Source organism: Loxodonta africana, chromosome 18, assembly GCF_030014295.1.
Source record: "Loxodonta africana isolate mLoxAfr1 chromosome 18, mLoxAfr1.hap2, whole genome shotgun sequence".
Taxonomy (NCBI): domain Eukaryota; kingdom Metazoa; phylum Chordata; class Mammalia; order Proboscidea; family Elephantidae; genus Loxodonta; species Loxodonta africana.
The window spans coordinates 65,465,145-65,537,233 of record NC_087359.1 but is presented as its reverse complement, the minus strand read 5'-3'; the positions used below and the strand labels follow the sequence as shown (position 1 = coordinate 65,537,233).

Here is a 72,089-nt window from a genome sequence, read left to right as displayed (position 1 = left end):
CATTCTTTACTAGTTAAGTGAAACTATTCTTTGTTACCTTTTCTTCATTTGGCATTTGCTTGGATGCTGTAAACCTTTGACTGGTTTCCATAGTTGACTCCATCAATTTCTGCTTGGTTTTGGCTGATTTTGTTGTGGGGAAAAGGGAACATGCAGCTGCTTATTTTGCCATCTTGCTCTAACTCTTCCTACATATTTTTTAAAATAATCTTTATTTAAATACAATTTATATGCAATAAAATGAACCCCTTTTAAGTGTACAGTACAATGAGTTTTGACAAATGTAAACACCCATGTAACCTCAACCACAATCCAAGTGTAGAATGTTTCCATCATCCTACAGTTTTTTTGTGACCGTTTGCAATCAATACTTCATCCTTTAAATAATAAAAGATCAGAGCAGAAATAAATGAAACAGAGAATAGAAAAATAAGAGAGTCAACAAAACCAAAAGTTGGTTCTTTGAAAGGATCAACAAACTACTGGTCAAATTGACAAAAGAAAAACAGTAGAGGATGCAAATAACTCAAATTAAAAGTGAAATGGGAAATAGTACAATAGACCCAACTGAAATAAAAAGAATCACAACAGAGTATTATGAAAAACTATATTCCAACAAATTTGAAAACCTACAGGAAATGGATAAATTTCTAGAAACACATTACCTACCCAAACTAACACAAAATGATGTTGAAAATCTGAAGAGATCCATAACAAGAGATTGAAAAGGTAATAGAAAACTTCCAACAACAGCAACAACAACAAAAAGCCCTGGCGCACATGGCTTCACTGGAGAATTCTACCAAACATTCAGAGAAGAGCTTACACCATTACTACTCCAACTATTTCAGAACATAGGGAAGGAATACTTCCATATTCATTCTATGAAGCCAAAACAACCCTGATACAAAAATCAGAGGAAGACACCACTCACACACACAAAACAGACCAATATCTCTCATGAATATAGATGCAAAAATTCTCAACAAAATTCTAGCCATTAGAATTCAGCATCATATCAAAAAAATAATACACCATGACCAAGTACAATTCATATCAGGTATACAAGGATGGTTCAACATTAGAAAATCAATCAACGTAATCCACCACATACATAAAAGAATCACATGATCATCTCAATCAACACAGAAAAGGCATTTGACAAAGTCCAACACCCATTCCTGATGAAAACTCTCAATAAAATAGGCACAGAAGGGGAATTCCTCAACATAAAAAAGGGCATCTATACAAAACCAACAGCCAACATCATTCTTAATAGAGAGAGGCTGAATACATTCCCCTTAAGAACAGGACCAGGACAAGGATGCCGTTTATCACCTCTCCTATTTAACATTGTAGTGGGAGTCCTAGCTAGAACAGTAAGGCAAGAAAAAGAAAGAAAGAAAGAAAACTGTTCCTACTCGTAGATGATATGATACTATACATAGAAAACCCAAAGGACTCTGTGAGAAAACTACTGGAACTAATAGAAAGATTCAGCAGAGAAGCAGGATACAATATAAACATACAAAAATCAGTCGGATTCCTATACACCGATAAAGGGAATGATGAAAAGGAAATCGGGAAAACAATACCATTAAAAAAAATAAAATACTTGCAAACAAATCTAACCAGTGGTGTAAAAGACCTATACAAAGAAAACTACAAAACACTACTGCAAGAAACCAAAAGAGATCTACATAAATGGAAAACATATCATGCTCATGGATAGGTCGACTACATTGTGAAAATGACAATTTGCCCCAAAGCAATCTACAAATACAATGCAATCCTAATCCAAATACCAACAACATTATTTGAAGAGATGAAAAACTAATCTTTAACTGTATATGGAAAGGGAAAAGGCCCCGGATAAGTAAAGCACTATTGAAGAAGAAGAATAAAGTAGGAGGATTTGCACTACCTGACCTTAGAACCTACTATACAACTACAGTAGTCGAAACAGCCTGGTACTGGTACAAGGTTAGATACATTGACCGATGGAAAAGAGCTGTGAGCCCAGGTGTAAGTCCACCCACCTACAGTCACCTGATCTTCAACAAGGGCCCAAAGTCCATCAAATGGGGAAAAGACAATCTTTTTAACAAATGGTGCTGGCAAACAGGATGTCCACGTGCAAAAAATGAAACAGGACCCATACCTGACACCATATACAAAAACTAATTCAAAATGGATCAAGGATTTAAATATAAATATAAATAAAAAACTAACAATACACAAACTCCAGAAGGTAAGCTAGATAACTGGGATCTTCTAAAAATAAAACACTTATAGTCATCAAAAGACTTCACCGAAAGAGTAAAAAGAGAGCCTACAGACTGGGAAAAAATTTTAACTATGGCAAACCTACAAAGGTCTAATCTCTAAAATGCACAGGAAAGTCCAACACCTCTACAATAAAAAGACAAATAATCCAATTAAAAAGTGGACAAAGGAAATGAACAGACACTTCACCAGAGAAGACATTCAAGCAGCTAACAGACATGAGGAAAATGCTTGAGGTCACTAGTCATCAGAGAAATGGAAATCAAAGCCAAGATGAGATACCATCTCACCCTGGCATTACTGGCACAAATTAAAAAAACAGAAAATAACAAATGTTGGAGAGGCTGCAAGGAGACTGGAACTCTTATGCACTGATGCTGGGAATGTAAAATGGTACAACCATTTTGGAAAATGATACGGTGCTTCCTTAGAAGCTAGAAATAGACATACCATATTATCCAGCAATCCCACTCCTAGGAATATACCCTAGAGGAATAAGAGCGGTCACGTGAATAGATATATGCACACCCGTGTTCACTGCAGCATTGTTTACAATAACAAAAAGATGGAAACAACTTAGATGCCTGTGGACAGATGAATGGATAAACAAACTTCGATACATACACACAATGGAGTATTACACAACGATAAAGAACAATGATGAATCTGCAAAGCATCTCACAACATGGGTGAATCTCGAGGGCACTATGCTGAGTGAAATAAGTCAATCACAAAAGGACAAATATCGTATGAGACCACTACTATATAAACTCATGAAAAGGTTTACACACAAAAAGAAACAATCTTTGATAGTTATGGGGGGGGTGTGGGGATGGAAAAACACTAAACAGACAATAGATAAATGGTAACATTGGTGAAGGGTAAGACAGTACACAACACTGGGGAACCCAGCACTACTTGTACAAGGCAAGGCCATGGAAGCTCCATAGACACATCTAAACTCCCTGAGGGACTTAATTACTGAGCTGAGGGCTATGGGGACTGTGGTCTCTGGGAATATCTAGCTAAACTGAACTAAAAGAAAAGGAAAGAAAACAAAACTTCATCATTTGCCCCAGGCAGCCACTGATTTGATTTTATCCCTACAGATTAAATGGCCTCTTTCTGAATTTCATATACATAGGAATGCATGACATCTAATTTTTTGTGTCTTTTGTGCTCTTTTGCTTAGCATAATGTTTTCGAAATTCATCCATGTAGTTGCATGTATTGGTAATCCATTCCTTTTAATTTTTGAATAGCTATTAAAAATAATGTCACGATGAGCTTTTAATTTTTTTTTGTGTATGTTTGTATATGTGCATATTTTTCTATTGAATATATGTCCACAAGTAAACGTATTGGCTCATAGGGAAAGCTATATTCTAATATAGTAAATATAGTAGATATTACCAAAGAGATTTTTAAAACTCAGGAAAATACATACCCGCAGGCAGTGTATGAGAGTTCTCGTTTCTTCCCATCTTTACCGACACTTAATAGTGACAGTGTTTTGATTTCAGCCATTCTGGTGGGTGTTTAGTGGTATCTCATTTCTCTGAACTTCCCTAATGATTAATGAGTTTGAGTATCTTTTCATATGTTTACTGGCCATTTATATATATCCTTCTTAGTAAAATGTCTGCTCATTCCTCTTGTTCATTTTCTGTTAAATTGTTGGTCTTTTTCTTAGTGACTTACAGGAGTTCTTGAACTATTTTGGATACACTAGATCTTTATTTTGGGTAACTCTTTGTGCTACATGTTGAGAATATCTTCTTGCACTTTGTGATTTGCCTTTTCACTCTTAATGGTGTCTTTTATGAAAGAAGTTTTAAATTTTAAAGTAGTCCCTTTTTTTTTTTTTCACCAATCCTTCTGTTTACAGTTAGTGCTTTTTATTATTTTTTGGTAAAATCTTTCCCTACCCCAAGGTTGTGACAATATTGTTCTATGTTGTCTTCTAGAGGAGTCCTAAACCCAGCCCAACCTAGATGGTGCAAATAGTTAATGTGGCTGGCTGTTAACCGAAAGACTGGAGTTTCATGTCCACCGAGAGGTGACTTGCAAGAAAGGCCTAGTGATCTTCTTCTAAAAATCAGTCATCTAAAACTCTATGAAGCACAGTTCTACTCTGACACACATGGGTATCTTCTAGAAATTTTATTGTCCTTTTTGATTGTGCAAATTTATCACATATGGATCTATAATGTCTGGAAATGGTTTTTGTATTTGGCATGAAGAAGGCACAACCCAAATATTTGGAAAGTAAACAAACTTCTAAATAACTCATGGGTCAAACTGGAAATCACTAGAGAAATTTTTTAGAGAAATTAGAAAACATTTTGAATTACATGAAAGTGGAAAGATGGCATATTAAAATTAGTGGTATGCAGCTAAGCAGTACTTAAAGGGAAATATATGGCATTAAACACTTATATTACAAAAGAATAAAAGTCTCAAATCAATGATCTAAGCTTACAACTTGAGGACATAGAGAAAGAAGTGCAAATTAAATTAAACCTGAATCAAGCAGAAGGAAGGAAATAACAAAGGTAAGAACAAAAATAAATGAAATTGAGAGCAGAAAATCATTGAAATCAAAAGCTGGTTATTTGAAATACTATATGAAATAGATAATCCTTTAGTCAGAATGATCAAGGGGGGCAAAAAAAAAAAAAGAAATTATACAAAATAAAAATATCAGGAAAGAAAGAAAGGATACCACTACAGATTCCTGCGGATATTAAAATGATAATAATGGAATATTATGGAAAATTCTATGCCCATTAATTTTATAGCTTAGATCAGTGGATAAATTTGTAGAAAGACACAACCTGCCAAAGCTCACTCACAAAGAAACAGATATCCTGAAGAGTCCTATCTATTAAAGAAATTGAATTTGTAGTTAAAACAATTGTGACAAAGAAAATTCCAGGCTTTACTAGCTAATTATATCAAACACTTATGGAAGAAATTATGGTAATTCTCTACAAAATCTTCGAGAATATAACCAGTTTCTGTCAATTCAATTCCGACTCATTGTGACCCTATAGGACAGAGTAGAACTGTCCCATAGGGTTTCCAAGGAGCAGCTGGTGAATTCGAATAGCTGACCTTTTGGTTAGCTTCCAAACACTTAACCACTGCACACCAGGGCCCCACAGAAGAGGAGAAAATTGTTCTCAACTCATTTTACGAGGTCAGCATTGCCCTTGTACAAAGACATTACAGATTAATATCCCTCATGAACATAGACACGAAAGGCTTTTAATTATAGATTTAATTTCTTTAATAGATGTAAAGCCACTAAACATTTCTAATAGTCTCATACCGGTTTGGGATAAGTTGCGCTACCGAAAGAATTTTTCTATTTCATTTGCAAAGTACAGTTGATCTTCATTATTCACCGATTGCCTATTTGTGAATTCAGCTACTTGTTAAAATTCGTTTGTAACTCCAAAATCAACACTAACTGTGCTTTCAGGACTATTTGCAGACATGCACAGAGTGACGAAAAATTCAAGTCACCTGAGGCCGAACAAGATGATACTTCCTTATTTCAGCTGTCATAACGTAAACAAGTTTTGTTTTGCAATCTCTTTAGTGCTACAAGGGCAGTTGGGTTGTAGTGAGAGATTCACCTACCCTGGGAATCTTTCTAAAATATTCGTCTTTTCACAGTGGTACTCTGCTTAAATACCAATGATGACTTTTTTTGCCCGCAGGATAAAGTTTAAACTCCAGCATTACTAAGATATCAGGACATTCATAGTCTGGTCTCTGCTAACGTTTATGGTTTCTTCAACCATTTTCCTTCACCCCAGGACTACTGTCCATTCCCTAAACAGGCAATGATCTAGTTTCCATACATGAGTTTTTCTCCATACCTACTTTTCCTGAAAGTATGGTCAGTTGTGATCAGTGGGTGCCGTCAGTCATTGTTCCAGGATTCTTAGACAAATTGTCCTAGAGACATCCTGTAATTACTTTGTCTTTAATGAGTTCCTCCAGGATCTATACTGCTCTGGGATCCAGGGCCCCTAGGGTCCAGGGAAATTTAGAACAGGAGATGCAAGAACAGATGGTGTAGACAGACACAGGCTCCACACACCTGTAGTGAATAAAGGAGAGCAGAATCTTGGGCCAGGGTCCTGGAGTCACCCTCAGACACACTGGGTGAGTTGGGCAGGAGGGTGAATGAGCTGATCCCTTAGTGTCCTTCCAATCTGAGAATCTTGATGTCCCAGGTTGTATGCTATTGGGTTGCCATGAGTCGGAATTGACTCAATGGCAAAGGGTTATGTACTGCAGGATAGTTTTTCGGGTAGTATAGCCCTTCTCTCTACCACCTTTCTGCCTCCCAAGACTTCCTCACATTCTAGAAATATTCTTTTATTAATGTTCACCAGGTACAACCTCTTCGTTAATGATAACATTCATAAATGTTACTTACTATGCAATGTGTTCTCCCAAAATTATATCATTTCAGCATAATGATAGCTCTGTTAGGTAGGCATTTAATACAAGAGATCTGAAGCCTTTTCTGTATGTTCACATTACTCAGGGAGCTTCAGAAACTTTGCCCTGGCTTCCTTCTCAGAGATTCTGAATACATTTATCTGAAGGGGCTCACCTATCTCTCTCTTTTTTTTTTTAAAGCATTGTATGTCAAAGTGTGGTCCATGGACCAGCAGCATTGGCATCACCTGGGTGCTTATTAAAAACGTATGACCTATAGGCTCAGAATCAATATCTTAACAGAGTCACCAGGGTATTTGCATGAACATTAAATTTTTAGAAGCACTACCCTGAATGATTCTTATGTGCAGCCCAGGTTGAGAACTAACTGATTTAATATGTGTAGGAAATGAGAAGCTCATATACCTCCTCACTGGCAGCACCTGGAAGTGATATCTCCCTTGTCTGTGATCCTTAATCATATTCTTGACACTAGAGATGCAGGCCACTCATTTACCAGGGAAGCAAAATTCTGAGAAAACAAGTGTTTTCTTCCCAGTATAATGTCAGCACATAACAGCCAATATGAAAACTGTTAATGTCACTGGGTTAAATAGTATCAGCAGGGTGAAATGCCCAGCAGTTGGACTCACCATTGTCTTTTCAGTGAGGAGTTTCCTGTATCCCTTAATGCTCTTTCTTGCTTTCTTTGTCAGTTTTGAGGCACACTGAGGTCTGGTTATCTGGGAAAGAACTCAAGTGAGGGCTTCAGAGTAGAAATTATCTTTGTTCTTTCTGCTCTCCCATAGTGTCTAAAATTCCCCGTCAGACTACTAATCACAATAATAAAAATAACATCATGTAGATTTATATATAAGGGTGTTTAGACTGAGTTATTTGCATTAGTGAATAGCAGTTTTTCTGAGGTTCTCCGATATTTTTCATGGGTATTAAATTACTTCCATGAAGTCTGCAATAGAGTGTCAAATTTAGTGCTAAATGGTTAAAGCTAATAAGTACTTGTTCTGGAAGAATTTAGTAGAAGTAGTTATTCTGACTTAATGAGAATGTCTGATGCCTTTAAATTTGGAGTAATGCATGTTATAACTGAATGACAGCCAGCAAATGCGTATGAAACACTGGCTACATGCCAGGCACTGTGCCAGGTGCTGATGCTACAGCAGTCAAGAAAGCAGACATGGCCTTTGCTGCATGGAGTTTACAATGTGGTAGAGAAAAAGCTAAAGTAATTCCAAGTGTATAGAGTACTCTTGGGACAAGTACAGGATGCTGTGGAAGCACAGCGGTGTGTCCTGACTTAGTCCGGGAGACAGAGAATGTTTAGTTGAGTAAGCGACATGTAATATTATACTTGAAGACTAAGTAGGGTGAAGGTAAGTGAAGGGGGAGCAAAGGGAAGAAGGTGCTAGGCAGGAGGAACAGCAAATAAGAAAGGCTGAAGGCAAGAAATGATGACTCTGAATTCCCACATTGCTGAAGAGTGGAGTGCAAGTGTCACTTTGTGGCCAGATGAGGCTGTGAAAGTAGGCAAGGGTCAGGTCCTGAAGCACATTTTTTGCCCTTGAAAGGAACTTTGCCTTAATCTTAAGAGCAATGAGAAGGCACTAAGAGTTTAAGCAGGAGAGACAGATGACCAGATTCTCATTTTAGAAAGCTGTAGGGTGAATGACGGGATTGAAGGAGAGTAAGCCTGGGAGCTGGGGGATGTTCCTGCAAGAATTGTCCAGATAGGATATGACGTCAGCCTGGGCTAGGGGAGTAGTGGTTGGGATGAAGAATGGATGAGTTAAAAAGACAATTATGTGGCAGAATGTGTAGGCTTGATAGATTGGTTGTTGATGATGAGAGAAAGAAATTAATGGAAGAACACTCTTAAATTTCTGACTTGATCACTTGGATACCTTTTACTGAGACACGAGACACTTGAGGCAGTGCAGGTTGGGAGGCGTGCAGGTTTGGATCATGAATTTAGTTTGGGATCTGTTGGGTTTAAGATGCCTGTGATATAACCAAGGGAAAATAAGCAACTGAGTATACAGTTCTGAGATTACATGGAAATCTATGCCATAGGAGCAGATGAGGTTTTCATGGAGTATACGTATAAGAGAACCTTGTTTAGGAAATAACACTGGGAACATCATATGTAAGGTACTGACAGAGCAGAATAGAGTTCGGCTGCCAACCAGAAGGTCGGCAGTTCAAATCCACTTGCTGCTTCTTGGAAACCCTATGGGGCAGTTCTACTTTGTCCTATAGGGTTGCTATGAGACAGAATTGCCTTGACAGCAATGGGTATGGCACAGATCAGAAGCCAATTACAGTCACTGAGAATGAATGAAGGGCCAGGCAAGTAGCAGAAAAAACAGACCATTGGTTATGTCACAAACTAAGAGGTATGAGTGTTTTGGAAGGAGGGCATAATGTTATATGTTATAGAAAAGTGAAAAAAAGTCATTTTTGATTATTGAGATTCTGATTATAGAAATTGACATTGTTATGATGAGGGAAAAATAAAGTATCATTACAGAGCAGCTAACAGACCGTATATCAGAGAAATATGTTTATTCCTCTGGTCAGGTTTGTAATGAACACTATTTTTCTATTATTACTTCCTAGTGATTTTTTTTTTTTTGTTAGTGATGTTAGAAACAGAGAATGTCAGGAAAGAATCAAACCACCATCTTTGAGTTCATCCTCCTGGGCCTGCCCATTGATCCAGAGCAGCGAATCCTGTTCTATGGCCTGTTCCTGGCCATGTACGTTACCACCGTCCTGGGCAACCTCGTCATCATAGTCCTCATTCGACTGGACTCCCATCTCCACACACCCATGTATTTGTTTCTCAGCAACTTGTCCTTCTCTGACCTCTGCTTCTCCTCGGTCACAATGCCCAAATTGCTGCAGAACATGCAGAGCCAAGTCCCATCCATCCCCTACATAGGCTGCCTGGCCCAGATGTACTTCTTTCTGTTTTTTGCAGACCTGGAGAGCTTCCTGCTTGTGGCCATGGCCTATGACCGCTATGTGGCCATCTGCTTCCCCTTGCACTACACCACCATCATGAGCCCCCAGCTCTGTCTCTCCCTGGTGGCAGTGTCCTGGGTGCTGACCATGTTCCATGCCATGCTGCACACCCTGCTTACGGCCAGGTTGTGTTTTTGTGGAGACAACTTGATCCCCCATTTCTTCTGTGATATGTCTGCTCTACTGAAGCTGGCCTGCTCTGACACTCAAGTTAATGAGTTGGTGATATTTATCATAGGAGGACTCGTTGTCGTTATCCCATTCTTGCTCATCATCATGTCCTATGTACGAATCACCTCCTCAATCCTCAAGATCCCTTCTGCCAGGGGTATCTGTAAGGCTTTCTCCACCTGTGGCTCCCACCTCTCTGTGGTGTCTCTTTTCTTTGGAACAATTATTGGTCTCTACTTATGCCCATCTGCTGATAATTCTACTATTAAGGAAACTGTCATGGCTATGATGTACACTGTGGTGACCCCCATGCTGAACCCCTTCATCTACAGCCTGAGGAACAGGGACATGAAGGGAGCCCTGGGGAGAGTCTTGTGTAAAAGAAAAATTCTCTCCTTTCTATGATTTGGAATTTTTACATTAATTATTTTTTTTTTAGTAGGTATTTTGATATTGAATTAGGGCACTATTTCAGCCTTCTTTTTACCTCACCACGGAAATGTCTGTTGTATTCAAATAGTACACAATTCTCCACTAGGTAAAAGAGAAGAAGTAGAGCTGTGTAGTTGAACTAGGGAAGGGTTTGGGGTCTTGGTGACTTGCTGGCTACACCTTCCTCTTTGTTTTCCTACTAGGGAAAATATAATTTAAGAACTACTGTTTTATAGGATCTTTATGCTTTGTGTTGTTATACCACGGATGTATCACAGGAGTTAATTTTTTTAAACCAAAATGTGTTTTGATTGTGTTATCATTTTAAATAATACTCCACACTACTTTTGGTCAATACTGAATAAAATCCAAACATCTTAATCTCCCATCCTCCATCTGCTCGATCAGACTTCTTATTGTTGAATAAAAATATCTTCTACTTATGTACTCCTGCTCAATTTTCCCCATCATCTTATCTCTTAACAATTTTTTCCTGACTTATTTTCATTTCACCATTACATTTTCCGATCTGGCCTGACCCTAAAGAAATTTTTCTATCCCCTAGGATTTTTTTTTTGAACTATGGTAGTGTATTTTTCATTTAAGTGAGAACTAGTTAATTCTCAGGGGCCTTAAACATTATTCCCCACCAGAAAAGGAGAAGGAAGCTAGAATCTACCAGATTCTAGCTAGAATCTTCTCTTTTGTATTTTGGACTTTACAAAAAATCTTTACATCTGTGTTCTTATTCTGCCCTCATGAAAATTATAGGGAAGGAGAGACAATATTATCACTACTTGACAGACAAGTGAGTCCATTGGTGAGCCTATCTAAGGTTCCAGACTTTCTGATTCTGTTCTCCTCCTTTTTTTTTTTTTTTTTTACAGAAAGAAGCGGGAAGCCATTATTTTTTAAACTCTTAGCTTCGCCTATGGCATGGACTAGGTGTCCAACCTGAGTGCATTTTATTTCCTTATAGTCCCCTCTAAGTGATGATATCTAAACTCATCATTTTAATTCTCTCACTTATTCTGCTGACCTCCAGATCTTTGCCTTCAGCTCAGACCTTTATCCATAGATCCCAATTATTATTCTCATTAGCCCAGTGGTCATTTCCACTTGATGTTCTATGGGCACTTCAATCTCAGCGTGCACAAAACTGAACTCCGTGTATCCACCCCAAACCTGCTCTTTATCCTGTATACCATATCTTGATTTGTGATGCCACCTTCTATTTAGTTACCCAAGCAGCTACTTCTGTATAAGTACATACGTGTTTAGAAGTAGATTACAGCTCATACCGTTTGTAATTATGCTTTTCATTTAATATTGTATTCCCAGAAATACGTGTGGTACTCAAGGTAATACTATCTATTATAACAGATAAGCCCTGAAATCTCTGAGGCATAATACAACAGAAGTATCGGTGACAAGATAAAAGATTAAATTCAATTTAAATTGCATTCTCCTATACCAGCAAAATCCAACTAAAAAGACAATGAAATTGATCCTATTCTCTATAGAAATGAAAATATGTGGAAGAAATATAGGAAGAAAAAATTACTGAAGGATATAAAAGATGGAGTCCATGAGAATTTGAAATTACGTTCTGCATTTTCCTCCTTTTTGTCAAGATTCTTCTATGGCATCTTTGATCAAAATGTTCAGTAATGGTACCTGGGCACTGTCTAGTTCTGGTTTCATGGTAAAGGAGGCAGTTGTTCATGTAGGCAATCAGCCACACATTCTATGTCCTCCTCCTATTCCTGACTTTCCTTCTTCCTCTGTTGTTCTAGGCAAATAGAGACCAATTGTGCTTTAGATGGCCGCTTGCAAGTTTTTAAGACCCCAGGCACTACACATCCAACTAGGAGGTAGAAGAGAGACACTAAACATGTTATTAGGCCAATTAACTGGGATGTCCCATGAAACCATGACCCTAAAGCTCCAAAACAAGAAACCAAATACCATGAAGTGTTTGGTTGTACACAAGCAACCTCAGCAGCTATTCTTTTTTTTGGTCACTGTTGTAAATATATCTAATACACAGCTTTTGCCAATTAAACCCTTTCCAAGTGTACAACTTATTGACAGCACCTGCAATAATCAGCTGTGCAACTATACCCTTAATATGATTTTTCCATTCTCATCAATCCCCCCTCTTCTCCTATCTTCCACCCCTGGTAATCACTAATAAATTTGGTTTTTGCACATTTGCCTTTTCTTGTCTTTTTATATAAGTGCTGTCATACAATATTTGTCCTTTTGTGGTTGACTTATTTCACTCAGCATAATGTCTTCAAGCTTCACCCATATTGTAGCATGTATCAAGCAAGAGTACATTTCTCCTACAGGCTGAGTAGTATTCTGTTGTAGGTATGTATCATGTTTTGTTTATCTATTCATCTGTTGATGGACTTTTAGATTGTTTCCATCTTTTGGCTATTGTGAGTAGTGCTGGAATGAACATTGGTGTATTAGTCTCTGCTTTCAAGTCTTTTGGGATATACCTAGGAATGGAATTGTGGGTCATATGGAAGTTGTCAAGGATTTCATTTTACTTGAATCATCAATCAACAACCATGGAAGCAGCAGACAGGAAATGAAATGATGCATTGCATTGGGCAAATCTGCTGCAAAAGTTCTCTCTATATTGTTAAAAAGCTAAGACGTCGCCTCGAAGACTAAGATGTGCCTGACCCAGGGCATGCTGTTTTCAATCTTTTTTTTTTTTTTTATATGCATGTGAAAACTGGACAATGAATAAGGAAGCCCAAAGAAGAATCGATGCCTTTGAATTATTTTGTTGGTGAAGAATATTGAACATACCAGGGGCTGCCAAAAGAACAAACAAATCTGTCTTGGAAGCAGTACAGCCAGAATGCTCATTAGAAGCAAGGGTGGCAAGATTTTGTCTCACATACTTTGGACTTGTTATCAAGAGGGATTGGTCCCTGGAGAAGGACATCAGGCTTGGTAGAGTAGAGGGTCAGACAAAAAGAGGAAGACCCTCTATGAAATGAATTGACATAGTGGCTGCAACAATGGGCTCAACCATAACAATGATTGTGAGGATGGTGCAGGACCAGGCAGTGTTTCATTCTGTTGTGTATAGGGTAGCTGTGAGTTGGAACTGACTTGATGGCACCTAACAACAACATAACAACATGGTACTTCTATTTTTAGTTTTTTGAGGAACCGCTGCACTGTTTTCCAGAGCAGTTGTACCATTTTGCATCCCACCAGCAATGGGTAAGGGTTCCAATTTCCCCATATACTTGCCAACATTTGTTATTTTCTGTTTTCTTTTTTTTAAATCTTAGCCATTCTAGTGTGAGTGAAATAGTATCTCATTGTGGTTTTGATTTGCATCTCTCTGATAGCGAATGATACCAGCATCTTTTCATGTGTTTGGTGGCCATATGAATGTCCTCTTTGGTGAAAAGCCTGTTCAAGTCCTTTGCCCATTTTAGGATTGGGCTATTTGTCTTTTTGTTGTTAAGTTGTTGAAGTTTTCTGTAGATTTTGGTTATTAGATTTTTGTCAGATATATGGTTTCTGAAGATATTCTCCCAGTCGGCAGCTTGTCTTTTCACTTTTTTGGTAAAGTCTTTTGATGGAGAAAAGTTTTTAATTTTTATGAGGTTGCATTTATTTATTTTGTCTTTTGCTATTCGTGCTTTTATTATTCTATTAGATAATCCATTGTTGAAAGCTAGGCCTGACAGCTTTGTCCCTGCTTGCTCTTCTAAGGATTTTATGGTTTTAGTTTGCACATTTACGCCCTTAATCCATTTTGAATTTGTTTTTGTATATGATGTGAGGGATGGATCCTGTTTCATTTTTTTGCATGTGGAACAATTTTCCCAGAACTGTTTATCGAAGAGACTCTTATTTCTCCATCAAGTGGACTTAGCACCATTGTCAAAAATCACTTGACCATAGATGCGTGGGCTTACTCCTGGACCGTCAATTCTATTCCATTGTTCTATGCGTCTATTGTTATACCAGTGCCAGACTGACTACTGTAGCTGTATCCAAAACCTGTTACCATTTAGTCGATTCCAATTCATAGTGATTCTATAGGACAGAGTAGAATTGCTCCATAGAGTTTGCAAGGACAGACTGGTGGATTCAAACTGCCGACCTCTTGGTTAGTAGCCGTAGCCCGCCATAACTCTTAACCGCTCTGCCACCAGGGCTCCTGTAGCAATATAGTATTTTTAAAAGCAGAAAGTGTGATTCCTCCTACTTCGTTCTCTTTTAACATTGCTTTAGCTATTTGGGGCCTCTTGCCATTTCATACAAAGTGACAGATTTGTTTTTCTATTTCTGTAAAGAAGGCTATTAGATTTTTGATCAGGATTGCGTTGAATCTATAGATCACTTCGGATAGTATTGACATATTAAGAATATTAAGTCTTCCAATCTGTGAACATAGAACATCTTTCCATTTATTTAAGCCTTCTTTAATCCCTTTCAGCAGTGTTTTATAATTTTCGTTGTATAAATCCTTCACGTCTCTGGTTAGATTTATTCCTAGGTAATTTATTCTCTTAGATGCTTTTGTAAATTGAATTTTTTCCCTAGTTTCCCTTTCAGATTTCTCATTGCTGGTGTATAGAAACCCAGATGATTTTTGTTTGTTGACTTCGTGCCCTGCAATTTTGCTAAACTCCTGTATTAGCTGTAGAAGGTTTCTTGAAGACTTTTTGGGATTTTCTATATATAGGATTTTATCACTTGTGAATAGAGATAATTTTACCTCTTTTCCAATCTGGATAACTTTTATTTCTTTTTCTTGTCTTAGTGCTCTGGCTAGGACTTCTAACACAATATTGAATAGAAGTGGTGAGAGCAGGCATCCTTGTCTTGTTTTCAATTTCATTGGGAAAGCTATCAGTGTTTCTCCATTAAGTATAATGTTGGCTGTTGGTTTTTCATATATATCCTGAATCATAGTCAGGAATTTCCCTTCTATTCCAATCTTATTTAGGGTTTTCATCAAGAAAGGGTGCTGGATTTTATTAAATGCTTTTCCTGCATCCAAAGAGATGATCATGTGGTTCTTTTCCTTTGTTCTATCGATGTGGTGTATTATGTTGTTTGATTTTCTAATATTGAAGCATTCCTGCATTCCTGGAAAAAATTCCATTTGGTCATAGTGTATGACTTTTTTACTATGCTGTTGGATTCTGTTTGCCGGTATTTTGTTGAGGATTTTTGCATCCATATTCATAAGAGACATTGGCCTGTAGTTTTCTTTTCTTGTGGTATCTTTGTCTGGTTTTGGTATCAGGGTTATGTTTGCTTCATAGAATGAATTAGGGAGTATTCCTTCCTTCCCTAGCTTTTGGAAGAGTTTGAACAGTATTGGTGACAATTCTTCTCTAAATCTTTGGTAGAATTCCCTAGTGAAGCCACCTGATCCAGGACTTTTTTTTTTGTTGGGAGGTTTTTGATCACTGATTTGATATCTTCACTTGTTATGGGTCTGTTGAGACTTTCTATTTTCTCTTCAGTTAGTTTGGGTAGGTTGTGTGCTTCTAAGAATTTGTCCGTTTCATCTAGGTTAGCCAGTTTGTTGCCATACAGTCATTGTCTTCTTGACTGCATTGCTTCCAGTGAGAAATTTACTGTCATTTTTATGTTTGTTCTTATGTATATAAGGTGTCCCCCCTCACCCTGGCTGCTTTTAAGACTTTTTTTGTTTTAAGCAATTTGGTTATGATGTTCCTTCATATTATTTTCAGTTTTTTGCACTTGGGGGTTTGTCAAACTTCTTGGGTCTGCGGGTTTATAGTTTTTTTTTTTAATCAAATTTGGAATAGTTTTGTTCTTTATTTTTGTGATAGACTCTGAACTAGAGGACCCAGCTAAGCCTTGCCTAGATTCCTGACCTACAAAAACTTTTCTTTGTTGCCTAATGCTTAATATCTTGTTTTTTTCTTTAACAGAAGAATATATTTTCTCACAGTTTAGGAGGCTACAAATCTGAATTCAGGGATCTGGCTTGGGAGAAGTGATGCACAGTATCTTGAAAGCTGTTTCACATATTTTGTCTCACATTTATGTTTGAGCAGGAGGGTACAGACAGTCTCTGTTACTGCATCTTGGTCAGAAGCAGAAGTAGAGCTCAGTTTTTTTTTTTTTTTTTTTGATTTTATCACGCTTTAGGTGAAAGTTTACAGCATGAATTAGTTTCTAATTAAAAAATTTATACGCAAATTATTTTGTGAAATTAATTGCAATTCTTGCAATGTGTCAGTACTTTCCCCCTTTCACCCTGAGTTCCTCTTGTCCATCTGTCTAGTTTTCCCATCCCTTCCTACCTCCTTGTCTTTGCTTTTGGGCTAGTGTTACCCATTTGGTCTTGTATAGTTGATTGAACTAAGAAGCACGTTCCTTACGTGTGTTATTGCTTGTTTTATAGGCCTGTGTAATCTTTGGCTGAAAGGTGGACTTCGGGAGTTGCTTTAGTTCTGAGTTACCAGGGCGTCTGGTGGTCACAAGCACTTAGTTTTTAATGGACCAGGTATGCCATAGACAGAGTCAGAGTGGGAAATCTGATAGAAGACAGGGCCTTTGCAGGATGATATCTGCAGTGGGTGAATTAGAAAAAAATCCAATATGTCTTAGCCTTGGTTTGGGCTCAAGTGAAAAGAAAGCAAGCAAGAGTTTCTCCTGGCAAAATTACTAACCACAAGCCCACGTTCATGTGTGGCTGGAATTCATACTAACTACCAAAACGCTGGTAGTTCAGATCCACCAGCCCCTCATTGGAGACCCTACTATGGTCAGATGTGTGATTGTATACCGATTTACAGGCTCTGGTCAATGGTTTGACTAGATGGTCAGGGACTTGGAAGGAACATGATTGGAATATTGGAGACAAGGAGGTTTCAGGTGGAATTATGTGAATAGACCTCTCTGAATGGGCCATGAAAACCAAACCAAACCTGTTGCCGTTGAGTCAGTTCCAGCTCATAGCAACCCTGTAGGACAGAGTAGAACTGCCCCATAGGGTTTCTAAGGAGTGCCTGGTGGATTTGAACTGTGGACCTTTTGGTTAGCAGCCATAGCTCTTAACCACTACGCCACCAGGGTTTCCAAATGGGCTGTGGAAGTGAAGATATTTGTGTCTCATGTGTATGGTCACTGAAGGGTGTCCTGGTTTCCACAGAACACGTTATCCTATCCACTTGATTGTCTGGAATGGATGGTAGAAGAAGGTAGTTCTAAATGCCAGTTACGACCATGTGACCTGTTGTAGACCTGAAGACTTATTTCTATGAGTAGTCCTTCCTTGTATGTGTGCAACAAATATTTTAGTTTTCTTCATTTGTAAAATATAAGATGTAAATGGGGCTAGTGCATTTTCAGCTGTACGCATGTTGGTTGTATCATGTTAGGCACAGGTAAGATTTTGTAATTGTCTTCATTTAGAGAGTGTGTATGGTTTAAGGAGATGTGTACAGGTGCCAAGCTTAGAAGGAGTGGACTGTGATGGTTAAGATTGTGCGTCAACTTGACTGGGCCATGATTCTCAGTGGTTTGTCAGTTATGTAGTGATGTAGTTTGTCAGTTATGTAATGATGTAATTTGGCAGTTAGGTAATGATATAGTTATTCCTCATTTTGTGATATGATATAATCACCTCCATGATGTGATCTGAGTTAATCAGCCAACCAGTTTTAAGGGGCATTTTCTCCAGGGTGTGACCTGCATCCAATACATATGGATGTTCTGGCAAAGCTCACTGGCTTTTGCTCACCCTGGATCCTGTATCTGGCTCTTTGTCATCTGACCTCTGGTTCTTGTGACTTGAGCTGGTGGTCTGCCATATTTTTTTTTCTTGGGATTAGTTGGCCTCCACAGCCTTTGGGCCAGCAGCCTGCTGTCTTATCTGTTGATCTTGGGTTTGTCAGCCCCTGCAGCTACAGGAGCCAGAAGAAGCCTCCAGCCTGACACCTGACCCACGGACTGGGGCCTTGGTAGCCTTTACAACCGTGTGAGCTATTTCCTTGAGATAAATCTCTCTCTCTCTCTATATATTCTTCACTGGTTTTACTTCTCTACAGATCACGCTCTTATCTTCTCATCTCTGCTTTAGAGTGATTGTTGTCCTTTTGGTCTCATGTAGATTTTTTTAAAAATTTTTTTTAGTGGAGCACTGTACTCATGAGTAATAGCCTTTATTTTGTGTGTCAATTTGTTATTTCCCTAGAAGGTGACCTCAGGGGATAGTTTTGGCTCAAGGTTTAAATAGTATTTCCGGATGATATACTCAGGGAGTTCTCTAGTCTCAACTGGTTCAGCATATAAGGACTTTTTAATAATTTGAGTTCTGGTCTGCATTTTCCCCCCATTCTACCAGTGTCCACCTATTGTGCTCCTGAACAGAATGGTTGTTAGTGGTAGCTGGGCACCATCTAGTTCTACTTGTCTCAGGGTATATGAGGCCATGGTTCATGTAGACAGTCCTATAGACTAGTTTCTTCTCTGAGTCTTGGGTTTCCTTTTTCCTCTTTTGTTCCAAACAAGAAGAGACTGAGAGTTGTACGCTAGATGGCTGTTTACAAGCTTTTAAGACCCCAGGAGTTACTTACCTTTCTAGGACACAGAACATGAACTTTGTGGTACCAATTTGAGTTGTTCCATGAGACTAAGGTCCTAAGCCTTGAAAACCTTTATTGCAAGGTGTTTGGTAATGTCTGAGAAGTATCTGTAACTGTGTCCTCTCTGATTGTATATGTATGCACACACATATCTGTATGTACCATATTTTTACACAAATAATGCACACCTTCTATGTACGTTTTCCATCCACACCCTCCCCCCACAAAGTATTTTTGTAAGTGCACTATGCTATTTTTTTTTTACAGCAACATGTAAAAAATTTGCATAATGGGACTTATGAAAATACCACTTGGGGGAGGGCACGGTTGGCAAGGATATACATATAAGTACTTCTAACTGTGCACACATATGTACTCACCTGTACCTATCTGTACACATATATGCCTATACACCTACAGATGTGACCATACACTAGTTTTTTGGTTATTGTTGGTGTTGTAGCCAAATTCTATAGGTCATATTTTTAGCACAAATGTCCTTTGTTCTTGTGTGCTTCTTAGTAATATCATTTACTTTGGTCAAGCTGTGCTCCTGACATCCACATTCTGGGCTACTTTTCTCATCACCAAAAATAACAAGTATCTACGATTTAGAGAGTGACTGCCCCGTCCCCCGTTCCTGGTAACCATCAATGAACATTGGTCTCTGTATATATATCTATTCTTGTCTTCTTATAAAAGTAGGATCATACAATATTTGTCCTCATGTGATTGACTCACTTAACTTAGCATTATGCCCTCCAGATCACTCCAGGTTATAGTATGCTTCTTGGACTTTATGGTTGTACAGTATTCCATTGTATGTACATACCACATTTTGCTTATCGATTCATTCATTGAAGAATATTTAGGCTGTTTCCTTTTTTTTGTTTTCTTTTTTTGCTACTGTGAATAATGCTGCAAAGAACATAGGTGTGTGCATATGTCTATTTGTGTCACTTCTATTAGGTCTCTAGGCTAAATACCTAGAAGTGGAATTGCTGGATGATAAGGTAGTTCTATTTTTAGTTTTTTTTTTTTTTAGGAAGCATCGTACTGTTTTCCATAGTGGTTGTGCCATTTTGTCTGTAATCTTTTTGGAATCAGATCACCAGGTCTTTCTTCCACAGTGCCACTAGGTGGGTTTGAATTGCCAACCTTTCAGTTAGTAAACCACAAAATCCCAAACCCATGGCCATCAAGTTGATTCTGACACATAGTGACCCTACAGGACAGAGTAGAACTGCCCCATAGGGTTTCCAAGCAGCAGCTGGTGGGTTCGAACTGCTGACCTTTTGGGTTGTAGCTGTAGTTTTAACCACTGCACCACCAGGGCTCAGTTAGTAGGTGAGTACAAACCATTTGCACCATCCAGGGACCTCCTTGACACACATGCTTTAAAACATATCTACTGCCTCTGTGTTAGTAAAGATTGTGAATATAGCTCACCTACACTCTCCCCATACTATTATCAATTTTTTCTAGTTACAGTTTATTTTTAGTTCTATCATTCATATTGTTAAATAATATGCTAAAAACACCCGCAGGGTATTTTATTTTCTGAGCTCATGTGACATTGGGCTGCCAGAGTGGTACTGACATGCTGATTTGGGGTGGCTCAGGTTGTTTATATAGACAGGGGCTTTGTATAAAATATTTGCCTAGCCACATACTCTAGGGGTGACCCTAAATGTATGATACAAAATAGCTATTATCTACAATGTAAGGAACGCATATAAACAATGAGGAAGCATAGGAATACTCTAATTAAATAAATGGCTAAGGGTCAGGAACAATTTACCAAAGAAGATGTGCTGTCAATTCTTCATTTTACTGCTTCCCCCTAACCTTCTTCTCCTCATATCCATTCTCTGCCCTGGATGACCTACTCTGTGCCCTGGAGGCTAACTCATGTGAAAGCATCCCTGGACTCTCTTTTGGTTGGCTTTGGCTCATTCAGGAACTGTCTCAGTGCCATGTCTCTGGCAGTAGCTGTGTATTTCTATGACGATTCTGCTCTTTTGGCCAGTCTTTCATAGCTCCAGCTCTCACTTGGCACTGGTAACACTATTTCCTCCTTTTGCCCTTCAGCCCAAGTGTAGTAGCAGCTTCCTGCTGGTCTCTGAGTGCTTTAATATCCCTTGTTTATTCCCTTAACTTGAGTTGGTTGGCACAATCAGTTAAGCACTCAACTATTAGCCAAAAGATTGGCAGTTTGAACCCAGCCAGAGGCAGCTCAGAAGACAGGACTGGTGATCTGCTTCCGAAAACCCTATGAAGCAGTTGCACTCTGTACACATCAGTTGGAATTGGCTTGGCAGCAGCTAAAAACAACATTCCCTTAATTCAGCCCATACTTTGGTCAGTACTTCTTTCCTCAAAGTGTCTTCATTTACACCATCTGGAGGGAACTCTGTTTCCACATCTTGATCATGAAAAAGAATATGGTGTAAGTTTTGGGGCTACTATTTGGCAGTATGTATGAAAATCCTTGAAAGGGCATAGTACTTTTCAACACAGGAATATCCCACTTATGGGAATTAGTAGAAAAGGGATAGAGATATGTGCAAAGATTTAGCTAAGAGTGCCTAACTCACTGCAGTTTGTTATATAAAAAAGTTTGAAACAAAATAATTGTTCAACAGGGGATAAGTGACTTGGGATACAGCAGAATGATGGAACAATACGCAGCCAGATGGAACAATAACAACTCAGATGTGCTTGCTTCTTTCCCTCCTTCACTCTGTATCCAGACCATCCCAAAATTCTGAAAATTTTACTCCTAATTATCTCTCAAACTTGTTCCCTTCTCTATTCCCACTGCCACTACAGAAGTTTAGGCCCTATCACCATCATCCTTCCCGTGGATGACTGTAACACCCTCTTAACTTGTCTCCCTGACTCTGGTCTCAACTGCCTTTGATCCATTCTGCATACAACAGCCAGGGAGATCTTTCTAAAAATTCAAATTTGATTGTTTATTCCCTGCTTCAGATATCTCAATGATTTCTCATTGCTGTTTGTGTAATATACAAGCTTCTTACTTTGGTTTACATGGCCCTTCAAGACCAGACTCTGCCTGCCTCTCCAGCTTTCTATCTCACCTTTCCCTCCTCCCACAGCCTTCTATCCGTACCCCCTCTGATCACACCATACACCTCAGGCATACTGAACATTCTTTGCTTTGTGAAAAAGCTCTAGGATTTCTTTCAGCTCTGGGCTTTTCTATATGCCATTTTCTGTCTCTGGGTACTTTTGCAGCCCCTTTTCCTGGAAAGCTCTTCAGATTCCAATTAAACTTTTCTTTTCCCTCAAGATGTCTTCCCTGACATACTGGATAAGGTTAACCTACTGCCATTGTCAATTTCAACTCATAGTGACCCTATAGGACAGAGTAGAACTGCCCCATAGGGTTTCCAAGGAACACCTGCTGGATTCAAGTTGCTGACCCTGTGGTTAGAAGCCAAGCTCTTAACCACTGCACCACCAATGCCCCCTAGATAAGGCTAACCCACTGCAGTCGAGTCGATTCTGACTCATAGCAACCCTATAGGACAGAGTAGAACTGCCCCATAGGCTTTCCAAGGAGCACCTGGTGGATTTGAACTGCCAAACTTTGGTTAGCAGCCGTAGCTCTTAACCACTTCACCACCAGGGTTTCCCTAGATAAGGTTAGGTGTTGTAAAATCTAGGGAGTAGCAGTAGCAAGAGTGTCAGAACCTGTGTAACTTCAGGGTGGGATAATGCGAATCAAGATCAGTCCAAGGCTAATCCACTCTCCAACCTTTTTACCAGTTCTGACGCCAGCTGTCCCTCCCATGGCACTCTCTGCTTCTCTTCTGGGTTAGATAATCCATTGCAAAGACCATGCAGAACTCACAGACCATACTCACAGTTAAGTTGTTTATTAAGGAACAGGGTTTCTATAAAGGAACAACTCAGAATCAGGATCCACAGGCTACAATTCAGAATCAGGATCAGGAAGCATGTAGGCAAAGTCTCCCTTCTTCAGTGCAGGACAGCTCTCTCAGCTCCTCTCGACTGTGCAGGCCCCCTCTCGGCATCCTTAGGGCAGCCGCCTCTTGGCCCTGCCATTTTTCTCCATCAGCTCTGCCACTAGGCCCTTTCTGGGCCTCTCACTGTTTCAGTGTTATAGCCCTTGACCTGTGTTATAGCTCTTTCAGGAGGTTTCTTGCCTCCTCTCTCTGCTTCTTCTATCTTCTGTCTTCTTTGTTCCTTCTGCTTTTTCCTGCTTCTTCTCTTCCTGCCTCAAAAATCTCTGTGGGGTTGGTTGCTTGTACACATAACTTGTAGTCAATTTTAAGGCTTGGCCCCTCCCGGTGGGGTACCACAAACTCTTGGTAGGCCACAGACATTTCATTTGCATAGTAGGCTATAGTCATCTCATTTGCATAGCCTGTTGATTTACGTAGATCAAGAGGCAGTTGCTCGGATAGAACAAGGGGATACTGATTGGTTTTAAGTCAGGAAAGGTGTGCGTCGTATTCTCTCACCATACCTATTTAATCTGTATGCTGAACAAATAATATGAGAAGCTGGACTATAGGAAGAAGAATGGGGCATCAGGATTGGAGGAAGACTCCTTAACAACCTGTGTTATGCAGATGACACAACCTTGCTTGCTGAAAGTGAAGAGGACTTCAAGCACTTACTAATGAAGATCAAAGACCACAGCCTTCAGTATGGACTGCACCTCAAAATAAAGAAAACAAAAATCCTCACAACTGGACCAATGAGCATCATCATGATAAATGGAGAAAAGATTGAAGTTGTCAAGGATTTCATTTTACTTGATCCACAATCAACAGCCATGGAAGCAGCAGTCAAGAAATCAAAAGACACATCGCATTGTGTAAATCTGCTGCAAAGGACCTCTTTAAAGTGTTGAAGAGAAAAGATGTCACCCTGAAGACTAAGGTGCGCCTGACCCAAGCCATGGTATTTTCAATCACACCATACGCATGTGATAGCTGGACAATGAATAAGGAAGACCGAAGAGGAGTTGACGCCTTTGAATTGTGGTGTTGGCGAAGAACATTGAATATACCATGGACTGCCAAAAGAACAAACAAATCTGTCTTGGAACAAATGCGGCCAGAATGCTCCTTAGAGGCAAGGATGGCGAGACTGCATCTTACATACTTTGGACATGTTGTCAGGAGGGATGAATCCCTGGAGAAGGAGATCATGCTTGGCAGAGTACAGGGTCAGCGGAAAAGAGGAAGACCCTCAACAAGGTGGATTGGCACAGTGGCTGCAACAATGAGCTCATGCATAACAACGATTTTGAGGATGGCACAGGACAGGACAGTGTTTCGTTCTGTTGTGCATAGTGTCTCTATGAGTTGGAACTGACTCGATGGCACCTAACAACAACAACATTGATCAATCCCAGCAAGGTATATACCAATCACAGGGCAGGCTGCAGCCCAGAACCAGACAAAAAAGTATCAAAACCAAGTTGTTTTCAGCTTACCGAGGGAATGAGAATCAACCTGGACAAAAGTAACAAACCCTCTGTGGTAAAAACTAGGGCAAATGTAACTCCTCAGGGCCTAAGGGAAAAATCTCTCAAGCTGTTTTTCCAAAAGCCTGCATAAAGGAACTTATTTCACCACAGGTGTCCTTGATATGTGTCCTCTTTGCATCCTGTATTGCCCTATGATAACTGGCATTAGCTAGACTGTAAGCTCCTTGAGGGCAAGGACCTCGTCTACTTTGGTCACTGATTTTTCCCACAGAACATGCTTAAATGCCTTGCACATGGTAATTACCAGTTGCCATTGAGTTGATTCCGACTCATGGCAACCACATGTGTGTCATAGGGTTTCTTCCAAGGTATCTCTGAGAGGACTCAAACCTCCAACCTTTGATTAGCAGCTGAGTGCATTAACTGTACACCCAGGGACTCCCAGCCAAGGAAAGAGAGTCAGTATATATGGAGGTAATCACTGGACAACATAAGACAGGGATGATCAAGTTCTTGATATTCGATTTTGATAACTGTTGTAGAAGGCCAGATACTACAAAAGATAGAAAAGGGAATTATTAGTGTGGGCTCTCCTGCTCAGGGAAAGCTATCCTGAAAAGGTCAGTCTTGAGGTGAACCCAGAATTCTGTCTCCGGATGTGACTTCATCAGAAATGTGGCTCAGAAAGGTGCATGGGTAAGGGAGTGGGGCGGGGGAGGAAGGGTGGTGTGTACTCAGTTTGTTACTAATGAGTTTCTTTGGGACCCTGAGATCCCAGGGGTCAGGGCATTGTAGAAGAGAGGAGTCAGAAGACAATGGCAGTGGCTGGGGCTGGAAATGCGTGATGTGGAAGTAGGAAACAGGAAGCAGGCTCCAGAGCCACACTGGACAAGCTGGGTAAGATGGGAAGGAGTTCAAATAAAGTAGTTACCCTATAGACCTTCTTAACACCAAAAAAAAAAACTAGGATTTCAATTCTACAGGGTGATTTCTGCAGCATGAGTTAGAAGTCATCAACCTCATTATTTTTCACTCCCAGTAGTGACACCCACCTCCAAATATTTTTAGAGAACATTGTATGTTACAAGTACCAGTTATTCCAAACCTACAATTCTGCAAGATGGGAAAAATTTACTGATGGTGAAATGGAAGGCTGGAAAACTTCAGAAATTTACCAAAGTCACGGGCCAGTAAATGACACAGTCTCACCTGTCTGGACTCCTGAATATTTTGCCAGGGAGGGACTTTCCAAGACACCATCCTGGGGCTCTCTTCCGTGGAGCCAGTTTTCGTCACCTTCTACTGTGCTGTCCTAGTATTAAAATCTTAACTAGGGATACAGTCATCTGATAGCTTGAGAGGAAATCCCTGTTATTTGGGCTCCGATCTGTCCCTTCTGGGCCACTAGATTCTTCCATCCCACAGTGCTCCTCCACACGTTCCCTACTAGCACTAAGGCATTGGGCTCATTGAAGGGACAATCAGGGTAAGGGTACTTGGTGAAATACTGCACCTGGGTAATAGTACTTAAAACAACAGTAACCCAGTAAAAAACCAGAACAACAGTAGTAAGTCTTATTTATGCCACATTTTGTCTCACCATATGTCACATTTTTTTAACATGGATTGTTTAATTTTTTTCTTTCCTATGGCATGATGAGTTACGTGCTGTCGTATCACCATTAGACTAATCAGAGAATACAGGCTTAGAGAAGTTAGGTTTCTGGGGCAAGATCACGAAGCTGGTGAGGAGTAGAGTAATGTGATCCCAGCCAGACCAGCTCCAGAGACCTAGAATTTAAATACTCTGTATGCCACACTGGAGTCCTCCCAATACTGGCTGTTTCTCTCAATGTCCATCTCAATTTTATTCCCTTCTAACTCTTACTTCCCTGACCAATGTCCCCTGGGTCATGAGGTCATAAAGGGAAAGGTGACAAGATGCTTGTGTGAGTTGGGGCAGTATTAATCCAGGTAACAAGGGGATCAGAATAGAAGTGTCATTTTTCCAGTAGTTGCAATGCCAGGAATTGGATCCAGAAGCTTTGGGAGAGTTGAGCACTCTCCTCTACTGCCTTCTAATCTTGAGCAACTCAGACCTTCATGACATTCTGCAGTGTGAGCATCCACTGTGGATTTAGATGGCCTTCAGGCTGAGGCAGGCAGGGAGCATGGGCTTGGATCTGTTTAGGCTGATCATCTCCCTCCCCATGTCCACTGAGGTGGGTAACTGAGGGAGTGTGATAAACTGGTGAGGGTGTTATTGTAAGGTGCTGTTGAGTTGGTTCTGACTCGTAGCGATCCTATGTACAACAGAATGAAACACTGCTGGGTCCTGTGCTATTCTCACAATTGTGGCTATGCTTGAGCCTATTGTCGCAGCCACTCTGTCGTATTTTAAGTGCCTCCCAATCTGAGGGGCTCATCTTCCGGCACTATATCAGACAATGTCCCACTGCTATTCATAAGGTTTTCACTGGCTAATTCTTTTCAGAAGTAGACTGCTGGGTCCTTCTTCCTAGTCTGGTTTAGTCTGGAAGCTCAGCTGAAACCTGTCCACCATGGGTGACCCTGCTGGTATTTGAATACTGGTGGCATAGCTTCCAGCATCACAGCAACACACAAGCCCCGCAGTATGACAAACTGAGAGACACATGGGGTGAGGGTGGGTCGATAAATAAGTGGGCTTTCCTTTGGGGTAGGAGTATTGGGAGTAGACCAGACAGAAAGAAGGAGGCAGGTGGCTGATGGATATGTGGCTGGCAGAGCCTCCATCTGGTTTTGCACACTACCTATTCCAGGTAAAGTGGGTGGAGGGGCAGCTCAGGAGAACTCCCAAGTGCTCATGGTTCTGGTGGCCCTTCAATTCTCTTGCTCCTGACTGCTCCCTGGCCCACCTTCTCTTTCAGCCTTCACTGGAGGAGTCTCAGGGTCTGCAGGCCCTATGAAAGTGAAGAGTTAGGTGGAGGTTGGTTTAGGGGACTTCACTGCTGGGTTTGTCGTGGTGACCTGATCTTTGCCAGAGTGTTCTTTCCCTTTGTATCTGGCAGCACTGGCCTCATTAGGGGCCTGCTCCAGTTTACTCAATGGGCCAAATGTAGCTTGGATGATGTTTCGGTTTGGGTTGTGGTCAAGTGCTTCATATCTGGGAGTCTGTTGCAGTCCTCAGAGTTGGTTGGTTGTTCTTCCTTTCACCCTCCAACAGCCCCGGGGCCCAATTTTTCTTTTCTGAATTTCAGAGTTTTCTAGTGCTTCTGGAGAAAATGGTCCATTTATTTTCTAGGTGGGCCTCTCCTTTGCTTGTTTTAAGTGAGAGCCAGTTACCCTGATTAACTTTTCCTCAGTCTGATTCCCAGTGGGTTTATATGATCCAGAAATCCTCAAAACTTCAGGCATTCCAATAGCACCATTCTGATTTCCAGCATAGCTACTCACTATTTAAAAATTTACCTGCTATTTTAATTTGTTACAGAATATGCCATGGAAAGCTGTACCTTAGAGTTGTGCTGGGTAATACAATAGTCCCTAGCCACATGTGGCTCTTGAGCACTTGAAATGTGGATGTAGGCTGACTGAGATACACTGTAAGTGCAAAGCACACACTGGATTACATTGATTTAGTAAGAAAAATGGATGTATAATATGTCATTAATAATTTTTAACATTTATTAAATGTTGAAATAATATTTTGGGTATATTAGCTTAAATAAAATGTTATTAAAGTTAATTCCCCCTTCCCCTTTTTTTTTGGTTTTTTAAATGTGGCTACTAGAAAATTTCAAATTACCTGTGTGGTTCACGTTTGTGGCTGCATTTTACTTCTAGTGGACGGTGCTGCCTTAGATTCATTAACGTCCTCCATTTTGATCCCTCCCAACGTTTTGATACTTTCAAAATTTCACCCCTACCTCTGGATTTAAGGCAACATATATAGATATTTTTATTATGTATTTTGGGAAATCCTCAGAAAAAATTGCCTGTGTAGGGCTTGAGACATCCTATTAAATGATTGTTTTTCTTCTAAAGTTAGTTCAAACTGACCAACTCCGATTACACCTTTTCCTCACTTATAGACTATCTTGTTATCTGATGCTTGGCATTCATATAATATACATTCTTCAGCCAAGCTTTGCAATTTATATTTTCTTAGGAAAGCATCCCATCCAGATTTTTAAATTTACTTGAGAGGGTCTAGAAAAATAAAAAAGAATTCACCTTTATGATTATATCCTTATTCTTATTCCTAACATGCTAAATTTATCTCTTTAAAAAAATTTGATTTTCCAGTTTTGTCCATTTGTCGGTCTTTTGAAAGAAACAGCTCTGAAATTATTTTATTAATTTTGCTGCTTTTCTAATTTATTGATATCTTCTTTTAGCTTCAGGACTCACTTAATCCTCTTTGAGTTTTTACCTTTCTTTGTTTCTCTTTTTCAGCTTAATACTATACTCATTTCTTTTCATTTTTTCTCTTTTAATCAATGGAAATTAAGCAATAATTTTTCTTCTGTGTTGATCTTATATGTCTTAATTTCTTTTTGAATAGAGAATTGTTGGTTTCTTGATTGCTTATTTGACACTAAAGTTATCTAGAAGAGTCTTTTGTAATAGTGAAGTAGTTTTCTATTAACCTTTTCTGTTATTAGTTTTTCATTTTACTGTATTATGTTCAGAATGTGGTCTTCTATTTTTGGACTGTAAGTTCTCCTGCAGGAATTTATTGTACTTTATTGTCCATCGTGTGGTATAAAAACAAATAAAGATGACGATAGTGTCAAAAGTAAACCAAATATACAAGTATACAACTTGACACTTACAATGAACAAGATACACATGGTCTTTACCCTCATGGATGGTCCTTCTAGATGGTATATTACATTAAGCAGCCCCAGTGAGATTTGAGCTCATGACTCCTGATTTAGAACAAGGGATCCCAATGCCAGGCTAGGAAAACACTGAATGCCAAGTGATTGGCTCAAGGGCATCCAGAGAAATAATGGGAGAAGCCCAGCACTAATCATCACTCTGACTTCTTGAAGAAGTATTAATAATTTATGTTTTTATTTTCCTCTTTGAAAATCAATGCTTTCACCAAAATCATCAGGTTTATTGGCCTAGAGCTACACATGTTATTTTAAAATTTTCTTCCTCTGCTCTGAATCAAGACTTGCATCTTATCTTGCTGCCTTCCGGTGGCATTGCCAGGTCCTCCCTGTTCTTGGTATCCACCGACAGTTCTTCTACTCTCCCTCTGCCCCTTGTTCAAGGGAATTTGGTTTTTGGTTTTCTGGGAAAAAGTTTAATTTCACCTCCCAATTCTGGTCAAGAATTTTTTTCTATACCAGCAAATTCTGTCCTCATACAGAGGCATGGGCTTCTGGAAATAAAACCCAGGAAAACTTGTGGCATATTTCTGCTTTCCCACCACATCTCTTTCCTGAGGAAATGAGCACATAATTTACTACCCACCTGAATGGGGGGAAGAGAAAGTGGAAACCAAGGAAACAAAAAACCTCAAAGGTTAATATCTCAAAAATTATTCCATCACATCATTTTTTGGAGATATTCACCAAATGTGAGAGTTCAAGGGCCATATTTAATTCTCTGTGCCATGAACTGGTTGCTATGCGCTGTGTTTTTCATGGTTTCCAATGCCTACGAGACATTCATTTTGTGTACCTCCACCAAAAGGAGATCTTTCGCTTGCCTTGCTGCTGTGTTCAATGATCAAGAGGAAGTGGTTGTATTTCTGAATAGTCTGAAGCTCACAGTAGGTATTCCTTTTTAATTACTAGATGTGTGGATAAAAACCATTTCCCACTCCCTCCCTCAGAATGCTTTACTCTCAGAACTCATCCTGCCTCCGCTCCCTCTATTAGGCTTTATCTTGATAATACCTACCAACCTGCAGTATGTATCTGTCCTGGAAGCACTCCTGACTAAATGAATTAATGCATATTAAGGTTTTAGCCTAGTGTATGGCCCAGAGTAAGCACTGACAAACATTGCTGTGGTCTTATCACTATCATCGCCATCACAATCACCACTGCCATTATCATCACCATCACCATTCCTGAGTGATAAAAATGAATAAGAATGGTGGCTGGCTTTACGACTGATGTTATAGTATTTGCATCCTTAAAATAGAGGCATACAGAGGTGTTTTCTTAGACAATTACCTGCCTAGTTTCAGACCCTGTTGATCTGATCCCACCCATGATACAGTTATGGAACATTCTTATAGAAGTTTGGAATATGGTTAAATTTGACTCATAACTTCCTATGCTGTTGTAGTTTTTATTTAAGTAAGCATTTGTTTATGTAGTTGGGAGAGGACTTATGACTTACTGGCATTTAATTAAAAATGTTTTTCCGAAGGTTCTGCAATTGTGTATATGTGTATAATCTATTCATACTTTCATACAAATTATTATTAATTTTTAAAAGGTAAAACAAAAGCAACATGGGAAGGAGAAACCAAACTGTTGTCTCAGAGTTCCTCCTCCTGGGCCTGCCCATTGAGCCAGAGCAGCGAATCCTGTTCTATGCCCTGTTCCTGGTCATGTATCTCACCACGGTCGTGGGCAACTTCATCATCATCATTCTCATTCAACTGGACTCCCACCTCCACGCACCCATGTATTTGTTTCTCAGCAACTTGTCCTTCTCTGACCTCTGCTTCTCCTCTGTGACCATTCCCAAATTGCTGCAGACCATGCAGAACCCAGTCCCATCCATTCCCTATACAGGATGCCTGGCCCAGATGTACTTCTTTCTGCCTTTTGCAGATCTGGAGAGCTTCCTGCTTGTGGCCATCGCCTATGACCACTATGTGGCCATTTGCTTCCCCTTGCACTACACCACCATCATGAGCCCCCAGCTCTGTCTCTGTCTGGTAGCACTGTCCTGGGTGCTGACCACGTTCATGTCTTTGCTGCACACTTCGTTCATGGCTCGGTTGTCTTTCTGTGCAGACAACGTGATACCTCACTTTTTCTGTGACATGTCTGCTCTGCTGAAGTTGGCCTGCTCTGGCATTCAGATAAATGAAATGATGATATTTATCTTGGGAGGGCTTGTCATTATTGTTCCATTCCTGTTGATCTTTTCGTCCTATGTACGAATTGTCTTCTCTATCCTCAAGGTCCGTTCTGCCAGAGGCATCCGAAAGGCTTTCTCCACCTGTGGTTCCCACCTGTCCGTGTTGTCTCTCTTCTATGGGACGATCATTGGTCTCTATTTATGCGCATCAGCTAATAATTCTACTGTAAAGGAGACTGTCATGGCTGTGATGTACACCATGGTGACCCCCATGCTGAATCCTTTTATTTATAGCCTAAGGAATCAGGACATAAAGGGAGCCTTGGGAAGGGTGTTTTCAAGCAGGATATTTCACTTTTCTTTGTGCCAGTGACTCTAAGGATTAAATTATGTTTTCAAACAGTAGGTGTTAATATCGAAAATGAGTAGTATTCTGAATAGTTAAGTAGCACCCAGACTTGGCACTTCTAATGTAGCATCCATACCACTTCCAGAGGGTGTTTCCTCACATTTTACTAGGCGATGCATCAACACGCTTCTTTGACTTATCACTCAATCCCAGGAGTGATGTAGCAGAAGGTTTGACATGCGGTGAACACTCAGTAAATTTTATTAAGTGTTGAATAAACACCACTCTAACTTTGGTGTTCACGGTACTCACCAAAACCAAAAAACCAAAGTAATTGCCGTCGAGTTGATTCTGATTCATAGTGGCCCTATAGGACAGAGTAGAACCACCCCCTACAGTTTCCAAAGAGTGCCTGGTGAATTCCAACTGCTCACCTTTGGTTAGCAGCTGATCTCTTAACCACTGCGCCACCAGGGCTCCACAGAAGAATGCTGTTTTTGTTGTTTTTAGGTGCTGTCGAGTCAGTTCTAGCTCATAGCAACTGTATGTACTACAGAGTGAAACACTGCCTGGTCCTTTGACATGCCCACAATCATTATGCTTAAACCCATTGTTGCAGCCACTGTGTCAATATATCTTGCTGAGTATCTTCCTCTTTTTTGGTGACCCTGTACTCTGACAAGCATGATGTCCTTCTCCAGGGACTGATCCCTCCTGATAACATGCCCAAAGTATGTAAGATGCAGTCCTGCCATCCTTGCTTCTAAGGAACATTCTGGTTGTATTGCTTCCAAAAGAGATTTGTTTGTTCTTTTTGCAGTCTTGTAGATAGATCAGGAGGCAGTTGTTTGAACAGAAAAAGGGGATACTGCATGGTTTAGAGTCAGGAAAAATGTGCTTCAAGGTTGTATCCTTTCACCACACCTGTTCAATTTTATGATGAGCAAATAATCCGAGAGCCTGGACTGTATGAAGAAGAAGGGGACATCAGAATTGGAGGAAGATTCATTAACAACTTGCCATATGCAGATGACACAATCTTGCTTGCCAAAGTGACAAGGACTTGAAGCACTTACTGATGAAGATCAAAGACCACAATCTTCAATATGGATTACACCTCAACTTAAAAAAAAAAAATTCTCACAACTGGACCGATAAGCAACATCATGATAAATGGAGAAAGGATTGAAGTTGTCAAGGATTTCATTTTATTTGAATCCACGATCAACACCCATGGAAGCAGTAGTCAAGAAATCAAGAAAAACATTGCATTGGGCAAATCTGCTGCAAAAGACCTCTTTAAAGTGTTGAAAAGCGAAGATGTCACCTTGAAGACCAAGGTTCACCTGACCCAAGCTGTAGTATTTTCAATTGTATCTTATGCATGTGAAAGCTGAAAAATGAATAAGGAAACCTGAAGAAAAATCAGTGCCTTTGAATTGCAGTGTTAGCGAAGACTATTAAATATACTCAAAGAATACATCCCCCCAAATGCCAAACCCACTGCTGTCAAATCAATTTCATCTCATAGTGACCCTATAGGACAGAGAAGAACTGCTCCATAGGGTTTCTAAGGCTGTAAATCTTTACGGAAGTGGGCTACCACATCTTTCTCTCACAGAGCGGCTGGTGGGTTTGAACTGCCGATCTTTTGGTCTTTAATCACAGGGCTTTAACCACTGTGCCACCATGGCTCCTACCAAAGAAATACAGTGGTCCCTAATTCCCTAAGAAATAAAATCCAGATTCCTCACCATTTCAGTAGAGTACCTTCTAATATTTTATTTAGAAAAAGTTAGAATTTTGTGCATGCTCTTGTAATTTTTTACTCTCTGGTATCATCATTTCTCCTCTTGCTAACCTCTTCAGTTCTTAATTTTCTTTTACAGTGTGAATTAATTTTATTTAATGATCACATTTTATAATTATTTTTTTCCCTTTCTGAATTTACTAATCATTTGTCAATTATTAACAAATTACTTCTTTTGATAATAACTATATTTTGGATGAGAATTCTCCTTTTGCATTAAAATTGTATAGTATAGAATGTATTATAGAATTCTGCTGTAGATTGTTAAATTTATAGGCAATAAAATAGTGGCCCAGAGGATAGCCTAAGGTAACACAAATAGTGAGAGAAGGTCTAGAATCTATTTATGACTCTCAGGTAGGTGCTTTTCTTTCTGGAATATTGTGTAGAAATTATTTAACTCTTTCTTTATTTTCTTACAAAATATAAGCATTTTAAACACATGTGCTCTCTAATCTCTATAATGCCTAGTTTACTGCCTGACATGTGTTATATGTAGAATAAACACTGATTGATTTGATTTGAATGCATTTTCATCTATCCCTTGAAATGGATTTATGTCTTAAAAATCCCACCTTTTAAACAGAGCGTTCCTAGTCAGGTTAGCTTTGACTTTGACTTCATTTCTTCTTAAATTTTTTTTTTTTTTTACTGATTACTAAAATGATACATGCTTACTGGAAATTACTCAAAGTATAAATAAATGAATAAAGAAGAATGTGAGGGTCGCCATAATTCTGCCCCAGTGAAGGCAGTTAAAATTTGGGAAACATTTTTCCAGATATTTTCCATGTACAAGTTAGCATTATGTATAATAACTAAATAGAGCTATGTGCTATTTACTCAATGTTTTCCTTAAAAATATAATGTGAACATCATTCTATATGAGGACATGTGACTCTTCCTTATTACTTTCAGAAGCTAGGTAGTATTTTGTTGACTGGATATATTTACCATAATTTATTTAAATAATCTGTTATTGGTGGACACTTGGGTCGTTTTCAATTTTGTATGATTTTGAAAAAGATTTCAGTTTTATAGGGTGGCCTATATATAGTTTTGTGGTTTTGTTTTGTATTTCTATAGATATGCTGTTAGAAATGGGTACATTAGATCAAAAAATATGAACATTTTTAAATTGGATAAAAATTGCCAAATTACTTTAAAGAGTTCTGTTATTTTGTATTAGTACTAAATAAGGCATAGCTTCATAATAACATTTTTAAATATCTTGGGTAACAAGTTATCAATAATCTTCTCTTCTAAAATTTTCCCAACACATTTATTCTTTCAAATACACTTCAGATCTATTTTACTAAATTCCAGTAAATGACTTATTGGGAAATTAATTTTAATTGCAATGAATTATACATTTAATAAGGAGAATGTGTTATTTATATGATTGTCTTAGAAACTATAAATAAAGAACACCATTCCATTTATTACGGCTTTCTTTCCTTAACTGAATTTTGTTGATTTCTTAACTTTGAATCTGTACATTACTTTCTATGTTTAATCCTAGGTATTTTACATTTAAAAAAGATGTTTTGGGGTTCACTATTATGTTTCCTTACAGGTTATTGTTTGTACATAGAAAATTTATTGTTTTACATATTACTTTGCAGCTGTTCACCTTATTAAATTCTCTTGTTTCTAATAAAGATTTTCTGTTAAATTTATTGAGTATTGCATCAGAGCTAACATAAATATTGATAAGTATGCATATTCATTTCCAGTGCTTAGTTTTATTATTTCTTTCTCTTATCTAATTGCATTGGATACTACTTCAAGAATAAAGTAAAATAAAAAAGCAGAAATAACAAATGTTGGAGAGGTTGTGGGGAGATTGGAACTCTTACACACTGCTGGTGGAAGTGTAAAATGGTACAACCACTATGGAAAACAATATGGTGCTTCCTTAAAAAGCTAGAAATAGAAATACCATATGGCCCAGCAATACTAGTCCTAGGAATATATATATCCTAGAGATATAAGAGCCGTCACACAAATAGACATGGACACGTATGTTCATTGCACCATTATTCACAATAGCAAAAAGATGGAACCAGCCTAAGTGGCCATCAACAAAGGAATGAATAAACAAATTATGGTACATACGATGGAATACTATGCAACGATAAAGAACAGTGATAAATCTGCAAAACATCTCACAACATGGATGAATCTGGAGGGCATTATGCAGAGTGAAATAAGTCTGCCACAAAGGACAAATACTGGATGAGACCACTATTATAAAAACTCAAGAAAAGGTTTACACATAGAAAGAAAAAATCTTTGATGGTTACGAGGGAGGGAAGGAGAGGGGAGGGGAAATCACTAGATAGTAGATAAGTGATAGCTTTGGTGAAGGGAAGAACAGTACAAAGTATAGGGAAGTAAGTACAACTTGACCAAGGCAAAGTCACAGACGTTTCATAGACACATCCAAATTCCCTGGGGGACCAAGTTACTGGGCTGAGGGCTGGGGACCATGGTCTTTGGGGACATCTAGCTCAATTGGTGTAGCATAGTTCATAGAGAAAATGTTCTCCATTCGACTTTAGTGAGTAGTATTTGGGGTCTTAAAAGCTTGCAAGTGGCCATCTAAGATACATCTACTTGTTTCATCCCTTTTGGAGCAAAGGAGAATGAAGAAAACTAAAGACACAAAGGAAATGTTAGTCCAAAGGACCAATGGACCACAAGTACCAAGCCTCCACCAGCCTGAGCCCAGAAGAAATAGATGGTGCCCTGCTACCACCATCAATTGCTCTGACAACGATTACATTTAGACAGTCCCGAACAGAGTGGGAGAAAAATGTAGGAAAAATTCAAATTCACACACACACACAAAAAAGACCAGACTTACTGGTCTGACAGAGACTGGAGGAACCCCAAGACTATGGCCCCTGGACACCCTTTTAACTCCAAATTGAGATCACTCCCGAAGTTCACCTTTTAGTCAAAGACTAGGCAGGTCTATAAAACAAACAATAACACATGTGAGAAATGTGTTTCTTAGCTCAATCCTGTATATGTGACCAACTGAGCAAGACCTACCTAAAAGCAAGGACAAGAAGGCAGGAAGAGACAGGAAAATGGTACTAATGGAAATGAAGAAACTGGGGTGGAGAAGGGGAAAATGTTGACATATTGTGGGGATTGCAACCAATGTCACAAAATGATTTGTGTATAAATTGTTGAAACAGAAACTAATTTGCTCTCTAAACTTTCACCTAAGGCACAATAAAATGAAAAAAGGAATAATGTAAAATAATAGTGTTTGTAAAGGACACTCTTGTGTTGTTCCTTACTTTAGGAGAATGATTTCCATGTTTTACCATTAAGCATTATGCTTACTGTTCGTTTGTGTTGGCTGTCAGCTTATTGGTGACGAGGACCTTCCTCCAGAGCGGACAGAGAAAGGCTTCCCCTGGAGCTGACACCCTGAATTTGGACTTCTAGTCTACCAGACTGTGAGAGAATAAACTTCTGTTTGTTGAAGTCATCCACTTGTGGTATTTCTGTTATAGCAGCACTAGATGACTAAGACACTTACATTATTGTTTGTTTTTCTTTAACCAATCAGGTTTTAGTTTCACTGACTAAGCTACTGTTATGTTGTATTTCTAGTTCATCAGTTATTGATTTTCTCTTTACTAATTTTCTTTAGTGTTTTTGTTGTTTTATTTTCATAGACTTTGAGTTAAATCCTTTATGTATTCTTCAAATGTCTTTTTCTCTATTAAATACTTTTAACAACTACATTTTTCTCTAAGTATTATTGATACAGAGAATTTTCATTGTTGTTTATTTCTTTTTATTATTATTTTTTCACTTTTATTTACCTTGTTGAGAATATGCATAGCTGATTATTTCTTTATAATGTGTAATTTGAATGTTTTCTCTTTTTCCTCAAGAAATATTTTGAAGTATTTTTCTCTTTAAATTTTGAAGAGGAGAGATTGATTTTGGCTATCATTTTGTTGTTAATTTCTAATTATAAGATGTTTTGTATATTATTTCTACATTTTTGATTGATTTTCTATTTGACTAATTTTTTTTGCTTAGTACATGACGGGTGAGTGTTTGAAAAGAACTTATATCTTATGTTTGTTTGACATAAGCTTATATAGAATTTTATAAATATTATAATAAATAATGAAGTATATTGAATCAGGCTATTTAACTGTATCATTCAAGTCCTCTATGTCATTACTTAATGTTTTACCTGCTTGATCTTTTAATTTCTGGAAGTTTTCATTTAAAGCTACATATTATGATTATTGGAAATGCTGGTGACATACTGGTTAACAGCTACAGCTGCTAACTGAAAGGTCAGCAGTTCAAATCCACCAGGCACTCCTTAGAAACCGTATGAGGTAGTTCTACTCTGTCCTGTAGGGTCACTGTGAGTTGGAATTGACTTTTTGGTATATTATGGTTATGGAGCCCTAGCAGTGCAGTGCAATCCATACTGAAGGCTGTGGTCTTTGATCTTCATCAGTAAGTGCTTCAAGTCCTCTTTACTTTCAGCAAGCAAGGTTGTATCATCTGCATAATGCAGGTTGTTAATGAGTCTTCCGCCAATCCTGATGCCCCATTCTTCTTCATATATTCCAGCTTCTCAGATTATTTGCTCACCATACAGATTGAGTTGGTATGGTGAAAGAATACAACCCTGATGCACGCTTTTCCTGACTTTAAACCACTCAGTATCCGCTTGTTCCATCCAAACAACTGCTTCTTGATCTATGTGCAGGTTTCTCATGAGCACAATTAAATGTTCTGAAATTCCATTCTTTGAAATGTTATCCATAATTTGGTATGATCCACACACTCAAATATGGATTGCACTTCAACATAAAGAAAACAAAATTCCTCACAACTGGACAAATGAGGAGTATCATGATAAATGGAGAAAAGGTTGAAGTTGTCAAGGATTTCATTTTACTTGGATCCACAATCAACAGCCATGGAAGCAGCAGTCAAGAAATCAAAAGACACATTGCATTGGGCAAATCTGCTGCAAAAGACCTCTTTAAAGTGTTGAAAGGCAAAGATGTTACCTTGACCCAAGCCGAGGTATTTTCAATTGCATCATATGCATGTGAAAGCTGAACAATGAGTAAGGAAAACTGATGAAGAGTTAGGGCCTTTGAATTGCAGTGTTGGTGAAGAATATTGAATATATCATGTGCTGCCAAAAGAATGGACAACTCTGTCTTAGATGAAGTACAACCAGAATGCTCCTTAGAAGCAAGGATGGCAAGACTATGTCTTACATACTTTGGACATGCTGTCAGGAGAGATCAGCCTGTGGAGAAGGACATCATGCTTGGTGAAGTACAGGGTCAAAGAAAAAGAGGAAGACCCTCAACAAGATGGATTGACACAGTGGTTGGAACAATGGGCTCAAAGCATAAAAATGATTGTGGGCATGGTGCAGGATGGGGCAGTGTTTTGTTCTTTTGTACATAGGGTCGCTGTGAGTTGGAAATGACTTGACGGCACCTAACAACAGCAACAACAGTGGTGCAGTGGTTAAGAGCTATGGCTGCCAACCAAACAGTTCACAGTTGGAATCTACCAGCCGCTCCTTGGAAACCCTATGGGACAGTTCTACTCTGTCCTATAGGGTTGCTATGAGTCAGGATCGACTCCACAGCAATGGGTATTGTGATTATGGTTCTACACATTCGCCATGTATTTTTAATATTTTGTTTTATGCCAATACCATATTGTTTAAGGCATTAATTAAATTTCTGATTATTTTATCTTACTGAATTATGTTTTTATTATTACTATATATATGTATATACACACACATACACATATGTATTTCTAATTTAATGCCTTTATTACCGTGAACCCTACTTTGATGATGTTGATACTCTTGCTTTGTGTTTTGTTTATTATATTTATAAAACTAATGTGTTTATTTAAACAAAACTCAAATGGTACTGAAAGGCCCACACTTTATCTTTCTAGACCTTCTTATATGCAAGCACACAAATGCGTGTGTTTTTATTCCAAATGTGCTGGAGCTCCTTTGTGCTAATCTACTCAGAACAGTGGTGTATTTAAAAGAAAAGCAAATCTGATACCAAAAAGGCATTAAAAATAACATAGGCTTTGACTTCTAGCAGCATGGTGGACTGAGTGAACATGGATGACCTCTAGCATTTATAAATGTATGGAAAGTTTTGTCTGAAATGAAATTAAAAAAAATTCTGAAGTCATAGTTGAGATGGAAAAAAGAATACTTAGTAGGAGCTGATGCCATAGTGGCCTGAGAGGGCTTCAGATTCTGATATAAGTTGTATGCTGGGCCTTCAACATTCATACAGGAATTGAAGACGTGGCCTTGGTTCGTGAGAGGCAAGAAGCTGGAACTGAGGTCTTTGAATAAGCCTAGAACACAGAGGCTCTGCTCCTTTTGCAAAAAGCAGCAAGAAAACTTGTTGTTCACCCTGGGCTCTGACTAGATATACGATTTCTGATAAGAAATCGAACCCCTGTGCTCCTTAAAAACGAGGATGGAGATACTTCCTTCTTTTCCTGTAGACATGTCATCAGGAGGGACCAATTGCTGGAGAAATACATCATGCTTGGTAAAGTCAAGTGTCAGCAAAAAGAAGGAGAGCTTCAATGAGATAGACTGGCACAGTGGTTGGAACAATAAGCTCAAACATAGCAACGATTGTGAGGATGCCAGAGGACCAGGAAAGATTTCTGTCACGCATGGCACCAAACAACAACAACAACAAATGCACAGGTGAAAGGTCCAAATTAACCTACCTGGCACTAGTTTTTTTTTTTTTTATGTAGTGGAATATGAAAAAAATAAATCAATTTTCCCACTGGCTGATTCCAGGGTCTCTCCTCACGAAGCCTAGCAACAATATGACTCAGCAGGAACTCTGCTAGCCCAGTGCTGATTATGTAAACTTCCCATGCAAATGACTTCCGTGAACAGGCTGTTTCTCTTGTCAAGAAGACTGAAATCTTACTTGCAAATTGCAAAGCTCAAGGTCATCCAGCTTGTTGGGTTATTCTTCCCCTCTTCCAAGACTTCTGTAAATGGTCCAAGTGTGGAGAGATATGGGGTCCCTCCGCTTGGAGCATCCTGCTAGTCTGTGCCTGTGAATTTAAATCTGCCTGGAGCCTGCCCTATGGGTTATTTGTGGTGTTTCTGTCACTCCCTTGCTTGGCACACAAGAGACCAAGCAGAGAAATCAACACTTAATCCAGAACTTTTGAAACTTTTAGGGAGAAACAAAAGCACTCCTCAGGTTCCACAAGATTTCCTCTAAAATTTGGTTGTAAAAATTTAGAAAGCAATAAACCAGTAGGCAAACAGGAAAAACATCACTCCAAGAACTGGCAATAAGAGACAATCCAAAAGAAACTATAGAATAAATGTATAAAATTATTATGGGAGATAAAAGAAGGAACAGAAACCTTTGAGGAAAGCTCAGAGCAAGAGATGAATCTGATTATTCTCGAAGTGTCTATCACACAAGGATGTTACATGAAGCCTGTGGCCCTTGCTGACAAGAGAAACATAGCCAGAGGCTCTTTTGGAGAAAAGCCTTGTCCTTTTTGGCAAGGGAATATTCTCCTGTTGAAAAACAACACTTGGTTCTGAGTCCTGGTAAGGATGGGATGCCTGACAATGGGATGTCTGGTGACCCATCAGAAATTGGGTGTTGTGTGATTCTTCTAGCAACACTCCCAAGCAAATCATGAAGGCACAGGAAGCTGTGTGAGCCGTAGCCTCACCTACCAACATGCCTGTTGCGGTGGTCTCTTCCCAAACCTACATATGTTGTCTCATGGGGGATTCTCCATGACTATTTGAGAAGGAAAAAATAAACCCAGTGTACAGATGATTTTGTACATTTTGTTGGCAACAGCCAGAAGTGAACGTCTGTATTACAGGCCCACTCAAAAGTGGCCCTGGAGGTCTGTGGAGTAGAGAAACCCACCTAGGAAGCAGAGCGCTGAGAGATGTATCTCTCCATTCATCTTCCCTGGAGAGAGAGATGCCCTGAGGCAAAGAATTAGTTGTTGTTTTGTTAGGTGCGCTGAGTCAGTTCCAACTCAGTGACCTTATGTACAACAGAGTGAAACACTGCTTGGTCCTGTGTCATCCTCACAAACACTGCTGTGTTTGAGCCCATTGTTGCAGCCACTGTGTCAATTCATTTCATTGAGGGTCTTCCTCTTTTTTTGCTGACCCTCTTTCTACTTCACAAAGCATCATGTCCTTCTCTAGGCATTGGTCCCTCTTGATAACATGTCCAAAGTATGTGAGATGAAGTCGCACCACCCTGGCTTCTAAGGAGCATTTTGGCTGTACTTTTTCCAAGACAGATTTGTTCCTTCTTCTGGCAGTCCATGGTATATTCAATATTCTTCGCCAACACCATAATTCAAAGGCGTCAATTCTTTGGTCTTCCTTATTCATTGTTCAGCTTTTGCATGCCTAGGAGGTGATTGAAAATACCATGGCTTGGGTCATGCACACCTAAAGTGACATCTTTGCTTTTCAACACTTTAAACTGGCCTTTTGAAGCAAATTTGCCCAATGCAATACGTCATTTGATTTATTGACTGCTACTTCCATGGGCATTGATTGTGGATCCAAGTAAAATGAAATCCTTGACAACTTCAATCTTTTCTCTGTTTATCATAATGTTACTTATTTGTCCAGTTTTGAGGATTTTTGTTTTATATTGAGGTGCAATCCATTCTGAAGGCTGTGGTCTTTGATCTTCATCAGTAAGTGCCTGAAGTCCTCTTCACTTTCAGCAGGCAAGGTTGTGTCATCTGCATAATGCAGGTTGTTAATGAGTCTTCCTCAATCCTGATGCCACATTTTTTTCATATAGTTCAGTTTCTCTGATTATTTGCTCAGCATACAGAACGAATAAGTATGGTGAAACAATACAACTATAAGGTACACCTTTTCCGATTTTTCAACCTCCCAGCATCTCCTTGTTGTGCTCGAATGATTGCCTCTTGGTCTATGTATAGGTTCCTCGTGAGCACAATTAAGTGTTCTGGTATTCCCATTCTTCACAATGTTATCCGTTATTTGTTATGATCCACATAGTTGAATGCCTTTGCATAGTCAATAAAACACAGGTAGACATCTTTCTGACATTCTTGGCCTTCAGCCAAGACCCTTCCAACATCAACAATGATATCCTTTGTTCCACATTCTCTTCTGAATCAGGCTTGAATTTCTGTCAGTTCCCTGTTGATGTACTGCTGCAACTGTTTTTGAATGATCTTCAGCAAAATTTTACTTGTGGGTGATATTAATGATATTTGTCCAGGTGTTCCAGGATTGGATAAAGCAAGATTAAAAAGTTTGGTGATATTTTTGTGGAAGAAATAGATGGACGGACCTTAGAAATACAGGGATTCCACCTGAGGAGGAACCTACAAGAAGGTTTGTTACACTACAGCACACCTAGCAAACCTCTGAAAAACTCCCTTTAGGATTCTACTGGTTTCTCTTCACTTGGTTGCTGTTGGTTGTACTTTTTTCTTCTCACCAAACTACAAGACTCCTCTCTATGCCCCCTTGTTCACTTTTATAGTTTCCAAAATTTAAAAGTATAATCTACTGCAAACATTCAGGCAATATAAAACTAATTTAACCGACTGGTCTGTACACACCAGAAACCCTAGTGGCATAGTGGGTAAGTGCTGTGGGTGCTGACCATAAGCTCGGCAGTTCGAATCTATCGGGAGCTCCTTGGAAACTCTATAGGGCACTTCTACTCTGTCCTGTAGGGTGACTATGAATCGGAATCAGTTGGAAGGCAAAGGGTTTGGTTTTGGTTTGGATGTACACGTCATTAAGGACAGACACTTTGTTGTTTTTGATCTAGTTTTTATTTAACAAAGACTGTTGGACAAATCTGATAGTACGTTGAAAGCTAAAAAGAAAGAAAGAAAAAAGGTTCTTTATCAATGAAATGCTAGTGAATTCAGACATGCCCTCACAACTCTTGGGGTGCAGCCCGGCATCTGAACCCCTTTTTTAGGGCGGCCTTGACCTCTTTGTTGCGAAGGCTGTAGATGAAAGGGTTTAAGGTCGGCGTGACCACGGCGTAGACTATGCTGGCCAGGCGGTCGTAGTGGGCTGAGTAGGCCGACAACGGTCGGAAATAGACGGAGAGGACAGACCCGAAGAAGAGCGACACCACCACCAGGTGGGCCCCGCAGGTGGAGAAGGCACGGCGCCGCCCCCCAGCGGACCGCACTCCGAGCACCGCGACAAGGATGCAGACATAGGAGAGGGACACGAGGAGCAGCGGGGTCAGCACCACGGTCAGGCCCTCAGAGAAGATGGCAGTCTCCGCGGCGGATATATCCGAGGTTGCCAAGCTCAGCATCACCGTCATATCGCAGAAGAAGTGGCGCACAGGGGCGCAGGCCGGGAAGGAGAGCGCGGAGATGACCAGCGTGTGGAGCAGTGAGTGGAGGTGGGCCACCGCCCAGGACGCCCCCACCAGCGCCGCGCAGCGCCCGGGCGTCATGAGGGCGCCATAGTGCAGCGGGCGGCACACCGCCACCGCGCGGTCGTAGGACATGGCTGCCAGCAGGTAGCTCTCAGTGATGCCCAGGGCCACGAAGAAGTACATCTGGGCAAAGCATCCCTGGAAGGAGATGGCCTGGCCCGGGTGGAGCAGGCTGATCAGCAGCCTGGGGACCGTGACGGTGGTAAAGCAGACGGCCACGAGGCTCAGGTGACCCAAGAAGTAGTACATGGGATAGTGGAGAGCCGCATCGGAGCTCACCACCACCACCATGCTCAGGTTGCCCAGGGCATGGAGCAGGTAGACGCCAAGGAAGAGCAGGAATAGCAGCGGCTGGGCGTCTGGCCCATTCATCAGGCCGAGGAGGAGGAACCCTGGGGCGGATGTGAGGTTGGCCAGAGCCTTGGAATGCCCAGACGGGTGGGAGTGCTGAGGGCGGAAATGAGGCAGCAGGCCTAAATGCTGGGAGCTCTAGGTAGACTTCCTGAGATATTGGGGCTCTATGTAAACAATGTTTAAAAAAATTTTTTTCTCCTTTCTAAAATGATTTGAAAACTACAGTGCTCATGCAACAATCCTAATTTTATTGCTGAAGAAACTGAGTCTCAGAAGAGTGTTCTAAGTTAGCAGGCAAGGGCTCAGGCTTTGGAGTAGGTCAGACCTAGCTTTGAGTCCTGACGCTGCCACTCAGATGGTGTGAACTCTCTGAACTTCAGTTTCCTTAGTAGTTACTCCTGATGTTGGTTGTGAGGATAAAGTGGATAAAAAGTTTAAACACTCAGCCGATAAAACCTCACACCTAATAAGCACTCAAAACTATTATTTATCTATCATCGTTATTTGCTTGTTCAATAGCCAAACAATTAGTTAGGGGCAGAGCTGGGACTGGGACCCAGGCCTTCTGAATATCAGTCAAATTTTCTTCACAAAATACCTTGTGAATTTACCATTCAATTATTCAGTACATACTGTATGCTAGCTCAGGGGTTGGCCAACTTTTTCTATAAAGGGCCAGATAGTAAATATTTTAAGCTCCGGGGCCAGACAGTCTCTGTTGCAATGACTTAACTCTGCCCTCGTAGCATGAAAGCAGCCATAGATGACAATACATAAACAAATGACCATGGCCGTGCTCCAATTAAACTTTATTTACAAAAATAGGTGGGAGCTAGATTTGGCCTGCAGACTGTACTTTGCTGACACCTGTACTAAATACCACGAGGGACAGAGTGATGAACAAGTCTTACCTCCTGCCCTCAGTTTGACCTGTAGCAGCTTGCAGAGTGTTATGTACTTTATTAATTTTATGAACTAAGTGAGTATAAATTATTCTTTCTGGAGGAGTTTGGGAAGAATCCAAAGAAGGGGTGGGATTTGAACCAGGTCTTGGAGAATGAATACGGGTTCAGGAAAAAGACATGATATGGTGGGGAAAGGCAGGGGGCATTCCAGGCAGGTGGAAGAGATTGGGGTTGTTGGCAGAGAAGGCATGGAGCGAAGAGAGTGAGACATCGGCATATAACCCAGACACAAAGTTTTTCCTTGCTCTGACCAAAGAGTGCACAAAATCAGTTGGGCAGAAAACTTTGCAGAGTTGATAAGTTAACCAAGTGATTTCACTTATCTGAGCAACAATGCACTGGTGTCATCGCCACTCAATCTCTTCCTTAAACATATTCTTTTCTCCCTTTGCTCCTAGGTTTCTAGAAATGTTCTGTTACTAATCTAGCCCATTCACCTTTTGCCAGGAAAGTCATCTCTTAGCAGGGAGACTCATTGTGGGCAGGGGCCGCCATCTTACAGCCTTGTACAGTGATCTGTACACATAATTTGTCTAATAAATACTTGTTGAATAAAGCTTTTTTAAGAGGAATGAAGGAAAACAAAGACAAAGGGAGAGTGAAGAAGAGGAGATGATGGGCAAACTACAGTGATCACTTCTGTCACTTCCTGCGAGAGGCTCCAGATATATCATCTTTTTTCATTTTTCTGCTTCTCTGTTATTGTCACCTATTGGTTGACAGCACTGGGCTTACTGGGATTGGTTGTACCAGGGAAATAATCTGCTCGTGTTCATGCCAACCCCCTTCACTTCCCCCAATATAGAATCAAAGTCCCCCACTCAGTCTCAGAGCTAGGACCTTAGCCCTCTCCAATCCATCCTCTTTTGAGTATAGGATTCTCCTCCGCAAAGCCACTGACCTTCCCTCCCAACCTGCATGTGGGAGGGTACGGGATGTCATGGAGAGAGCACTGGCTTTGGAGTCAGAGCTGCTTTGGTTTTAATTCTGATTGGCCATGTAAACATAGACCCACCTTCATGTCATCTCCATCCTTCTCACCTATAAAATGGGGAAATTGATTCCTATCTCACATGGTTGATGACAGGATTTAATGAGGTTATGTATGTATAAGCACTTAGCACAGAAGTGGTGCTCAATAGATACTAGTTTCCTTCCGCCAAAACTCTGATGGTTCACCCTGCTCCTTGATGGCTCCTTGAGGCATTCCAGTCCACTTCTGGAGGGCTGTAGTTATTTAAGTATGCTTTTCTTTAATCTCAGCTGAAACCTTCTCTGTAGCTTCTACTCACAAGCCCAGTTTTGGCCTCTGAGGTTACACATCCAAGTCTGCTTTCTCTGCAGCTTTTCACATGGTGGTTGAAGAAATCTATTTTGTGTCTAGTGAGTCTTCTTTGCCCCAGCCAAACACCCTGGTACCTTAGACTCTTCCTTATAGACTTAATTTTCAGATCCTTTGCCATTCTAGACACCCACTGCTTTGCCAATATTTTTCTTAATGGAAATGGGATGCAGTGCTCCAGCTGGAGTTGGAGTGGGCAGAATTCCCTGGGGCAGTATAACAGCTCACCGTACACTTCATGTCTGTTTATTGAGTGCCAGGTTTGCGCAAGGTATCGTTTTCGGCTCTGGGGCTATAGAGGTACATCAACCACACCCTTGATCTTCAGCCATGCACAATGTAACAAGCACCACGCTATCTGTATGAACAAAGTGGGAGTGACTTTCTCTGCCTGCCTGTTTCAGACCAACTGGTTACTATCGAGTCAATTCTGACTCATGGCAACCCCATGTGTTGCAGAGTAGAACTGCACTCCATAGGGTTTTCAAAGCTGTGACCGTTCAGAAGCAGATCACTAGGCCTTTGTTCCAAGGCACATCTGAGTGGGTTTGAACCACCAAACTTTTGGTTAGTAGTCAGGCACTTAACCATTTGCACCCATCAGAGACTCCATGCCTGATTCAGGGAAGGTTCCAAAGAAGAGTTGAAGTTTGAACTAGGTCTGGAAGAATGAGTGGGAAATTATCAGGTTGACAGAGGCATGGGAGTGGGAAACGCCTTTCATGCAGTTGGAAGAGAATGTGAAGGCACAGGACGATGTTTTGCTGGTGGAGTAGAGCTAAAATATGACCTCTTCCTCGCTAAGGCTGTAAGGCAGAATGAAGGGGGGTGGGGAAGAAGGTAGGACACAAGGCAGGAAGATAGCTGAGCAGCGTTGGGTCCTCTCACCTGAAGGGCTGCGTGCCAGACCTCAGCACTGTCTGCAGAGCCTCTGGGCTGTTTCTCCTCTTGGCCAGAGATTGCCAGTCCTGAAGGCAGATCCATTGTCAGCCATCTCAGCCTGGAGACCTTAGCCTGTTTCTTGCTGGCTAGGGCAGCAGCCCTAGAGAGAGAGAAAGCCAGAGCTGTGTGGACCCTGGGAATTCCTTATCCATGCTGCGCTCACTTAACTTTACTGCCTCTCTTCACTGCCCATTAAGTACAGTGCATACGTATTCAAAGCCTTCCAACATGGCTCCCAGTGCTCTTGTCCAACCTTAGCTCCAACTACTTCCGTGTGTTGCCCTCCTCCCCACCCCAGCCAGTTTGACCTTGTTTTTGTCTCTTGGTTTCATCTTTCTCACATGCCATCCCATCCCTGCCTGAAATGCTCTCCCTGCCTTATCTCAATACCCAGCTTTGGCTCCTCCTCTTCCAAGAGGCACCATCCCCTTTCCTGACTTCTCCAGCCCGAAAGTAACCCTCCTGTGAAACTTAGCCCTCATTTGCCCATTATCAAAGTGACTTTTTCTTCTGGGATGCTTACCTTCCTTACTAGATGGTGAACCTTCTGAGGGCAAATATTTAGTTGTCGCTTCCCATCTGACCTAAGGCCTGGAACAGACCTGGCAAAGCCAGGAAAGGCTCCACAAAGGAGGTGGCATTTGAACAGGGCCAGCTTAAAGGACAAGGCATTCACTGAGCAGACAAAGGGAAAACCATGTGCAAAGGAAGTTACAAGGGAAACTTCAGGGAAGTTACTTAACCTCTTTGAGCTTCATTTTTCTTTTCCCCTTCTAAAAGTTGGATAATAATAGCATCCTTGTAGTTGGCTGTGAAGATTAAACAAGGTAATATATATACAAAAGCACTTGGCAAATAGTAGGCACCTAGTAAAAGTCGATTTCCTCACCTACCCCAGGCCCTAAGTACTTTTGGTGATGGGGAGATATGGTGAGTGATTTATGCTGGTTCTTGCAGAGACACCTGGCACAGGGCCAGTTTCCCTGGTTGCTGAGCTGCTCTTGTTGACTCAGAGTCCTTTCCATAGGCCCAGGTATGGAAGGTGTTTGCTTCGAAACAGGTGAAACCAAAAAAAACAAACCCGCTGCCATCGAGTTGATTCCCACAGGGTTTCCACGGAGCACCTGATAGATTGGAACTGCCGACCTTTTGGTTAGCAGCCATAGCTCTTAACCACTGTGCAACCAGGGTTTCCTTGAAACAGATAGGAAGGACTTATTTAAGTTTAAAAAAAGGGTCAGGGACACTTAAGATCTAGAACCAGAAACCCTATCTCCCAGGCAGCTTGTGACCCTAAACTCTATGAGGAAAGGGTCACCTGTGGTAGCAAACACTCAGATGCACCAAGACACAAAAATACACAGGGATGTGTGCTTTCTCATAGACACAGACATATCCTGGTGCATCCAGACACACAGACATGCCCAGACATACACTCACACCCACTTGGACAGGAACATACGCACATGGGCACTCACGGACTCCCACTTGCAGTCATTTGTACACAGACATACACATGTATGCAGATCAATGCACTTAGAGAAAATGTAGACACTCGTGCCCAGAAGTCACATACACATGAAAACCCAAACACAGACCCACAAATGCAAACAGGTGCAGAGACATAAAGAGACATTCACAGATTCTTGCAGGCACACAGATCCAGGCACGAGTCTACACACCAACACCACTGAATGCCAACTCCTTCCTCGCTCTGGCTCCCTCTTGCCTCCGGTCTCTGGCTGCCTACACAGAGTGGGGAGTGGGCAGTGCCAGGCAGGGGAAAACTTTGGTCCTGGGCCTCTATCCTATTTCTTGATTCCAGTTTCTTCCTGGACAGCCCAGATTCTTTTCTCAATGGTGCCCCAAATAGCTTCCACTTTAACCACAGTTTTTAACTCAATATGAGCCCTCTTATCTCCATTTTCTATTCCAAAGACACAGTCCCCCTCCTCTATTCTTCCAATGTGTCATGCATCTCTCTTCAGTAATTTATTTAACAATCTTAACTGCTGTATCTACTCTATGCCAGGCAGGTACTGACTTGAGGATGAGGCAGGGAGGGCATTTAGAGATGGATAAGACAAAAAGCTCACTTTCCTGTCTTGATATCTGGCAATGATTCTTAGATATCACCTTACCCAGCACCCATGTCACAAACAGGGGAAGCAAGGCCCAGAGAACACTGTGCCTGAAGTCGTTCAGCAATCTGGGGACAGAGTCAGGATTCTAATTCAGTCTTCTGAATCCTGCCTATGGCCTCTTCCACTTCCACACGTTGTCTGCCACATTTTGGTGGTTACTTCTCATTTATTCCTCTCCCTCAGAAGCTTGTTTTACCCACCTGGCCTTTTTTTCCATTGATTATTCGTCTCCCTGCCTCCCTGTCTGACGACTCACCTGTGAGCACAAATAGCCTCTGCCTCTGCGCTCTACACTCAGAGGCGGATCCACGTCCAGCAGAGGTAGAAGGAAGGTGTGTGGGCCCAGGAGAGAAGATTTACCTCAATAGGCCAAGGCAGGAGGAGTGGCACTCAGGCTGGGAGCAAAGGGGGTCACATACTAATTAATTAACCAGGAAACTCCATGGAGAGCTGTGATGGCCTGCTGGAACCGCTGGCCCCATGAGGACCCCTCAGCCCTCAGCCAGCGCTGCTTCCCTTTCCTACTCTGCTGGAGAGACAATGGAAGAAATGGAACGAAGGAGTCTGGCACCCAAGAATTGGGATGGAAGCGTCTCAGTGTGGTGACCACCCCCACTGGCCAAATGTGCTGTAAAAATGCTGTCACTCCTCTGCCCCCTACCAAGGGACACCATAGGCTGAGAGGGACAGGGCTTGTCAAAGATCACACAGCCAGGGGACCCTGGCCTCTTTTCCCTGGCTGTCCCCATGCTGAGCTGTGACCACCACCCTTAAAGCTGTTACCTCACTATGTGATTCCTCTGCTCTGGGATAGCTCTTCCTTCTGGCCCACTGTGAGAAGAGCAGTGAAGTGGATCTGGGCACCTAGATGCCCAGACTCCCAGCACAGGCCCCAGAAGCACTTCTCGGAACTCCAGGCCCACTTCAGCCCCAAGAGTCCCACCTAACCCAGGACTGAGAGGGGCAAAGGGGAGTGCTGGAGTTGTTAGCAGCCTCTGGCTTCAGGGCAGCTGAGTCTCACACCCTGCACAGAGCTGCTGTTGATGGACTTGAGGGTAGCTGCTCTCTATCACTCCACAGCCAGGCTGGAGATAGTGGGACCTCAGCCCTGCCCAGCTTACGGGAAAGCTGGTGCCAGAGCAAGATGATTTCTGCTTCTTGTTTCAAAGCCTCTTGACTGTCCTTTCTGCCTCATGGACTTCAGCAAAGCCGCCCTTCTCGATCTGAGGGGTTGACCTAATTTTCCAGGCTGAACTGATTTCTCCTGAGGGAAGCCTGTCTCTCATCTGCCCTTCCTCCACCTGGGGTGCAGAACTGATAGTCACACCCCAGAGTATGTACTTCTCCAGCTCAACTATTCATTCATTTGAAAACATTTATTCAGCCTCTTTGGGGTGCCCAGCTTTGTTGGGCTCTGACAAGTGTCAGAGAAGTATTGAGAAAAACAATATATTCGAGTCCTAGTTTGGCTACCAACCACCTACAGAACTCCAGGCAAGTCACTCCCTCTCCCTGGGTCTCAGCTTCCTCATCGATAAATTGAGAGGGGGTGAAACGGATGGACTTTGAGGACCTGTTTCATGTCCACAGGCATAAAATTCTGTGGATGTGCCCTTAATAGTTTATATTCAGGTTGGAGAAAGGAAACTCTGGCACAGAGAGTTACAATGCTGGGCAGTAAGGGCCCTGGGGACTTAGAATAAGAAACAGTGCCTGTGGCTGGGATGTCAGGGGATACTTCTGGAAGGAGATGGAGTTTAAACTGAAGAATAAGGTGGATTTGGGTGTGTGGGAGGGTAGTGTGGGTGAAAGCAAAGTATCAGTAACCACACTTGATGCAGAGGGGACTTAGGGAAATACAAAAGAAGGAAAAAGCTGCCTGTGTGAGTTTTTAGTAGAGGAAAACATCTAAGAGTCAGCTTCCTGAGACTCTGACACCTCTGTGCCCCTACTAGCTAATCTTGAGGAAAAAACTCAAATTTTCTGCACTTTGGTGTCTCACCTGCAAAATGGGAGAATAGTAGAATCTGCTTCATAGAGATGATATGAAGACCAGATGCGTTAATGAATGTAAAGCCCTTAGAATACTGCCTGGCATACAGCAAGTACTAGTTACAGGTTGGCTATTACCATTATTGTCTCTCAGCAGTGCCTACTGTGTGCTGAGTTTTAGGTTTTGCTCTAGGGTCACTATGAGTCGGAATTGACTCGATGGCAACGCATTCACTCTCCTGACATGGATTTAAAAAAAAAAACTTTTTAAAAGAAGAAGCTATTTTTAATCTCTCTATTCTCCAGATAAGCATGAAATGACCTTTGGTCAACTGTAAAGAGACATTATCTTCAAGTTGCTAGTAGCTGTTTCAAGTAGAGTTGAGAATACTGGATAATATCCTAAGAATATCATTGTTGTTAGAGTATGTGGTTAAAAAGAAAAAGAAAAACAAAAAGACCCAAACCTGTTGCGGTTGAGTTGACCCTGACTCATAGCGACCCTGTAGGACAGAGTAGAACTGCCCCATAGGGTTTCCAAGGAGTGGCTGGTGGATTCAAACTGCCAAACTTTTGGTTAGCAGCCGAACTCTTAACCCCTGTGCTACCAGGCCTCCATGTGGTAATATGTGGCCCTATTTGATGTGTTCCTGTTGTTTAGCAATGCAAAGTACAGTCATGCATTGGTTAATGTCCACTCTATGTACTGTGAAATAGAACTTCATGTGATTTGGATGTTGTTCAAACACCATACTACATACAGACAGTCACCAGGTTATAAATGTCAAAGTTATGTAGAACCAATCCCCTGTAAAGCCCATTACATTAAAAATTTGAGAGGGGGACCAAGATGGCAGAGTAGTTAGATCCTTCAGGTGATCCCTCTTACAACAAAGACCTGAAAAAACAAGTGAAACAATTATATATATGACAAGTTAGGAGCCCTGAACATCAAAGGCAAAGTTAGAAAAGAGATTAAGCAGCAGGGGGAGGAAGAGATGGTTCAGAACCGGACCTGAGTCACCAGAAACTCTTAGGTGCCATTCCCTGGCCCAACCGTGGCAGGGCTTGCAATAGTGTTCCAGATGTGGTTTTCTCAGGGAGATACAGCTAGCTGCACAGCTTAGTAGCAGCTAACTAGTATGTAAGAAGCCCTAATGAAATGAGGGTTTTTACCCTGACAGGATGCCCATATATGCCTAGCTATCCTGGTCGTGTTAGCAGTGGGACCCTGAATCAGACGCGGGAGTTACAGCTTTGGGGATGATTCAGATCTTATTGATCATATTAATTAAAAAAATTGAAATGCAGATGAAGTAATGAAGTTTTTGTTTTTTCAATAAACAGGATCGTGAACTTCCAAGACTGATTAGAGGCCGAGTTCATAGGTGTGTGGGAAACTATGACCAGAAAAAGAACATTTTCAAATGTGTTTCTGTCAGACCAGCAACTGTTTCTGAACAAAAGACTTTCCAAGAGTTTGTTAAAATTGCAGATGCTGAGATGCAGTATTATACTAATGTAATGAGTGAAATTTAAACAATAGTGAAGGAGTTTATATAGCAAAAGTTAAAGCATTTTCCTCTGTTATTGTTTGAATTATGGTTTTCATGGTTTTATAGCTACCATTTTCTGCATTTTACTTGTTGAATTAAAATATTTAAATCCCTTTAAATGTGTGAAGATTTTTAAAAGTAATTTTACTGTTTGTATAACATTTACTAAAATCCAACCATTTCAGTTAAAAACACTCAATATAGTAGGGATACATGATAGTACATCTGAGTCATCTGAAAAGCCAGCTTCAGGCTTAATGGAAGAATACTGGAGGCATCTCTGCTCAACTCAGGAACAAAACAAGAGTGCCCACTATCAAGTACTGTTATTAAACATTGTACTGGAGCTTTTAGTCTATGCAATTAATTTAATTACTTCAAATATTTAATGAGTATCTACTCTGTGCCAAGCCACTGTTTTAAGTGCTGAAGACAGACAAAGCAGTTAAAGTAACAAAAATCTCTGAATTTATGGAATTTGTATTCTGGGAAAATTCACTAGACAAAAGAGAAAAACTTGAGTATAATAATTACTATTTGCAGAAGATATAACTGCATATATGGAAAACCTAAGAGACTCAACTGAGAAACTACTACAAAAATGAGATAATTTGGTAAGTCAGTGGAATAGAAAACTTAGTAAGCCAAAATCACCGGTGAGTATTATTTATATATGAGCCACAATCATTTTTGTGTAAAATGGAAAAAAATACCATTTTAAATAGAAAAAAAAAAATCCAAGACTTAAGCAAGACTAAATAATGAATGTGGAAAGTATATGAATGAACTTTAAAATGCTACTGAAGGGTACAGAAGGAAACTTGGACAAATGGAAAGATAAATCATTTTCTTGGAGAGGAAGACTCAATACAAAGATACTGATTTTCCTCAGATTAATTTGTAATTCAGTAAATTTCTAGTTATGTAATTCCCTCTCTCTCTGTATGTAACTGATACTAAAGGTTATATATAAAAAAAGAAAGAATAAGAAACTCTGAAAAAGAAAAACATGAGGAAAAGAAGATAGTCTTACCAGAGATTATAAAGCTTTAAACATACTAGTTATCTCTTGTTGTACAATCACTTACTCGAAATCTTTGTGGTTTAAAATGACAACAAACATTGCCTTTCGTAATTTCAGTGGGTCAAGATTTCAGGAAAGGCAGCTCTGGCTTGGAGTCTGTTAGGAAGATCCACTTCTAGGGTGTTTCACTCAGATGGCTGGCAAGTTGCTGCTGGCTGTTGGTAGGAGGCCCCAGTTTCTCTCCATGTGGGCCTCTCCACAGTAGTGCTTGAGTATCCTCACAACATGGCAGCTGGCTTCCCCCAGAGTGAGTAATCTAATAGTGAATTAGGTAGAAGCTACCTTTCTGTGATCTACCTTTGGAAGTCACATAACATCACTTCCACCACATTCTGTTTGCTAGAAGTGAGCCACTAAGTCTGGCCCATATTTAGGGGAAGGGGAATTAAGCTCCATCATTTGCAGGAAAAAGTGTCAAAGAATTTGTGGACGTGTTTTAAAACTAACACATAAAGACATTTATTCATGCAAAATATGGTACTGGTTTATGAATAGAAAGACCAATAGAACAGAATTTAAAGTACAAAAATAGACTCAAGTATATAGAGAATTTGGTATGTGATAAAGGTAGCATCTTGAATTAGTGGGGAAGAGATTGATTTCTTTAATAAATAGTGTTGGGACCACTGACAAACATCTGGAAAAAAAGTTGGAGTTAAACTTTAAGCTTTTTACGTGTTTTTTCTTATTCTTTTGTAATTTTGTTTTATATATTTAGCTTTTTATCTATTTGGAAGTTATTTTTGTGTAGGATATGAGGTATAGAGGTTTAACATTATTTTTGTTCCCCAAGTAGGTGGCTCATTATTCTAACATCATCTCTTGAATAGAATGCTTTGAAATACTATTTTAATCATAAAATGTGATACAAACATGGGCCAGTTTTTGAACTCTTCACTGATTTTTAGCTATTATAGATAACCTGTCAAGGTTTTTTTCAAAAACATCCTGTTGGAATTTTGATTGGGATTGTACCAAATTTATAAATTAATTTGAGGGAGGCGATGTGTTTATGGAGCCTTGGTGGCGCACTGGTTGAGAGCTCAGGCTGCTAACCAAAAGGTTGGCAGTTTGAATCCACGAGCTGCTCCTTGGAAACCCAATGGGGCAGTTCTACTCTGTTGTATAAGGTCACTATGAATTGAAATTGAGTCAACAGCAACAGGTTTGGTTTTTTTGGTTTGGACATATTTAGGGTAATAAACCTTCCCATTAAGAAATATGGCATGCCTGTTTATTTAGGTATTTAAGAAGTATCTTTCAGTGAAGTTTTATAAATGTATTTATGAAGATCTTTCAGATTACTTTTTTAAGCCACTGCTGAAGATAATATATTAAAACTGGCATATTCATTTATGGTATACCATCTGTACAGTGCTTTTGGAAGACATATGATATAGGTAATATTTAAGAAGAGCCACACTAGTGATCATTTCATTTCACCCTATTTTTAGGACATTACTTTGTTGTTAGGGGCGGTTGAGTGGTTTCAGAATCCTAGTGATCTTCTGTACAACAGAATGAAACACTGCCCAGTCTAGTGCCATCCTCACAATCATTGTTACGCTTGAGTCCATTGTTGCAGCCACTATGTCAATCCATCTCCTTGAGGGTCTTCCCCTTTTTTGCTAACCCTCTACTTTACCGAGCATAATGTCCTTTAATGTCCTTCTCCGGGGACTGATCCCTCCTGATAACATGTCCAAAGTATGTGAGATGAAGTCTTGCCACCCTTGCTTCTAAGGGGTATTCTGGCTGTACTTCCAAGACAGATTTGTTTGTTCTTCTGGCAGTCCAGAGTATATCCAGTATTCTTCACCAACACTGTAGTTCAAAGGTGTCAGTTCTTCTTTGGTCTTATTTATTGCCCAGCTTTCGCATGCATATGAGGTGACTGAAAACACTGTGGCTTGGGTCAGGCATACCTTAGTCCTTAAAGTGACATCTTTGCATTTTAATGCTTTAAGAACGTCTTTTGCAGCACATTTTCCCAATGCAATGCATCATTTGATTTCTTGACTACTGCTTCCTTTGGTGTTGATTGCAGATCCTAGTAACATGAAATCCTTGGTGTAATAAATTCCAAAGTAAAGAAAAGATAATATGCTTGAAGATATTCTTTGTGGCATTATCCGTAATAGCAAAAATCAGATTCAATCTTATTGCACATTAGGGGTTTGTCTTAGGTTGGGTTCTCTAGAGAAGCAAAACCAGTGAACCGTATATGTGTGTGTGTGTGTGTGTGTGTGTGTATATATATATACATATACATACATAAACCAAAAACCCCGTTGCTGTGGAGTCTATTCCAACTCATAGCGACCCTATAGGACAGAGTAGAACTGCCTCATAGAGTTTCCAAGGAACGCCTGGTGAATTCAAATTGCTGACCTTTTGGTTAATAGTCATAGCTCTTAATCACTACACCACCAGGGTTTCCTATATGTGTGTGTGTGTGTATATATATACATACATATATATATATATATATATACATATATATGTGTGTGTGTAGAGAGAGAGAGACAGAAAGAGATTTATCTTGAAGAATGACTCATGTGATTGTAGAGGCTGGCAAGCCCTAAGTCCATGGGCTAGGCATCAGGCTGGAGGCTTCTCCTGACTCAGGTAGCTGTAGGGGCTGACAAAACCAAGATCTGCCGATCAGACCGCTGGCTCATAGGCTACGGAGGGTGATGAATCCCAGGATGGGCAGGGTAAGCCACTAGCTCAAGTCCCAGGAACTGAAGGTCAGATTATGATGAGCCAGATGCAGGATCCAGAGGTAGAGTCCTGTTGGAACATACATTTATATACTGGAGGCAGGTCATACCCCCAAGGAAACTCCCTTTCAACTGATTGGCTGAACATTACAGATCTTATCATGGACTTGATTACATCATTACATAACTGCCAGAGTACTGAGAATCATGGCCCAGCCAAGTTGACACGCAACCATCACCGTCTACCCCATGTCAACTTACACCTGTACACATCTTCTTAAACCATACTTAATCTCTAAATAGAAACAATTATAAAGTCATACTTGCACATAACACGATACAACTAACATGAATACAACTGAAAATGCACTAGCTCCATTTACATCTTACATTTTATGAGTGAAGAAAATAAAATATTTGATGCATACATAAAAGGAAGAAATATAACAATTACAGTCCTCGTTCTGCAACTGATCACGTGGTTGTAGCTGGTATTTAGAATTACCTTCTTCCACCACCCATTCTGTATTTTTACCTCAGCAAGCAGCTGGTCATGCTTCTTTGCCAGGGGGGTGACCCAAACCTTCACTACTGAGTGGTCTAGGCCATTAGTAGTCACGTTGGAATTGGGTTGCCGTAATTTTCGATTGACTTTAATCACAGGGCATGGTAGTACTAAGAGACACCCTAAGGGATCTCCTATCTTCCAGACATACTCTGCTTTACCTCCATTATGCAACACCAACCTTATTTCCCCTTGGTAGGCAGGATCAATCACACCAGCCAATAGAGTAACTCCCTTCTTTCCCTGTTGATACAGAGGCATGAGAAGCCCAAAGCGGCTCCTTCAGTTCAATGGAATGAGTGATGTATCTCCAGGTGGAAGCATTCCTCTCTTTGGAACTAAGACCTCAAGACCCACAGAGCATAGGGTCAAGGACACAGAAAGCAAAACATTTATGAGTGGATCACTAAAGGTAGTGAGTGGTGCCACTCTCATTTCCACCCCTTGATTCCTGGACCTGTGAATCTTGGCTATGGGAGAAACAGCACCATATGCTTATGGATGCTGGTTTAGAGCATATACAGCTTCCTGGAGAACATTGCCCCAACTCAGCAAGGTATTGTCACCTAGCTGATGTGTAATTGTGTCTTTAGAAGGCCATTCCATTGCTCCGTCAAACCAGCTGCTTCAGGATGATGGGGAACATTATAAGGCCAGTGAATTCCATGAGCATAGGCCCATTGTAAAACTTAATTAGCTGTGAAATGAGTTCCTTGATTCGAGGCAACTTGTTGTGGGATACCATGACAGTGAATAAAGTATTCTGTAAGTCCATGGATGGTAGTTTTGGAAGACGCTTTGCAGACAGGGAAGACAAATCCATATCCAGAATAAGCGTCTATTCCAGTAAGAACAAAACGCTGCCCTTTCCATGATGGAAGCAGTCCAATGTAATCAGCCTGCCACCAGGTTGCTGGCCGATCACCTCTAGGAATGCTATGTTATTGGAGACTCAGCATTGGTCTTGGCTGCTGGCAGTTGGGCACTGAGCAGTGGCTGTAGTCAAGTCAGCCTTAGGCCAGGGGAAGATTGATGACAAGGATCTTCTCCAGAGCCAAAAGAGACAGAAAGCTCTCCCCAGGAGTTGGCGCCCTGAATTCAGACTACTAGCCTCCTACACTGTGAAAAAATAAACTTTATTTTGTTAAAGCCATCCACTCTTGGTATTTCTGTTATAGGAGCACTAGACACCTAAGACATGGGAATTCTGCCAGTTGTTGAGTATGTCTATTCCAACCATGCATTCTGGAACTTGGAAAATCACTACCGGATGGGTTTGGGGACCCACTGGATTCACTGTGAGAAGAAACTGAGTTAAGACTCCATTAATAATCTGACCTCCATATGCCCCCACTCTGACTTGTGGGCCAAAGTGATGTTTTGGGTATCCCGGAATTAGCGTCTGTTCAGAGCCAGTGTTTAATAATTCCTGAGAAGTCTGATTATTTCTTTTGTTTCAATGAATAGTCAGTCTCGCAAAAGGCTGTAGATGCCTTTGGGAAAGTCTTGGAGAAAGATTAACGGTATAAATTTTTGGAAGTGCAGTAGGGTCCTTCCTCAAGGGAACCCGACCTCACCTTCATTCAAGAGGTTGTGAGTATTTAAACTGGCTCAAGTCTGGAAATTGATAGAGGGGCTGTGACTCTCTTGTGCCAATTCAACTTAGACTGCCATTCACTTGACCTAGAATTCTTTTGTGTGTACAGGCCAAGTAAATATTTAGTAGATTTCCTATCTATTTTAGTTCTAGGGACATAGTGACTGAGTAGCCAATGCCATAAGTCCATACTAGTCAGACAATTCTGATTATAGCTTTGACTTCACTGTCCATTAATGTAACCACACCCATCTTGTCTTTGTTGATTGAGTGCAGCCACTTGGCTCCTACCACCCAGGGGTCCAATCAGACCCATTGTAGTTAACCCAGTGCAGTCGAGTCGATTCTGACTCATAGCAACCCTATAAGGTGTGTCAATTCAGTTAGGGCAGTTCCCACATCAAATCTGACTTACATAAAATGGCAATCATAGCAGTCTTTAAGGATGCTGGGGCTCCCTTCACAAATTTATTCCTCACTGTGTGGTAAAAGGCGTGTCCTCTGGGCAGTCCATGTTTGGGTGTGTGGGCCTAATCTGATCAATGCACTCTAACATCTCAATTTCCCTAAGCCTTTGGGCATCTTCTACAGTATACCAAGGCAGGTCTGGCACTTCATCTTGCTTTAGTGTAGGCCACCGTGTAATCCATAGTTCATTGAACCAAAAAAATAAACTATCAGATCCTTTCCTAACCTCTCAAGCTGAAACATTGATTGTAGAATCTGTGCTTAGTGGGCCTATATGAGTAAACTCAGACTGATTGAACTTCATGTTCCTTGCACCATTATATCATGTCTTCAACAGCCATCCCCACACATATTTCCTAGGTTTCTGTTTGTACATATTAGAAAAGTCAAGCAGTTCTTTTGGAATAGCATAACTCCTCCTGAGTTCAAGCGCCACATAAACTACATCAAAGTTGCCACTTGTGCCCTGAAAGAAAGCCTTATTTCTTATAGTAACAGAGCTGATATTACCAAAAACAAAACCCAGAGTCTTATAAAAGTGGCTGAATTACAATGCCAATTGAACTTCCAACCTTGAATAGTGTCTGAAGTTAAAGAGAGGCCATTGATTGGGAAGAAATGGGATCCTGAAACTTGGGATGGGGAAGTTATGGGCAGATAATCAGGAAGCTTGGGGACACAGAGCCCCTAAATTCTGTTGAATAACTCCTCCCAACAGGAACAGCCCTTTCACTTCCATCTGAAGAGATTACTCCATATTTGTCTGCTTAGCCACCCTCCCCAGTAAAAACATTAGTACCTGTGTGAGAAGGGCGTGGGGCTTTCATCTGACCTCCTTGAACTTCACAAAAGGAAAAAAGAATCAAGATCAACAGCTGATTCCTGTGAGACAGAGGTCAGACACACCCCCGCAACACCAGTGATGCATATGATATATATATATAAACATATATACACATATATATATAAGGGCAAGTCAGAAAGTATTCCTACTAGAGTTCTAGTTCATACCTGCACGAGTTTATTCCAAACAAAATGTCTTTAAATATGTCTCTGCAATCAGTGGATGGTGGCAGACAAGTTCTGTCAGTAGTACACTTATCTTAGTTTTGTTACGGTGCCTTAAAGAAAAAAAAAAGGATACTTTTTGTGCCATGGGAAAAAAAAAACAATTTTGAGGTCAGGGGTAACAAAATTCAAGTGGAGATCTTCCCAAATCATTGAAGCTTTGCAGCAAGTTTATCGGAATGCTACTCCATATAAAACAGCAGTTTTTAGACGGAGCAGGCCTTTTTAAGACAGGTCAGGAAGACCTCAAAGATGAGCAAAGAGAGGGAAGACCACTCATAAGGTTTGGTAGCTGTTTTTGGGGGATTCCAAAGTGGTATTCTTGATAGATTTTTTTGAATGACACAGGATGGTCGTGGGGGCTTATTATGCCTAAGTATTTTATTTTTTTACGGGTTATTATAAATGGCATTGTTTTCCTGATCTCCTTTCCATCTTTCTCTGTATTGGTATATAGGGATCCAACTGGTTTTTGTATGTTTATCTTATATCCTGCTTCTCTGCTGAATCTTTCTATTAGTCCCAGGAGTTTTCTGGTGAAGTCTCTTAGGTTTTCTATGTATAGTATCATATCATCCACAAATAGGAACAGCTTTACTTCCTCATTACAATTTGGATGCTCTTTATTTATTATTTTTTTTCTTGCCTTATTGCTGTAGCTAGGACTTCCAGCACAAAGTTAAATAGTAGTGGTGATAAAGGACATCCTTGTCTTGTTCCTGTTCTCAAGGGGAATGTTTCCAGGCTCTCTCCATTAAGAATGATGTTGGCTGTTGGTTTTGTATAGGTGCCCTTTATTGTGTTGAGGAATTTCCCTTTTATACCTATTTTATTGAGAATTTTTATCAGGAATGGGTGTTGCACATTGTCGAATGCCTTTTCTGCATCAATTGAGATGATCATGTGATTCTTTTATTTATGTGTTGGATTACATTGATTGATTTTTTAATATTGAACCATCCTTGCATACCTGGCATAAATTCCACTTGGTCATGGTGTATTATTTTTTTGATATGATGCTGAATTCTATTGGCTAGAATTTTGTTGAAAAAATTTGCATCTATATTCATGAGAGATATTGGTCTGTAATTTTCCTTTTTTGTGGTGTCTTTGCCTGGTTTTGGTATCAGGGTTTTGCTGGCTTCATAGAATGAATTCGGAAATATCCCTTCGTTTTCTATGTTCTGAAATAGTTTGAATAGCACTGGTGTAAGCTCTTCTCTGAATGTTTGGTAGAATTCTCTGGTGAAGCCGCCTGGGCCAGGGCTTTTTTTTGTTGGGAGTTTTTTTTTTTTAACTACCTTTTCAATCTCTTGTTATGGGTCTGTTCAGATTTTCAACATCAGTTTGTGTTAGTTTGGGTAGGTAGTGTGTTTCTAGAAATTTGTCCATTTCTTCTAGGATTTCAAATTTGTGGAAGTTTAGTTTTTCATAGTATTCTGTTATGATTCTTTTTGTTTCAGTTGGGTCTGTTGTAATGTCTAGTGGCGGCTTATTATGAAGACATTTTAAGGAAATTGAAAACTGCATTGGAGAAAAAGGCAAGGAAAGCTGTGCCGAGGAATTTTTTTCCATCATGACAATGCACCTGCTCATTCTTCGAGGGTTGCAATGGCTGTCCTACTAGAATTTCATTGAGAAACCTTATCTCATCCATCCTACAGCCCCTTCAGACTTCCTTTTGTTCCCAAAACTCAAAGAACATTTAAAAGGAACATGACTTGAGTCCCTTGAAGATGTCAAAACTGCTGTTTTGATGCAGTATAAACTGAAGAGCATAGAATTCTTCAGGGGAGGGTTAGAGACATGGAAACACCACCTTCAGAAGTGTATAGACCTAGATGGAGGATATGTCAAGGAACAATAGCTTCAAATTTTGATATTTTTGTTTAATAAAGGTTTCTATGATTTTGTATCAGTACTTTTTGACTTACCCTCGTATTTAAGAGTACATAAAACTTCACAAAAGGTGTGACTCATGGACTGTAGACTTCCTGGTTCTTCATGTCACCAAAACAAAAGGCAAAAGAGGAGGGGTTACTGTACTGCCTGGGGTAATTCGATCCAAATTAACAAGGAGAAATTGGGTTTCTCTACACAATGAGGAAAAGAAAGACTATGTCTGATATCCGAGAGATTCTTTGGGGGATGCCACTTAGTACTTCAATGTCCAAAATAAAACTCAACAGAGAACTACAGCAGCTCACTAAGCATTAGGAGGCATATACGCAGAGTGGTAGGGATGATGGAGCTGGTGGGGTGCCATTAAGGTTTTTCTAGAGAGGTAAAGAGCTAGAAGTAACTCAGTGAAATGGGAATTTGGGTTACCATTTCTATCCTGGTCTGAAGAGGAATCAAACATGATATGGGAGGATTCATTATTTCTCTGACACCAGCCTTCTACATATCTGCATTTGGTTGGGTCATAGAAGTCTGATCTTTGTTAGCTTCAGAGTTATCTCTTCTGGGGTTTGTTTCCTGGGGATTAGATTGCAATGAGAGATCCTTCTATAGTGAGAATCTTTACAAAACATCTATCTTTTCATGGTGGTACTCTGCTCAAAGACCACTGATCACTTCTTATTGCCCACAGGATAAAGCTTAAGCTTCAACACTACTAAGATATTTTAGGACATTAATATTCTGGTCCTTGCTTACCTTTATGGCTCTCTAACTATTCTCCTTCACCTTCCAAAATGTGCATTCTACCATACAGAACTACTGTCTATTCCCTAAACAGGCAATGATATAGCATGCATAGATGAGCTTTTCCTAACCCCACGCTGCTTCGAAGTATACTAAATGTATAATCAGTTGCTGCTGTAGTTCTCTGAGAGAATTTGTGCTCGCGAAGTCCTGGGTAAGTGCTTTGTCTTTAATGAATTCCTCCAGGATCTAGACTCCTCTGGGTCTAGGGTCCCATAGGCCCAGGGAAATGTAGAACAGGAGATGCAAGAAAGGATGGTGCAGGCAGACATAGGTGATGATTACAGAGGGTGTTGCTTCACATGCCTATAGTGAATAAAGGGGAACGAAATCTTGGGTCCGGGTCCGAGAGTCACCCTCAGACACACTAGGTAAGTTGGGCAGGAGGGTGAATAAACTGGCCCCTTAGGGTCCTTCCTAACTGAGGGTCTTGAAAAGAAGAAGATGAGAGGTATCATTAATGGAGTAGCTGAGGCTAATATGCTGTATCAGTGGCAGCATCTTTCTGGTTTGTGATTCTTAATAACTGTCTGGAAACCAGAGGTGGATTCACTTGTTTCCCAAGGAAGCAAAATTCTGAGAAATCAGATGCTCCCCCTCCCCACCACTGCAATACCCGCACATATGTCCAAGTGTAAAAAATCTGTTAGTGTTGCTGGATTAAATAGCATCGGTGAGTGAAAATTCCAGAAGTTAGATTCATTTATGTCTCTTTAGGGAAGGAACTTTCCATATCCCTTAATGATCCTCTTCAGTTCTCTTAGTTTGGAGGCATACTGGGGTATGGATATCTGGGGAAGAACTGGAAATAGGTCCCATGGGTAGAAAATGTCTTTATTCCTTCTTTTATATTGCTAAACCTCTCTGTCAGGTTTATTTTTTCACATCGATACCATTGAATCATGTGGATATCAACACAGGAGTGACATGACAGCACGGATGTGTGTACTAGATTGTCTGTTTTAGGATAGAGAATGGTGTGGTGAAGTAGGATAATATTTCCCATGGGTCTTAGGCAACACGGACCTCTGATGGCTCAGTGGTTAAAAGCGTGGCTGCTAACCAAAAGGTCGGCATTTCAAGTCCATCAGCTGCTCCTTGGAAACCCTATGGGGCAGTTCTACTCTGTCCGATAGGGTTGCTGTGAGTCAGGATCAACTCGACATCAACAGGGTTTTAAGCTGCATCCAGGAATTAGATAATAAAAGTGTCAAAAACAAGTGCTAAGTGGTTAAGGTTAGTGAGTTCTTATTCTGGGAGGATTTAGTAGTGGTTATTATAACAACAGAAGTTTTTGATATCTTCAAAGTTGGAGGAATGCATGTCTCACGACAGCGAATAAACATTTATGAAACATTGGCTACATGTCAGGCACCATGCCAGGTGCTGGTGCTGCAACAGTCAAGAAGGCAGACATGGCCTTTCCTGCATAGAGTTTACAATCTGAAAAGGAAAAAGCTATAGTAACCCCAAGTGCATGGAGTGCTATGGGGACAAGTACAAGATGCTGTGGAAACATAGCAGTGGGTTCGGACCTAGCCTGGGAGACAGGGAAGGTTTAGCTGAGTAAGGGCATGTAATTTCATACCTGAAGGACAAGTAGGATTCAGCCAAGGGAAGAGGGAGAGAGGGAAGAGGATGCTAGGCAGGAGGAACAGCAAGTGTAAAAGGCTAGAGGCAAGAAATGATGACTTTTAAGTCCGGTATTTCTGAACAGTGGTGTGTAAGTGTGATTTTGCAGCCAGATGAGGCTGTGCAAGTAGGCAAGGGTCAGGTCGTGAAGCACCTTTTGTGCCCTTGAAAGGAATTTTGCCTTAATCTTAAGGGCAATGGAAGCTACTAAAGAGTTTGAGCAGGTGAGAGAGATGATTAGTTTTTCGTCTTAGAATGCCACAGTGTGAATGAAGGGATTGAGGGGGAGTGAGCTTGGGCACTGGGACATGTTCTTGCAGATACTGTCTCAATATCCAGACAAGGTATGATGTCAGCCTGGTCTAGGGTAGTGGGAATTAGGGTAAGGAGTGGATAAATTAGAAAGAGAATTAAGTGGCAGAATCTGCAGGGCTTGATGATACATTGGATGTTGATAGTAAGAGAAAGGAAAGAATGAAAGACAACCCTCAAGTTTCTACTTGATCACCCGGATACCTTTTACTGAGATACGCAATACTGGAGAACACGCAAATTAGAGAGAGGCAGAGTGAGATCGTGAGTTTAGTTTGGGATAGTTGAGCTTAAGATGCTTGTGATACATCCATGAAGACATAATGACTAAGAAACTGGTAATGCAGTTCTGAAGGCGATAGAGAGATCTACCCAAGAGAGTTAGACTGTAATCCATGCCATAGGAATAGATGTAGAATTATAAGAAAACAGATTTTAGGAAAAAGCTCCATGATACACCAACATATAAGGTACTGTTAGAGGAGAAGCCAATTAGGCTTATTGAGAATAAATGGCCAGGAAGGTAGCAGGAAAACCAGTGTGATCACACAGAAGCTAAGAAATGAGAGTGTTTTAGAAGAGAGGGAAGAATTAATATTGTTCATGCTAAGGAGAAATGAAGAAAATAAGTCTGAATAGTGCATCAGATTGAATGATATGGCACATGTCTGATTACAGAAATTGTTATTGTTGTGGGTGATGAGGGTGAAGTAAGTGTTGTTGCAGAACAGCTAACATGTTTCTTTATACTCAGGTTCTTAATGGATGCTCTTATTTCTTCCTAAAGCTACAAGAGACAGGTCATGACAGGAAGGAATCAAACTGGAGTCTCAGACTTCCTCCTGCTGGGCCTGCCTATTGAGCCAGAGAAGCAAAACCTGTTCTATGCCCTGTTCCTGTCCATGTATCTTACCACCATCTTGGGGAACATGCTCATCATTGTCCTCATTCGCCTGGACCTCCAACTCCATACACCCATGTATTTGTTTCTCAGTAGCTTGTCCTTCTCCGATATTTGCTTCTCCTCTGTCACAATGCCCATATTGCTGCAGAACATGCAGAGCCAAGACCCATCCATCCCCTACACAGGCTGCCTGGCCCAGATATACTTCTTCCTATTTTTTGCAGACCTGGAGAGCTTCCTGCTTGTGGCCATGGCCTATGACCTCTATGTAGCCATCTGCTTCCCCTTGCACTACACCACCATCATGAGCCCCCAGCTCTGTCTTTCCCTGGTGGCAGTGTCCTGGGTGCTGACCACATTCCATGCCATGCTGCACACCCTGCTTATGGCCAGGTTGTGTTTTTGTGCAGACAACTTATTCCCCACTTTTTCTGTGGTATGTCTGCTCTGCTGAAGCTGGCCTGCTCTGACACTCAAGTTAATGAATTGGTGATATTTATCATGGGAGGACTCATTCTTGTCGTCCCTTTCTTACTCATCGTTATGTCCTAAGTAAGAATCATCTCCTCCATCCTCAAGGTCCCTTCTGTCAGGGGCATCGGTAAGGCTTTTTCCACGTGTGGCTCCCACCTCTCCATGGTGTCACTGTTCTATGGGACTGTTATTGGTCTCTACTTATGCCCATCAGATAAGAATTCTACTCCTAAGGAGACTGTCATGGCTATGATGTACACTGTGGTGACCCCAATGCTGAACCCCTTCATCTACAGCCTGAGAAACAGAGACATGAAGGGAGCCCTGGGAAGGGTCTTTCATAAAAGGACATTTCCCTTTTCTCTATGAAATTTTTATGTAATCTTACCCAGTAGAGACTCTGATATTGCAATGTTATTTCGGACTTCTTATTTTAGAAGAATGGAATGTTTGTTTAAAATGAAATATTGCAGAATCATCTAGTAAGTAGGAGAGATGAAGTGGAGCTGTCTTGTTGAACTAAGAAGTAGTTCTCGGTGACATACTGGCAAAGTCTTCCTTTTTTGTCATTCCGAGATGATCCTGGAGAAGCATAGTTTTAAATGACCTTATTGCCCCCAGAAAAGACACGCTATTTTCCTGGCTCTTGTTTCTTGGTGGTGTTATATGTTGTTATTTTTTTTAACCAAACTCTACTCAAAATAATACGCTGTCCCTCCGAATCAATACTGACTAAAACCCAAACATCTCAGCCTCTCAGCACCGCTCTTCCAAATTCTGTTAATGTCCTTTCCTGTACAAGTTTTCACTTCATTCTGTCTCTTAACCTTTTTACCCCTGATTTATTTTTATGTCTACATCATCTTTCTGCTGTGATATGAACCTGGAAGAAAGTTTCTATCTCCTTTGTTAGAAGAGTTTATTTTGTCTTTATCTGGGAGCTAATACCTAGGGGTCCTAAAAATTACTAATACCTAGGGATCCTAAAAATTACTCCCCCAGGTATGAGGAAGGAAGCCAGAAGTTGGTAAACAACCTCAGTCTTTAAGGATGTCTCTCTGTCGATATTTTGTGATTTATCAACAAAGTTTACATCCATAACGTATTCTACCCTTGTGAAGGTTGCATAAAAGGAAATCTTATCACTTTTTAAAACCAAACCAAAACAAACAAACAAAAATCACTATTTTACAGATTGAAAAATTGGAGTTTGATGACTTTTCAAGGTCCTAGAGTGGGCCAGTATTGTTCCTACTTAAGATCCCAGACTATCTGACTCAGGAGTCTCTTCTGCTCATTTCCCCCCACCTTGCAAATAAGGAGAAGGGTAATTCATTTAAAAATCTTAGTTCCGCTTATGACGTGGTCTAGGTTTCCAGTCTTGCTCCATTTGTATCCTCATTTTTTTCCTTATTTGATGCCTCCAAATCCATCATTTCAATTCTTTTGTATATTTTGTTGCATCCAAACCTCCATCTGCAGCCCAGACTTTTCTCCAGATCCCAATTTTTATTCTCATCTGTCCAGTGGGCACCTCTACTTGCTGATCTATGCACAAAATTGAACATTTTACATTTCCTCTCAAGCCTTCTCTTTTTTCTGTATTCCATATCTTGATTCATGATGTTACTTTCCACTTGGTTACCCAAGTAACTCTCTCTCTCTGTAATTACAAAACCAGATTATTTTTCATGTAGTTTTTCTTTTTTTATTTAACATTGTTTTCTGATTTATTTTAATATTCTCCACGTGTTATGTAAGGTACATTAGTTAGTATAATGAATAAACTCAAATGTAATACAACAAAAATTTTTTCTTATGTAAAATCCATTTGGCATTGGATGTGAGAGGCACTATGTTTCATGCTGTCAGGCTAAAGGAGGCTCTGAGTTCTTCAAAATGTGGTTGCCAAGGTTGCCTCAGGTGTTGACATTCAGGTGTAAGAACACAGAGAGTAGAGAATCACATGGAAAGTTTTTATGGACCAGGCCTTGAACTGATATATATCACCTTGACCTTCACTTCATTCTCCAGAGCAGGATCACATGACTCAATGTAGTTGCAAGGGGAAGGGGCTGCGAAAGTATTTGTTAATAAATTGTTATATTCAAATCTATGCTACAGAATAGAATCATGAGTTTTTTATACAGTGTTTTCTTATGTTTTTGGAGAAATTTTACACAGCAAATAAGGTCCCTAATTGATAATTTCTATACAAATTGTTCAGTGACATTAGTTACATTTTTCACCATGTGTCAGCATTCTCTTTAATTGTGTTTCGGTTGTTCTGTTTTCAGTGCTCTAGTTTCTCTGGCCCCTTATTTTCTCATCTTTACTTTAGAATAATTGTTGACTTTTTGTTCTCATATACATGGTGTCTTAATTTTCTAGTGCTGCTAAAACAGAAATAGCACAAGTGGATGGCTTCAACAAACAGAAATTTAGTCTCTCACAGTCTAAGAGGCTAGAAGTCTGAATTCAGAGTGCTGGCTGCAGGGGAAAGCTTTCTCTTTCCGTCGGCTCTGGGGGAAGTCCTTGTCATCAATATTCTCTGGTCAAAGAGCTTCTCAGTGCAGGGAACCTGGGTCCAAAAGAAGTGCTATTTTCCTGGCTCTTGTTTCTTGGTGGTATGAAGTCCCTCTGTCTCTCCTCACTTCTCTCTTTTATATCTCAAAAGAGATTGACCAAAGACACAACCTAATCTTGTAGGTTGAGTACTGTCTCCCTAGCATTACTGCTTCTAATTCCCCCTCATTAATATCACAGAGGTAGGATTTACAACACATAGGAAAATTAGATCAGATGACAAAATGGTGGACATCACACAATACTGGGAATCATGAACTGGCCACTTGACATGTTTATTGGGGGACACAATTCAATCCATAATAGAAGGTTTTTACTGGGGCATCGTACTCATGGATAATATCCTTTTTTTGTGTGTGCCAATCTGTTGTTTTCACTAAAAGGTGACCTCAGGGGATAGTTTTGTTTCAGGTTTAAAGAGCATGTCAGGGAGATAGTCTCAGGGAGTCAGGACCATGAACTTCTGATGTGCACTTAGCTGTATTGGCCACATTATTCATAAAGCAACTGCAAAGTCCAGAAAGGAGGGACCATAAAATTTATTAATTCATTGTTCAGACATATTATAAATTATGTGGTTCCATTCAATTTTATATAATTAAAATTTTTATTTTGAAATAATTATAGACTCATTAGAAGTTTCAAAAATAGCAGTACAGACAGGTTTTTTGTATCTATCACACAGCTTCCCCCAATGTAACATTTTATATAACTATAATACTTTATCAAAACTAGGAAATTGATATTGGCACAATACAATTAATTAGACTACAAATTTACTTGGATTCTACCAGTTTTTGCATGCACCAATTCTTTTTTATATGTCTTTGTGTACGGTTTATGACATCACATGTATAGATTTGTATAACCACCACCACAATCAAGATACAGAATTGTTCCATCACCGCAAAGGGACTCTCTAGTTTTACCCCGTTGTAGTCCAAACTAGAATATGTTTTGAGAGTGAAAGGGGCACAGAACAGCAATACACTAGAACTGTCCTGGGCAAACTGGTATATATGGTCATCTTGAATTTACCTTACATAAATGTAATTGTACATGCTCTAAAACCAATAAGAGGTGGAACCAAGACGGCAGACTAGTCAGATGCACTAAGCCATCCCACTGCATCAAAGACCCCAGAAACCAAGTAAAACAGATACAAATGTCAGTCCTAGAACCCTGATCCTTAAATGGAGAGATAAAGTATTAGATTGCAAGTCACTGGGGAGAAAAAGAAACTGATGGAAAATGGGGAAGGAATAGAGATACAGACTGGAGGTTCCTGACAAAACACAATGACTCATCATTGCCATCTTGGAATAAAGCCAACAACCCTGCACACAGAAAGGTAGTCCCATGGAATTTCCAATAGTAGATGAAGGCCTGGTGTTAAGTAAGACCATGTTTGCTGGCTGCAACTCAAGGAGAAGCCCAGACTCACCTGGTAACCACAGAAGCATGCTCCTACAACCTCTACCCCTCTGGTGAACAGTGGTTATAACCATCCCATCACAGCCACCCTGATTGCTGGGAGCAAGAGTACCAACTCACCCTATTGCCCCCTCCATCTAGGTCCCTTGCCCCTGCTTTTGCCCCCTCCCCCATCTCTTTCTCTGCTCCACCACCTGTGCCCCTGAGGGGATCCAGCCAGACCCTGGTCCCCTTCCCATTGGTTCCATATCCCCCACCACCCACTGTGACATCCATGTACCGGGCTGAGATCTCAGGCCCTTTCCTGCTGGCTCTGGACGCCTCCCACTGCCCACTGAGGCAAGTAGGGGACCCGGTCCAGACTGTAGGTCCCTTCCCACCAGCTCCAGACCCCTCCTGCCACTGTCTGCAGCCCTGAGGGGACCCAGCTTGGGCACCAGGCCCTTCTTGCCAGCTCTGGACCACACCTGTGCCCACTGCAGCCCTTAGGGAACCTGGCCCAGACCTCAGGCCTCTTCCCACTGGCTCAAGACCCCCTCCCCCGCAGACCGCAGCGGCCCCAATCCAGCCCCCAGCATAGTCCATGCCGCAGACAAATAACCCATCTCTACCTATTCCCTTTCTGCTGGACCTGCCCTGCTGCATCGTAGCTGAGAGACCAGCTCTACACACCAGGACAGGTGGTGAGAACTGTCATGCCCACAGATGAGCAAGCAACAAAACATGCCCAGCTTACCTATCCAGACATAACCAAACAAAACAAAAAAGCAGGATGAAACAAACAAACCCACAATCAGTAAAGAAAGAATACCTGAATGTCTCGGAAACGGCAGACAATATCAAAACATGAAAAAATAGAACAAGACAGTTCTAGAAATCAAAGAGAATAAAGCACCAGTTGACCTTCCAACAGAAGAAAAAGCATTGGAACTACCTGATAGGGAATTCAAAAGTCTAATACTCAGGGCTCTCCAAGACATTCTGAAAGAGATCAAG

At 40.6% G+C, this 72,089-nt stretch overlaps 3 protein-coding genes and 1 pseudogene across 3 annotated transcripts; 3 read left to right on the top strand and 1 right to left on the bottom strand.

The window, feature by feature from the left end:
* The first annotated feature begins 9,423 nt into the window (after positions 1 to 9,423).
* LOC135228044 (olfactory receptor-like protein DTMT) lies at positions 9,424 to 10,368 on the top strand. Its single transcript, XM_064270399.1, has one exon. The coding sequence runs from the start codon at positions 9,424 to 9,426 to the stop codon at positions 10,366 to 10,368; it is 945 nt and encodes a 314-aa protein (XP_064126469.1).
* Positions 10,369 to 30,740: 20,372 nt separating this feature from the next.
* Positions 30,741 to 31,918, top strand: LOC135228024 (olfactory receptor-like protein DTMT). The gene has a single exon (XM_064270345.1). The coding sequence runs from the start codon at positions 30,968 to 30,970 to the stop codon at positions 31,916 to 31,918; it is 951 nt and encodes a 316-aa protein (XP_064126415.1). The 5' UTR covers positions 30,741 to 30,967.
* An 11,805-nt stretch (positions 31,919 to 43,723) lies between these two features.
* Positions 43,724 to 47,890, bottom strand: LOC135228023 (olfactory receptor 1L4-like). The gene is made up of 2 exons (XM_064270344.1): positions 47,795 to 47,890; positions 43,724 to 44,692 (listed from the first exon to the last, which is right to left on the bottom strand). The coding sequence occupies exons 1-2, from the start codon at positions 47,888 to 47,890 to the stop codon at positions 43,724 to 43,726; spliced, it is 1,065 nt and encodes a 354-aa protein (XP_064126414.1).
* Positions 47,891 to 66,192: 18,302 nt separating this feature from the next.
* Positions 66,193 to 67,442, top strand: LOC135228043 (olfactory receptor 1E5-like; annotated as a pseudogene).
* The last annotated feature ends 4,647 nt before the right edge of the window (positions 67,443 to 72,089 follow it).

Coding starts and splice junctions, on each gene's coding strand:
- LOC135228044 (XM_064270399.1), top strand. CDS start 9,424: ATGTCAGGAAAGAATCAAACCACCATCTTTGAGTTCATCCTCCTGGGC.
- LOC135228024 (XM_064270345.1), top strand. CDS start 30,968: ATGGGAAGGAGAAACCAAACTGTTGTCTCAGAGTTCCTCCTCCTGGGC.
- LOC135228023 (XM_064270344.1), bottom strand. CDS start 47,890: ATGGATCTGCCTTCAGGACTGGCAATCTCTGGCCAAGAGGAGAAACAG. Junction 44,693..47,794: donor TCTGGCACGCAGCCCTTCAG/GTGAGAGGACCC, acceptor TTCCGCCCTCAG/CACTCCCACCCGTCTGGGCA.